We start from the raw sequence: 72,089 nt of genomic DNA on the forward strand, positions 1-72,089 counted from the left end.
CGATAAGTTTGTTGATGCTGGTGAGGCCCTCTCTCTTTGTTTTGAAAAGGCCAAAGAAGCTGAGAAAGAGTTGAGTATTACTGATGAGGACTTCGATCGCATTCAAAGCGAACTTGGGATTTCCAATTTTGGAAGAGAGGAGTCTGAATATGTTAAAGAATTAATTAACACCAATGAGACATCATCATCAATAAATTTATGGAATCCATTTAAATTGGAGTACGATGAAAATCAAGTGGTAAGATAATTTTGAATTTGCTTTTACACATTGGTAGGTTTACATTTCATGCTCATTCAGTATGGGTTTTATTTGCAGTTGGAGATTGCTGATACAGATAACTTCTTGGGACGTGGAAAAGGATCGAGAGCTGCTGGTAGTACATTCAAAGAAATTGTAGTCGGCCACTACTTGGCTAGGATTGACCCTGATTCCTTTTTAGTACTTCATAGTAGTTTCTCAGAGGATGCAGCATGGCCCATACTTTGTATTAAAGCTCTTACAAGGCTTCTAGGTTTCTCAGGATTACAATATAATGCCCACAAAGTAATGTTTTTGGAAAAGACTGCAGCAATTAGGATTTTTGGCTACGGTCTAGGTTACTCTGCTTCTAGAGCAGGATACTTTTTGGCATTCACATCCTACGCCTTGGGTGCAAACAGAACTAATGTAAAATCTATAGTTGGCTACAAGAGAAAAAAATTTCTACGTTATAGAGGAAAGATTCCTGAGGAGGAAGAGAATGTGAGAGTTTTGGAAAACTAGCTTTGTATATATTCTTTCTTATATATAAAAGTGTGATTGCTCATGTGTCATTGCCGTCTTTTATCTGCATTCTTTGAAGTTGTCGTCGAAAAAACCAATTGAATAGCTCCTCCAAAGCATTGCTTTTTGTAACTCCTCCCCCATGCCTTGTGCTTCGAAAATAACTTGTGCATGCTTAATAGTGGGATTTTTCCATGCCTTGGTTACTATAAGTTGCTAAGGGGCCATGCTCCTCCACAAAGTAAGGTCCATGAGTATGAAGAATATGCTGCAATACAAAGTAACACTAATTTTATACCAATTGAAAAACCTGTCAAAATAAGCCCACATTAAATCATTGTTACTTTACCAGTTAAAAAGTGATATCTTTTTCTCCCCATGCCTCTTTTATCGCCTGAACAAGCTTTGTGATTGATCTTTTGAACTCTTCTACATATGTATATGTTGTCTTATGTTGCATGAGGAGTTTCAGAAAAACATCAAGGTGTATCCAGACCTCCATTCTAAGAAACGCAAGCCTCGGTGTGCTTGCAACATTTGTTGTGATCTCACATAGCTCTCTCCAACACTCCCAAGCCGCATTCACCTGCTTTCCTAAATGGTTTCCTAAGAATCGTCTAGCTTTTGAGCCTCCCATAGAGACATCGGCCAAGATATCTCTTGTTTTTCCTGAAAGTATTGGATCCTTTCTCAAGTGAACTTGCCCCCCATGAAATCCCATTTTCGATAGTAATGCCTCGCATTTATCAATACACTCATCTGATAAAGATAATGGCTTAATGGAATATGAGTAGTCAAGATGCAACTTGAGAAGCTTATCGATTATTCTAATCTCTGCATGCAAAGTACAAATATGAACATTCTTAAGAGAGATGGAAAGAATGGGATCCCAGATGTCTTCTATGTTTTTAAATTTACTCAAATCTATAGAGTCTCTATTTGGGGCTCTTCTTACTGGTCACAAACTACTCCAATCTTTGGATCCAATACTTTCCATGCAATAAATGCAAGGATATTTTGCATTTGCACCATTACATATTCCAAGCATACATTTGATAGTTTTCAAATCAACACTCATATGCCATTCCACATTAAATTTACCAACCCCATCAACTACCAACATTTCGCCTTCACTTTGAGACTTAATGATATTTGGAATACCTGTATGGTTGAACAACCATTTCAACGTTTGATGATTTTCAATTGGTACCTGAGCTGCACCAATCCACCAAATCTCCATCTCGGATTGGATCTTATGCAATGGAGCTTGGCCCTCACCATTGCTATGGTCCAATGCCATGTTCATGAGGCAAATGCTAATTCTTTCCATCTTCTGTCCCTTTTGAATCTGTGCTTCATCCAACTTCAAGGCAAACTTTAGAACACCATAACTTTCTTCTACTGTGATTTTATATATGTGAACCATTGCAATTTGCACCTTTTTTAGATCAACCCATATATTGTTAAACACATTGTAATAAAAAATTGCCTATTTTTTTTGTTTTTCATAGGACATAGACCTTTCGATGTGAATGTAATCTCCAAAAATATGTGGAATCTTGCGATTCATGGCAATTCTTGCAATCGAAACTGCAAGGGCTTGGGGCAATCCAAATATAGTTACCCTATTGCGTTTAAGATTTTTAAACCGTAATCCAGAGATAGCACGATAACCTTTTTGACTTATACCCACAGTATCACATGTCTCTACGATTTCATTTGCTTTCACCGTGCCTTTTAAATCCTTCACTAACTCTTTGAGAGTTGGACCTCTCAAATCTGCATTTTTGGGTGACTTAAGAATCCTCAAAATATCTTTCTTATTCATGGTTTCCTTCAAAAGTTTGATTCTTTCCTCATTCTCTCGGATATTTATGCCTAGTATGTTAGAGACATATTTCTTTGTAAGATTTAGTCTCATTTTCTTTGCTCTCTCACACAAGCTGGTTATATTTTTTAATGGTCTCTTCCTCTCTCTAAATCCTAATGGAGTTTCTCTCAAGCGTGTTAGCTTATCTTGCAATGACTTGTTAACATTTTTCAAAATATCAATCTGACTTGTCAACTCTAAAATATTTGTTTGTGTAGTTTCTAGTGCTTTTTTCATTTCGTGCATTTGAGCTATATATGTGTAAGACGCAGAGTATAACCTCATACAATAGCCAAGCATTCCATTGTAACCTTCTCCAGCATATCTTATATAGTCATGGACATTGAAAAAAGGAGGTGGTTTACCTGTAGAAGGATCCCTGGGATAAATATTTCCATCCACCCACAAATCTATATGCTTCATTCCTTGTGTTCGCAACCTGTTGGCTTCAATCTCATCTATCAATACTCGATGATGTATACTTCTCCAAGATGTGTAAATTGGATCTAGCTGAATAGATAGCTTGTATTTACGTGTGCTTGCACCTGTGTTATTTGAAGTAGTATTGCTAGACATTTTAGCAAATGAACCGAGCAAGAATCTCACAGTGATAGGAAGCAAGTGCAACAAAAGGAATGGTAAAAGAGAATAGTGTGTAGAAAGAAAACGTGGGAGCAAACAAATGCGAAGTTCGTATAAAAATCTCGAAAATACAAAATCTCTCGAGTTCCAAGACAAAAACGGCCGAAAAGGTGACCCCTGACCTGGATTAAAAGATGAGGGCAATTAATGGCCGACCTCTTCAATGAACCAAATATTCTCTCATTAATCTCATCTGGACAACCAAATTTAGAGGTTTTATTCTTCCTAAACCTCAACTAATTAGCAACTTAATCACTTTCTTACAAGTGCCATTTTTGAAGCATTTTTGGCCCTGATGTGCAATAAGATATTGGGGACCCATTGTTGCTTGACCATTCGTTGATGCCTATGGTTCCTTCTCTACCTCCTAGGTTTCGAGTACGAGTTCCTAGCCTTGCAAGGTCATGATTGTGCCTGTTTAGGTGGCAGCCCTTGATGTTTAGGCATCCATTTGAGTTGTGATGTATGTACCTTAGCTGTGGTTTTTGCGGTTTTCTGGTATTGAGGTTTGGCAAGGTGTGACAAGTCATGACCCTCCTCCCCAAATTGGGTGGTGGTGGGTTGCTCTATTGGTGACTTTGCAGGCTTTGATGAAGCCATGCTACCCTTGCTGCAAATCGTGATTTGTACATTGCCGATGGCTAGATGAATGTGCTGTGGCTGGTAGCTGACATTGCACAATATCTGGTTTTTGAACGTACGTCCTAACAGCAATTGCATACCCACATCCTTCATATTTGGCAACACATATAAAAGATCATTGGTATGCATTCAAACTTAATAGAGACTGTAACCTTGAACCTTCCCAAAAGTGCATATGATCGGCCCCCATATGGGCTGAGTTTGGCATTAGTGGGGCTACGATTGTGGTCTACCAATTTGGATCCAATGATCATAAGTCAAGATATTAAAGTCAGCACCCTCATCGATCAATGCATCAAACATATGTGTTTGCTTGGTAGTGACAGTCATGCGTAGGTAAGATGGAGCTACAACTTTCTCATCTTCATCTTCAATTTCTATGATAGTGGCCACTCATACCTTGATAGGGTTGGGTTGTCTATGCAAGCTCCTTGCCATCATGCAAATTGGTATTGAGGGTGTGTCACTAGGCTTTCCAATTTCCTTAGTGGCTTGCTCGTACTCCTCATTATCCGAGAATGGCAGATCAATTATGGCTAGCACGTGCATGCATCCTCAAGACAAGAGATATACTTGGTGAGCGGCCCATATGATTTTCTAACTTGCATATCACCCTTCAGCATGGCTGAGATGGCATCTAAGTCAACTGGTATAGTCTTCCAAGTATCCATCTCTTCCCTTACCACTTCTGTTCAATTTCCTAAGAAGATTAGACCATTTTCCTAGTCTTCTCTGACTCGCATGTTGTGCATCTAGGGTCGACCTAATAGGATGTCATAGTCCACTCCCTTCATGACAATGAAGTTCACAGAAAACTGGACTCCTGCAATCTTCAATGGCCAATTCTTCAACACTCCGAATGGCCTAACTTTCATTCCATTGGCCAGTGTAACATTAAACCTAGCATTCTCAATAGGTGGGTCTTGGAGTACTGCATGGCTAAGCACCCAAATTTTGCCCCATGTCACGATCCCTTTTCATGTGGCATCTCCTAATGCTAGGATCGGTAGGACTACATACATCTTTGTGCCCTCCCAAAAAGCATTAACGTGTAAGGACTTGGGCACTGAGTCTAGCTTCAGATTGGATATCTGAGTCCATCGTCAGACTGGGTATCTGAGTTACCACATCATGATCATGTAGGTCAGCTTCCCCTTGCTCCATTGGTTCTTCAACCTATTGCTTCAGTTCTTCTTGCCATAGCATCGGATGCTACCTAAGTAGATTTCCTAAGCTTAGAGTCACTGGGATGGTCACTAGTGTTGTAAGAAGATTGCTAGCTGCCTGGTCTTCTTCTAGTCCTGCATTCCTTGGCCAATGGCCTTGATTGGTTTGCTAGCCTATGTAGCATTTAAACTTCGTCTAAGCGATATTTCTTGTGGTGCAAATGCGTTTTTCGACTTTGATCATGGAGGCAAAGCTAGTGTGCTTTCACTTAAGAGATCATTGGTCTTGTCCTCCAAGGTGGGCTCAATGTCCTTAAGGTGCAATTGGGCCTCTTTCACCTATTCCTTGACCTTCTTTATGGCTTTGAGCTGGTGTTTTGGGTTGGGGTACTCCCCCACCCTAGCACTCCCCTTCTCACCAGTCCTTGGAGAGCAGATGTCTCTGCCTCTATGTCAATGACACTCTTTCTTGCGATGGGCAATGTCGTAGCACTCTCCGTTTTAAGCATGACCTTGGCCTTCATCCTCTTCTTCCTTTGCCTACGGCTCTTTTTTCCTATCGAGGCTGTGTCTAGATTGTTGGGCCCAAGCAGTGATTGTTGGGTCCAAGCAGTGATATCTTGACATCTATTTTTGATTGTGTAGGTCACCATAAACATTCTAGAGAGAAATATGAGCCAATAGTTCACAAATGAGGAGCTAGAGGAGATTTTCACATATATGTCTCCATATTAGATGGCACATTTTAGGGACAAAGAAGATACCGACTTGTCTTGATTGGCATCTAGGCATTCTATTGCCTCGGCATGCTCTATCTAACACATTGATACAAAACAAGCACAATCAATCCCCGAGGTTGGCCCCGTAAAGGGAGGTGGATAGGTACACCTCACTCAATTGGTGGAGGTAGTGGCTATGGTAGATTCATTGGAGAGGTACATTCGTCTTCTCATTGTACTAGGACTAGTTCTAGGGGATGCTGTGAAGATATGAATGCTATAAACCACGGCTAGCTCATACTCATTGCTATCATCACAATTCTAGAGAGGAGGGTGGCTTTGGTGGTTGCTACTTAGATACAAATGCAATGTGCCCCACCTATCAATTGAGTGGACACCTATCACCCACTGGCTTAGGTACATCTATAAGCAATTCCACTCCTATGATACTAAGGTTTTCTCAATCCTCTGCGTGAGTGGCACTCTTGGACCATGGTGGGGCCACTTTTGTAGATATACCAGATATATCAGCATCCTCGATGTATCCCACCAAGCTATGGGTGCTTGGTGGAGAATACCATTGGTGTAGTATATATGAATGGCGAGGGGAAGAGACTTATTGCATATATGCACGAGTTGTGCTATTGGGTTACTAGAAAAATGTACCAAAGGCAAGCAAGGACTATGTGATAGCATTCTTACATAAGAGTTTCCATTACCTTTTGTAACTAATCATTTCTTCATGGGATGGATGATGGAGCAGATGTGTGCCTACATGTCCCATAGATAGTCAGCCGAGTGATTCACTATATGTATACCCTCTATATCACACGCATTCAAGGCCTATTTAGAAATATCCTTATCTGTGAATTTTTCCTTAATAAAACATAACCCTTTTCTATTTAATCTATAAGTAAACCCTTTATATGGGACCCTTCTATATGTAAAAAAATGTGTAAAAATAGTATTTTAAAAAGCCCTTATGTTGAATCCATGTGATACGTACATATATTTATGATTTACCTCCTTGGGATAGTCAAATGCGTAGAAGGTAGTAAAGCATAATGCAAGGAATCTTGAGTGCCTAGATGAAGAGGATTGGAGGAGGCTCAAAAACAAGACCATGGACTCTCCATAGTGATTGGCCACAGTAGTAAGACTCCGACTCAAGAGGTAGCAAGGGCACCCTTCTCTTTTTTGGCCTTGTGCTCCATACATAGATTTTTTGATTGATTGTATATATCTTTATTTATACATATATCTTTTCTTCATTGCATGGGGCTTGCATTAAATGCCTTTTATGGATAGTTTTCTGTATTTTTGTTCTACCATATCACTCACTATAGTACTATGCATGTCATGCTATCATTGTACTTGTCCATATATTCAATTAATGGATTACTTATTTTTGGTAAATCATGATGTAAAATCTTTGAAGCCTTTTTTATATTTAATATAAATAAAATATGGAAAAATATTGAGCCTGTTTGGCAAGAAGGGTGGCATGGCTACGTATATGCAGCCTTGCCACAAGTTTTTTTTGTTTATATGAACCATCACTATTTGCATTGAAAATTTATGTGTGACCATCACTATTAGCATTGCTATTCTACTATAGCGATCACTATAGTGCCAGTGCATGCATCACATATATTGGTGTTTATATCGATATAAATATTTATGCTTATAGGGATGATTTTATGACAATGAATATACTCATGCTCATAGCAATGATGAGGGTAATTTTTTAAATGATTAAATTTGTCACTTTAAATGTCCATATTGGATCAATTTGTTGTAGTGGGAGGGGGGATTAAATTCTATGTGTGTGTGTGTGTGTTTTTGAGCTAGCCTAAGGAGGGAGTACTATCCATAGCACACTCTATGCCTAGGAAGAAGGAGAGAACATTCTCTCTCTTTCTCTCTCAAGTAGTCTAATTGCCCTGAATTTCCTTTCATAAAGGAAGGGAATGAGTAAAAATGGTGGGGGGAAGAATAATATATTCTCTCCCTCTCCCAACATATCTTTAGGGATTGTAATAATTATTGAATCCCAATGAAGGGAGAGGGTAATTTATAATGGGTGGGGGGCACACAAAAATAAGAGGAGGGGTCAAGTAGGGTAAGGGAAGAAGGGGGGGCATATGTATATGCAAGGGGCTATGGGAAGGAGAGGTAGGGCAAAGTGAAGTGACAAGGAGAGAATGGTCAAGTGGAGGTCTAGGTGGGTGAGGGGTGTGGGGACTAGGGGGAGAGAATGGTCAAGTGGAGGTCTAGGAAGGTTGGGTGTGTGGGAGGAGGGGCATGTACCTTGGGGCCATGGGGGAGGGAGATGGAGGGGCTTGGGATTGTGGGGGGAGGGGCATGTACCCTGGGGCTATGGGGGAGGGACATGGAGGGGTTGGGACTTAGTTGGTGACCTACTCAAGGGTCACACCTTAAGAGATGTAAGTGTATCACATGCTATCAATGTAAGGGTAATTTTGTTTCATATAATTTGAAAACATTTACAATAATATATTTATAAAATGATAATTTGAAAAAACTAATTGTAAGTTTCTTAAGATAAAGGGATCATTTTAGCACCATATAACATGTAAGCATAGGGGTTTTTAAATATAATTTAAAAACATGTGATATGGATAATTTTACTAACCTATAGCATGTAAGCATAGGGGGTTTCCTTAAAAAACATTTGAACATATGCGATATGTACAATTTCTTATAGGTACGTCCCTAATTCAATCTATGAGGCTGCTGACTTTCCACCTTGTCTTATTGTCATTTTATTGAATATAATAGTAATCTAGTTGATAAAATCATTGTTTTCAAAAACTAAAGAGAGTAGTGTGCTTCATATGTCACAAAAGGTAGGGAAAAGACCCCTCTCTACATTTAATATGATACCTACCTACCATACTTATGCATCAAAATAGGAAACAAAATTTAGACCTAATTCTAAAGCGAAGAGTAACTTCAAGTAGAATGACTTCAAGTGGACTTATCAAGTGATTTCAAGCAAATAGGGAACAAAATTTAGACCTAAATCTAAATTGAAGATGGACTTATCAAAATAGGGAACAAAATCAGTCTGCTTTTTTGGAGTCTGTTAAGACTTCAAGCTCTTTTATCTTTAGTATGTGTGTAGCCAACACTCTATCACGTGAGTTGTATTAGCAAGTCTGGGACATTAAATAAGTTAGTGACTTTAGGCTATGAGTGAATGGTCTGTAAGACCTTTAGTGTGTTGTATTCACTTCAGTTATGTGTTATGGATAAATAAAGGAAAGGAGATACTGCTCCTCTCTATTGCTCCAACCCTTCTCTCTGTCTCTCAACATGGTATCAGAGCCATGAATGGAGTCTGTGGTGGATAGCATTTTGGAAGAAGACTTGAATACTAAAGGCCAATGGTTCCTGTGAATAGCAAGCTGCCTACCATTGTTGTTTTACAAGGTATGTGTTGAAGGTATTTCATCGTGCTTGAAGGAGAGGTTGTCTGAGTCTGTCTGGAGCATTGTGGAGGCTTGTTTTGAGCACTTTGAAGAAGGCATTCGCAATCATTGGTGTGAAGGACTGTTGCTGATCCCCCCAGGCTACATCACGTGATTGTGCTTATTTCTTGTTTGATCTCCTCCGTTGCAAATGAAGACATTGAGCACTAACCTAGCTATCCAATGCTTGGAGATACATTGTGGAAGGTACTTGAAGGTTCGGACATGGCAATGCATTGATGGAAGTTCAATTTGAAGGTTATGCACAAGTACAGAGACCTAGAACAAAGCATGAACTGCTATAAACAGTGAATATATAGCATACACTAGATCGTGGTTGCAGCATTGAAGCTATCTGACATGCATTCTTGGCTCCATTGAAGTGTAGATACATCTTATAAGACACATGTATTGTGTCTTATGCATTTGAGTTGCAATTTCTTGGACAAAACACTCAGATTTGAGAGTGCATGACAGGCTAAAAACTGTCATAAAACTATTGATAGCAAGCACTCATTGGTCCTGAAGCATTACATAACATCGGTTAACTTCTGTCAAATGTATGACATGGCATATGTTTGCTGAATTTTTGGAGGACTAAGATGAGCATTAAATGCTCATGAAATCCAAAGTTTGGAGCTAAAAATAACTGCATTGACATTGTTTTGATTGGTTACAAATAGGGGTTGCATTCTATGACATTTTCTATTGAAGACAGAGTGTCTATGATTGTCTATATGGTCATGTATTGACCCCTACATTTGATAGCACATGTATGAAGTACTTTGAGGATGTTTTGGAGCTAGATAAACCTAGTTTGACTGAATATTGGCTGATTACAACCTGCAAGCAAGGTATTTAACGCTTGTACTTGATGTATATTCACTGAATTGTGCCCACACGATCATGTATGGACTCCTACATGTGCTAGTAGATGTTTGAGAGTTTTTGGAGCATGCATTGTCAAGAAACCCAATGTGGGGTTGATCATGGTGTATACAAAATGATTGATACATTATCACGGAGGATTGTAATAGACAAGGAACTCCATGGCTACAAAGAGAAGGCAAACAATATGCACACTCAACAAATGTTCTCCTCTTTTTCATTGCATACACAAGTTACATATATAAAGGAGGAGATACTCCATCAATGATCCCTCACACTTTCCATGTGTGTCCCCATGTGACACCATACAACCCACACTTTACATGTGTGCCCTATGTGGCACACTTTACTCCACATCTCTCATCCATATTCATGCACCATACAATCTTAAGCACACAAGAGTGCTTTCACATAATACACAACTGCAAATACCAAAGCTTACATTCTCAACACCCCCTCTTAAGCGAGGTGTTTACTTTACCTTATCACCCATCCAATGTAGCATTGCATGACCGCAATTGCTACTTCTTAACACTCCCCCTCAATGCTATATTGGAGTGTTTATATGAATAGACACTTCTAGTCCACCATATGCATGTTTTATGTGCGTGTACAATGTTTGTTTGAGCACCACTTGCTCGGGTGAACCTACCCCATCCTTTTTGAACAATCCTAGATGTTCGGGAAAGGTATGACAAACCTCAAGGTGCAACAATCATGTGCACACACCACGCACTTGCAAAATTCTTTTTGAGATCTCAATCTCGGGCAGAGAAACCCTCACACAAGCCAATTCTTGTGCAAACTTATTTTGAATACATGTCGAGATTTATATGTATGAAACCAACCACTTTTGAGCTTTATGCGGCTCGGGTAGGAGTACCCTCATGCGATGGGTGAATATAAAATCTCGTGTACAATTGCGTTTGACACAAATGTGAATCATGAGGACATTTACAACTTTTATAGTTTCACTTTTGTTGTGTGAATTAGAAGCTTTATACATCCAATCTTAAAAGGTTTGGATAATAGGTATATGCCACATGTGGTCATGACTCATCTTCTTTTTCCTTCTTCTTATCTTCGTTAGAGAATCTTTTAATTGGGTGGAGATTCATTGGTCATGATGACACGTCCATTGATGTTTATGCTAAGAGCGGGACAAGAAGCTCCTCCACATCTTCTTCTTCATCTTCTCCTTTTCAAAGCCTGTGTACCCATTTTGTGGTGGGTCTTTCTGACTGTGAAAGAAGATTGCTTCTCCTATTTTCATGTCAAGTGCTATCTTTGGCTCAACAAATTCTCTTGTATGGACATTTTCAGACGCCTTGCACTTGCATGTTCAGTGTAGCAGCAGAGCTGCTATAGTATAAACTGGTTATTCAAGACGTTCAACCTGCAGGCCACAGTCCGATGCTCATGAACAGTCCGGGGGGGCTTCCCAACAAGGAGCTTCACTTCATCTGACGCTCCTGCAAAGGCTTCTTAACCTTCCATTTAACAGTCGATACAGTAGGCCGGCCTTCCTTTCTGTGTCCATGCTAGTGGCTGAGACATGGCTGGCAGCCTGACTGCCTGCGCTAATTCCTGCTATGGCCTTCGATCATAATCAATGTCTTCATCCTCGTGGTATCAGTTTGGCATGTTGCGTCGCATCCTGTGGCTCTACCTAGTCATGTTGTTCCTCCTTTTGGCACTCTCTTCCCAATGCATCATCACGGGCTTCAGCTTCTGGTAGCTTTCTCTCTGCAACACCATGTTTGCGAGCAGCTTCTGCTTGCAATGCCTAAAGTCTTCATCCAATTTGAGATCGAAGCAATGTTTGCCTTTTGAACAAGGCTTCTGAGTTCCTGTTGCACTTGAGAAATCCTTGCCTCAGGTGTCGGTAGCTTGTGTTGGCTTTCTTCATACATACTTTCTTTCGCTGGATCAATAGGATTTGACATTCATGCTCTACTTCAATGGACTGTGGTGATAATATCACACCATATCGTGCTGCGTCAATGGCCTCTTTTAGATGCCGTTCTTTTTTTTTTTGGTTGCATCTTCGATAATGGACGCCAGCCGGCATATATGACCTCGGATTCTTTGGGCCAATGCACTTCTTTCGTAGTGGTTGCATGCATCTCGTATAAGCTTTAGTGCTATTACCTCTTTGCAGGGCTACAAGAGCCTTTTCACAATCACCTTTGACAATTGAAAGTTTTTCTCCTCTCTCTTTCCAGGACTCTAACCCTCCAAACCTACATGGTCTTTTTAGCATGCACCTTCAAGGGTGCTTATCACATGCTTCTAGTTTTGAGAAGTTTATAAGGTGCCAAGTATGTGAAATCCTTTCTTGCTTCCACTCCACATGCTCATACTTGAGCATACACATGAGACATGCCTCAACCGACATGCTCCATCTTGGATTGTAGCCAACCAAAAACCACTTGCCATTCCAATGACAGCAAGCATATGCACCTTTACATGCTCCTTGCTCAATAGCAAGAGCCAATAGGACAACAATGTCCACAAAGAGAAATCCTTTTATTCTTTGAGCATTGTTCCATGCTCAACAACAATAATCAAGAGGAAAAATGGCCAAATACCTTTGACTTCTATTAGTAGCTTCTTTGTGACAATGGCTCCATGACTTGTGTGAAAAACTCCGTTTTCAGTCTCCATAATACACAGCTCCTTCATTTGATGTTGATGGCCTCTTTGTAATCCTAAAAATTTTCAGCTCTCTCATTTGCAATCATAATAATAATGACTGTGCAAGATTTTTAAGGAAAGAATGGCTAAAACATACTAAGGGCATACAATGATATAGGCTACATACATTTTAAAAAATCACCATGATCAAGAGCCCTAACCACAGCTCTGATACCATGTCAAGAAACCCAATGTGGGGTTGATCATGGTGTGTACCAAATGATTGATACATTATCACGGAGGATTGTAATAGACAAGGAACTCCATGGCTACAAAGAGAAGGCAAACAATATGCACACTCAACAAATGTTCTCTTCTTTTTCATTGCATACACAAGTTACATATATAAAGGAGGAGATACTCCATCAATGATCCCTCACACTTTCCATGTGTGTCCCCATGTGACACCATACAACCCACACTTTACATGTGTGCCCTATGTGGCACACTTTACTCCACATCTCTCATCCATATTCATGCACCATACAATCTTAAGCACACAAGAGTGCTTTCACATAATACACACCCGCAAATACCGAAGCTTACATTCTCAACACCCCCTCTTAAGCGAGGTGTTTACTTTACCTTATCACCCATCCAATGTAGCATTGCATGACCGCAATTGCTACTTCTTAACATGCATACATCTCATTTTTGGCCTTGAAAGAGCTAGTGGTCATTGACAATCTGCAAATTTTAGATTGCATGTTTGGTTGACTGTAGTGAGGTTGCATGATGCAGAGTTACATCAACTACATGGTCTACGTGTTGACTAACGTACCTACAGGTTATGCCACATGTTTGTGGATGGACTTGAGAAGTTGATGGGATGAAATACCTTGATTACAACAAACATTTTGTTGCACAAAACTGTCATAAATAGTCAAAGACTATAGTTGATTAGTTAGACTTGTTACCTTGCAAGAAGTCAAGGCATTGACTATAACACTTTATTGGGAAATATGGGAATTTTCCATAAGTTTGGGACACATGGTCAAATCTTTGGATTTGTCATAACTTGAACACTATAACTCCAAATTGAGCGCTCTATAGCTCAATAGATTCCATTTTTCAAGTTCTTTCCAATGATAGGTCACATCATATGGTTTTGAGAAACTTATGGGCATGCAATCCAGGTGCCACCTTTTTGGTATTCAAAAAATGGGAATTGGGAGATTCCTAAACTCTCTAATATTGTGTTCTAGCCATTATCTATTACAATATGGAAAATGCAAACGTGACCAACAACATAACCCAGATAGTGAGGGAAAAGCTTAACATCAATAATTATGCCATATGGAAGTTCTGCATGGAGAACTTCTTGATAGGTAAAGGATATTGGGACTTGGTGATAGGTGTTGAAGCTGAACCTGAAATATTAGAGAGGAATCCTACAACAGATCAAAGATGAGCGCACCGAGCTTGGTTGGAAAGAGCTCGTAGGGTGCTATATTGGTTATCTTTGTATATCTCAGATGCTATGGTGATGCATATCATGAAATGCAAGTCATCACCAGTAGATGCATGGAACATATTGATCATGTATTATGGCACAACTACCAGTGCTAAGAAGATACAGTTAAAGTAGAAATTCAACAACATGGAGAGAAAAGGCAGATCTATACAATATTATGTCATAGAGATTAATACTATTGCGGATCAACTGGCATCCATTGGCACACAAGTTGAGGATGAAGACATGGTTGCAGTGACATTAAATGGCTTGGGATTTGAATATAAGTCATTTGATACTTCCATTTCTGTGTGGGCTGAAATGCTAGATTTCAATGAGTTGATTGCGTTGCTTATTCATGAGGAAGTTAAACTTGGCTTGGCTATAGGCTCTAGCCACTCCAAGAGCAAGGATGATGTCTTTTATTCGCATCAACGCAGTTGTGATAGAGGTTATGGTTTTGGAAAATGAGGCCAACAAAATGTGTCTTATGGAAATAATAACCAATAGGGTTCAATTGTAAGAGGAGGTGCAAATTTCAGAGCCAGGGAGAGATCTAGACCTAGAGGCAGAGGCTTCTGGTAACAACAATGTCCATCTAAAAATCCTAATAAGGATAAGGATTGTCACCACTATGGAAAGTACAGTCATATTGCCAAGGAATGCTTGAAGAAGCAAGGCAATCAAAAGGGCAAGTAGCATGGACATTATGCATCATCCAATAAAACATATGATGCTTCTGGGGATAAACTGTTTGCCATGACATATGTGAAAGACAGGGCTATTGAGAAGTCTATTGAGGATACTATTTGGTATATTGATTCACGGGCATCGAATCATATGACCCCTCATGGTGTGAATGGTTTATTGACATGGTGCTTGAGAGGAATGGCTATGTATGCACAAGGGATGACATGCAATGTAGCATTGAATGTAAAGGTAAAGTGCCTTTGGTAATCCATGATGGCAAGAAGAAGAACTTACATGATGTATTGCATGTCCATTCAATTACTAAAAATCTATTGTTTGTGGGCCAAATGACTTAGCAGAATTCACATGTTAGGTTTAATAGGCATGGTTGCTTCATTGAGGAGTTTGGTAATGGCTACAAATTGATTGCTCATGGTCATAGGAATGGCAGGATGTTTACTCTTGATGCCACTTTGCCACAGTTGAAATCAGTCATGTTCTCTCATGGCTCTAGCACAGTTAGAGATTTAGAACTATGGCATAAGAGAGTGGGACATGTTAATCTTTCGCAACTGCAAATGATGTAGAAGAAACAACTTATTATAGGTCTACCCAAGTTTGCTTACACATATATTGGTCATATCTACAATACTTGTCAATTTGGTAAACAATCAAGGTTGCCATTTGTCAAGCATGTAAGAAATAATAAGCAATTGTTACAGTTGGTTCACTTTGATGTGTGGGGGCCAGCCCATAATGCATCTATAGGAGGTTCTAAGTATTATGTGACATTCATTGATGACTTCAGTCGCTATACTTGGGTTTATATATTGAAAACAAAGGATTTGATATTTATTGTTTTTTAGTAATTTCAGTAGCAGTTGAAAGGGAATTTGATTGTTGCATCTCTTGTTTGAGATTTGATAGTGGTACGAGTATGTGTCAAATGAATTTGACAGTTTTTTGGTTGAAAATGGCATATATAGGCAACTTACATGCAAATACACTCTATAGTAGAATGGGATAGATGAATGGAAGAACATGGTCTTAATCAAAGCTGCTCGTGCAATGATGAATGAGAAGAGGACGTTGCTCTATTATTGGGATGAGCTTGAACATGACTCCCACTGCAAGTATCCATGATATGACACCATTTGAGAAGCTATATGGCTACAAGCTTGATATCAGTCACATGAGAGTATTTGGCTGTCTTGCTTATGTGCACATCCCTAATAAGAAGAGGAAGAAGCTGGATCCAAAACCACATAAGTGTGTCTTTATTGGTTATTCACAGGAGAAGAAGGCATATAAATGCTATGATCTCTCTACTCGGGAGACACTAGTGAGCAGAGATGTTATCTTTGACGAGATGGCATCTTGTATGCATCACCTGTTGCACTGCTATCAGATATGCCTTCTACACATGTTTCTACAGTTGATTTGTAGTAGAGTATTGCATTGACAGGCCCTAGTGGTACGACGGTATCTCCATGGATAGGGTGATTGCGGAGCTCTGGCTCATTGTCCACTGACACCACTATGTCAATGAGGGAGAGATATGATGTGATGGACAACAAAGGGAAAGAGAAAGCTTCTCATGATACATTTGGTGTGATGACACCTGGCAAGATGACTTTAGGCTTTGACTCAGCTAATAGTCTAGACAATGAGCTTGGTATTCCGACTATGTATATGCCTAGCACTAGGCAGAATCAAGTATATTCTGCCTCATGAGAGAGGGGAATCGAGTAGTGCACCATAGCTTAGATGCTTGTAGAGAGTCAGGTACCCTGTGGATAGGCTGACTTACAGTGGTTACTCTACAAAGCATTATGCTTTCATGATAAAAGTGACAGAGGTCAAAGAACCTGCTACATATGCTGAAGCAGTGATGGATAAAATTTGGTACACAACTATGGATGAGGAAATATCCGCCTTGGCTGAAAATAGAACATGAGATCTTCTGCCACTGCCAGAAGGAAAAAAGACAATTGGCTGCAATTGGGTCAACAAGGTTAAATGCAAGTCGGATGGCAATAGAGAGGGGTACAAATCCAGGTTAGCCACTAAAGGATATGCTCAGTAGTATGAGTTAGACTATGAGGAAACATTTAGCCTTGTTGCCAAGATGGCAACCATACAAACGGTGATCGCATTGGCTACTATTAAAGGCTCGAAATTGTAGCAGATGGATGTTAAGAATGTATTTCTGAATGGTGATTTAGCAGAGGATGTTTATATGGATCAGCCTGAAGGGTATGTACACCCTGATTTTTAGCATTATGTATGCAAGCTTTAAAAAGTATTATATGGGCTGAAGCAAGCTCTAAGATCCTGGCATGCAATGATCTGTAATTACTCATAGAGTTTGGGATTCACTGTTGGCAAGGCTGATCATAGTCTATTTACGAAAAAGACAGACAAAGGTTTGGTAGTGCTAGTTATCTATGTTGATGATTTGATAATCACAGGTGATGATGACTTGGGGATACATCATGTTATTCAAATGCTGAAATTTGAATTTGATATGAAAGACTTAGGTGAACTTGAGGAGTGTTAAGACTTCAAGCTCTTTTATCTTTAGTATGTGTGTAATTGACACTCTGTCACTTGTCATATGTCCAGATGTATTAGCAAATGTGGGACATTAAATAAGTCGGTGCCTTATGAGTGAATGGTTTGTAAGACCTTTAGTGTTTTGTATTCACTTTAGTTATGTGTTATGGATGAATAAAGGAAAGGAGATGAGAGCACACTAATCCTCTCTGTTGCTCCAACTCTTCTCTCTGCCTCTCAATAGAGACTACATCTAGTGATAAGTTGAGGGAGATGCAATCTAAATGCTTATTTCAAATATGTTGAGATATGGTCACTTGATCATAAGGATAAGTGTAAATCAAAGAATGCTAAGCTAAGTATGATCACTATGGAGAATTTAGATGAAGAGCCAAATGAGGGGAATCTACTTCAGATTAAAGAAATACCTACTAGTGACAAGACACATGATCTTGTTGTTGATGATACTCATGATGAGTTTTATGACCTGATGGATATGATTTCAATTTTATTTTAGTGGTTACTATTTAGATGGTTCATTGAAAGAGATCCACCATCAATGATATGCTCCATTTCACATGGTGCATGGAGAATACATTACGACTCAAAGGGATGATCAATTTCAAAATTGATCACATCTTTATTGATGCAAGAAATATACATAGTTTAGTCAATACAAATCTATTTTTGATAGGTTAAAATTATATCCTCAAGTGTCCAATAGAGCACATGAAATCAATAAATAAGTATGTCTACATAGTTCTATTGTTGTATCACCATCATATATTACTATGGTTGATTTGATAGCACTTTAGATGTTTAGCTATTGATATTGAAAGGAGTGAGCTTGAAGTGGAAGTATGTGAGTAGAAGAAAGAGCTATAGTGAAAGGAGATATATATATATACATATATATATAAATGCAGAAACTCCAACAATCATAATGTGTGACCGTCCTTCCCTTATTGAACTATCACTAAAAGAATAAAGAATAAAGTGATAGTGATAGGCACCCATCACTTGCAGTGTACAGGTATGCGGGTAATGTTAGTGTAGCTAATACATGGGTGGCTAAGCAGCACATGTGCCTTTACCCCCAACAACCTACCATTGAAAGATGTATGTGTCTCTAGTGAGAATAGAACGAGAAAAAAGTGACAAAGTACAATTGCACATAAGAACAACAAGATGAGGAAAGTTTTCATCTCATCCAACATGCTTCAACTTCCTAAGGAAGGCAAAATTCTCCAATAAGAGACTTTTCATGAGAAAATCTACAAGATTCTGATTAGTTGAGATTTTGACAAGGTCAACAGACTTTTCCTCAAAAATCTCTAGTGGTAACGCACTCAATGTGTTTCTCTTCATAAGATCCAATTCTTGGCTAACTAAATAACACATAGAATTTGAATGCAGTGTAGGGACCACATCAGTCATACCAAGGTCTACCACCGTTTGCATCCTAACTAGAGGGCTCCTTGTAAGAATCAGTGGTGGCTACAACATACTTAGCCTTGGTAGTAGAGAGTTCCGTGCATTTTTGCACCCTCGACATCCAAGAGACATCACCTCCAGCAAAGGTGAAGACATAGCCAAAGGTGGACTTCCTATTGTTTATATGTCTTGTATAATTAGAGTCAGTGTACCCCACAAATCCTACGTCCTTACCTTCATAACATATGCACATAGCTATTGTACCCTTTTGGTACCTTATGATACCCTTTACAGCATCCTAATGCCATCTACAAGGTGTAGCTATATAGTGTACCACAACTCCCACTGCAAATGTTATGTTCAGCTGAGTCGCTATCATGGCATACATCAAACTGCCCACGTGGATGCATAAGGGATCTTGGCCATCTTAGCCTTTTTCTCATCAAACTGTGGACAATTGGCATGATTAACCTTCACATGATATGGTAGAGGACAGCCAATAGGCTTACCATCCTGCATATGAAATGACTCAAGGGCTTTCTAGATATACCCCTTCTATGACTGATAAAGAAGCCCGTTAGAACAATCACGTGTGATGCACATTCCAAGAATATACAAGCTTGTTCCATGCACTTAATCTAAAAGCTCTTCTTGAGCTAAGTTTTTAAGGCATCTAGCTCATCATGAGCGTTCTTATCAATAAGCATATTATCCACATAGAGTAGCAAAATCATAAGACTACGATCATGAGCCTTTTTCATATATAAATACGGATCCATAGCACTTCAACTATATCCCTATGAATGCACTAAAGCATCAAACTTGTGGTACCATTCCCTAGGTGCATGCTTAAGGCCATAAAGGCTATTTCTTAACTTATGCACTAAGTATTCCTTGCCTTTTTCCTTAAAGCCCTTAGGCTATTGCTTGCATATAAATCTCATCATGCAAGTCCCCATGTAGAAAATTCATCTTAACATTCATATGATAAAGGTGAGCAACCAATGCTAGTATCAAGCAAAGGTCATCATTTTGACCATAGGAGAAAAGAGTTTATTCAAGTCAACACCATGTTCCTACTTGAAATCCTTACTACCAATCTGGCCTTATAAGCCATGCTATAAGCATGTTTGGACGTCCAGGGATACTTTTCAACTTGTATACTCACTTGCATAGCAATGCCTTCTTCCCACTAGGAAAGGAACCAAATCCCACATATGGTTTATCTGTAAGGAGTCAAACTCCAATTGCACATCTGTATCCGATGACTAACTATCCCATGACTAACTATCATCTCTGTGCATGGCCTCATCGAAAGAGAGAGGTTTACCTACATTGGTTACCATAACATAATTCATGGAGGGTGTAGAGTGCCCAAGGCTAACATCTAGCCTTAGTAGAGTGTCTGAAAATAAGCTAATCCTACACAACAAGCAAATCCTGGGCCATGGGGGTATCAATTGCTACAGGTTGTCTAGCTGGCTATACCGGAGCAAGAGGCTCCTATTGAAAGATCACCCTATGTACTTCAACTACCTATCAAGCTACTTATACATCTTTTCCTCATGGAAAATGGCATCATGGCTATGAATAACTCTGTGAACCTGTAGATCCCACAGGTGATAGTCCATCTCCCCATAACTAAGAAAGATGCATTTCATGAACTTAGGATCCCCATCTCCCCATAACTAAGAAAGATGCATTTCATGATCACCAGATACATCACATTGCATGACATTGATCTCCTTAGTCTTGACATTAGACTTGCTAGGCACAATATGATGTGATCATCATTTTTTTCCTGAACTTTACCCTTCTTGTTACTACAAGACTATCCACATGTCCTAGACTGAGACCTTTGAGAGTCTCTACAATGGCCATTTCCATCTTGCTAGCCTCTCACAGTTAATGCATCACCTCTTCTATCAAGAAGGCACTCTCAACATCCTGCAATTTTAGCCCATCCTTAGCACATAGATCATACGGGAAGCATCCCACAACTCAAGGTGAGTAGAAAGCTAAAAGAAAGGATGCAAAGTATCCTTAAACTCAATCTCTTGTGAAGCTAATGGCTAATGATGGAGTGAAACTCCTTCAAGTGTGCAGAAATAGAAGTCTCTTTCTTCATGCAAAGATCCATCAACTATTTCAACCAATACATTAGAGATGCACGACTTTGCTTGTCATAAAGATTCTTAATGTGTGTCCAAAGCTCATATATAGTCTAATTTTTAGTCACAACATTGTATTGAACCTACTTAGAGAGTGATAAAATGATTGTGGATTTGTGTAGCTCATCCAATTCATCCCAATCCTTAGTCGCAAGGTTTTCAAGCTTGGCACTTGCATTTTTGAGTGGCCTAACTTGCAATTACTACACTAAAACCCACCATAGCTAGGTCTTACAATATCTTCTATAGTTGGTTCCATCTAGTTTCTCAATATTGAAGATAGCATTGTCGTGAGAACCACCAGCCACATAATGAGACCAAGCAAGAGTAAATCAAGTGGGAGACAAGAGATACTGCCAAGGTAATGAGCTATCCACAAACTGTAAGAAAAATACTATCAAGACAAGGTAAATGCTCTCATAAATAGTGCAATAAATTGCAACTATAGCATGCTAAAAAATAGAGTACAACAGAAAGAAATCAAAGCAAAGTATGGGCTATCACTGATAAACTGCAAACTATAATCGACAGGGATATGCTGTGCAATGTGGGGGATGTACAAACAACTAGTAGTCAACAAATATGTGACTAGTATCCAAACCTAGCAACTTCAGAGGGCCAAAATGGAATACATACAATGGAATAGGAATCATGCATGTAGTAGGTCTCATGGGTAATAGAAGAGACCTACCAAAGGCACAACTAATTGAGCGATAGTAACATAAGCTCAGTACATAGCCATGTGAGGTGTATACATCACTGACAAAAATTTGATAAAGATTGTTTACTAGCCCAAAGAAAAATATCAAATTGGCCCACTAGGCATCTACTGCATACTTACGACATGAAGAGAGCATAGACATGAAGTGGAGATCCCACTATCTCACTATAAGGAGCTCAAGCTCAACTACAATCCAATGCGGAGTATCTAACACCCAATGTCAAGTAAGTGGCTCAATACATAAAGCTAAACAGCCACCACTGAAGAAAAAGTTGAATGCCAATTGAGCAACAAGCTCAATACATCAAGTCAATAGCATCCAAACATCCAAGATACACATAGCATAAGTGGAGAGTATTAAACCTAGTAAAGATCTTCAAGCCCATAAATGTAGCATTCAATGAAATGAATGACTATGAATGTTGAAGCATCCAAGCTCTAATCCCAGCTTAAGGGCATGTCATAAGCATGTCAATAGGTGTACATGACAAACAAAATGTCAATATATCCAATATGTGGTACTTGAGTAGCTTCAAAGCATAATGTGCAAAATCTTTGTCGAACAAATACTTGCTATCCACTATGAACAACAGTGACGTGATAGTAAAAAATAAGCTAATGAGAGCTTAATCCAAGCTCAAAAGAATCTCATAACATTGATATAGCATCCCTAAGTGATCTGGCATCAAATAGACATCTTGCAAAGAATAAGTGACCTCTGGACAATGAGATAAGTGATGTCTTGAACTGTATTACAACATGTTGCTATGTTTGCACAATCAATAACTAAAGCTTAATGACTCAAAACCAATGCTCAATGTTGGGTATTGGTGTCAAGAGTGGTCATCACTAATGGGGAGCCTTCAGAGGAGTGTTTAGGAGTTGGAAAGGAGGTCAAGTGAGGCAAGAAGAGGAGTAGGGACATAAGCACAAACATGCTACACCTACAACCCCTCTCACTACTGCTTATGCTAGTGATGTTGAGGCTTCAGAAGCACTCTAAGGTGCTCAAGTGAACCACATGAAGCCTTGGAACATGCCACAACAAGTTGGAAAGCAAGTGAACAACAATACATACCACTTAAAGTTGAGGACATGGTTGGCATGAAACTATAGACTATAAATATTCTCCACAAGTTGGTGGAGCAATGTCGAGTTGAGCTCTTCAATGCCAATGTACTGGAGCATTAAACTATATACTATAGATATTCTCCACAAGCTGGTCGAGTTGAGCTCTTCAATGCCAATGTACTGGATTTGATACTAGTTGAAGGGAGTGAGCCCGAAGTGGAAGCATGCAAGCAGAAGTAAGAGCTATGGTGGAAGGAGCAAGAGCAAGAGAGAGAAAGACACAAGATGTGGGAAATCCAATAGTCACAATGTGTGACCAACCTTCCGTTATTCAAATGTCAGTGAAATAATAAAGAATGAAGTAATAGTGATGGGTGCCCACCACCTGCAGTGTATAGGTGTGCGGGTACTATCAGTGTAACTAACACACAAGCGACCAAGCGCATGTGCCTTTACTCCCAACAGATATTATACTCTCAACCTTGAGCACATGCAAATAACATTTATGTGGAATGGATAGCAAATTACTCTCAATGGCATTGAAAAGAAACAAATGGAGTTGATCTACCTTAAGATACTCAAGAGGGAGATAAATGTTATGTCTTGTATATTTTCTCTTCTTCAATCTAGATCCTAGCACACTTAGTTTGGACTCTCAAAATCATCCTAATTAATCATTTAGCACAAGTTTGTCACGTGCCTTTAGATCACATACAAAAAAAAAGTGAAAAAAAATAAATTCAAAACAATCATTTTATTTAAAATAAGATAAGTACAGTGGCTATCACCAATAATCATATCATATCCTAAACTAGACACAAAAGTGGATTTGAAAAAGAACCTATCATGTACTAAGCTAAAACCCAATGTAGATAGACCATCTGATATTGAATTGAACTATTGATACCAAATTTTACCCTAAATAGACCCTAGTAAATTGCTCTAGATTGTCAAGAGACTTGGCTTCTATGACCAAAAGACACCCAATCTCAAGAAAGAAGAGGTTGTAGCATAAAGATATGAATTTCTAAAGAAGATGATGAAAAGAAAGAGACAAAGTAATAGATTGCAGTAACATGGAACAATGTATCACAGACTCCAATTGTAGCTTATAAATAATTCATATAATCTTGTGTCCGCATCATATATAACTTATACATCATCACATAATTTAATTTTTAGACTATTTTTCAATATAAACCTAGTAAGGTTCAACCCTATATGCAAATAAATCACCATACATGAGTCTAGATATAATGTATTTGTAGGTTTAAAAATAGTCTTGTACATAAATATGAATAGTCTCAAACTTATTTAGCCTAGAGAGACATGAAAATTCCTATTCTAGGTCACCAAATTACCTCTCTTTAAGCCCTATATATTAGCCTTCCCACCCATGGTAACAATGATACAAGAAAGTATCAAAACAATCGACTCTCTCATTTTGGGATAGCCAAGTACATAGACTTAGAAGAGAACTTTATGATAGTAGTGGGCTGCCTCAAATTCCTAAGCACAAATCGGGCTTTTTCCCCCTGAATCCATGCTAGTTTAGCTCCCACAAAGCCCTCTCTAAATTATAGTTTACTTTTTTCACTTACTTTCTACCTAACCCTACTACATGCAAGCAAGTCACATGTTAGGTTTAACTACACCTAGTATTCTCCATGTAAAAGAGAGCATAGTTTGACACTAGTAAGTCTGTTCTTGTCTATGTTTATTATTGTACATCTCCCATAGGTTACTTCAATCAAGAGATGTTTGCATCCTAATGTCTACCCTCCAACCCACAAAACATCCACCCCCTCTAAACCTACACATCCTCCTGCATGTGCCATCTCTTTCAATCTTCAATATATTTAGGCTCTTCATCCTCATTGTCTTCTTCATTTATTAGGTTGCCATGATACTTGAGGGGTGCATGTTATAAAACATGTAAGATACCATGTGAGTTTGAAAGAAAGGTATTTTAATTTAATAAAATTTATAGGATTATATTTATAAAAGGGGTTTCTAAATTAGAATTTGAAAAAAATCCATAACTTTAGCAAAATAAAATGAGTCACTTTATGGCTTTATAGCATGTAAAGAAAGGGTATTTCTTAATATCCTTTGAACACACATCATATAGATGATTTCTTATAGGTGCACCCCCAAGTCATGAATATGCTCACTATCTTGCTCATCTTATTTATAGGTACTTGCATCTCTTCTTTTGAATAGCTTGTTTCTCTTTCTAGCTATAGGAACATTTAGCTCCATACAATCAAGCACACATAGGAACCTTTAGCATTGTCATGTACATGTTTTCGAGTATATGGGCCAAATCATAACCTGGAAAATTTCCTGAGACTGCTATGCTGATTATCAAGACTGTTCTCATAGACCTCAGGGAGTTTGATGTGGGTAACTTATGGAATCACGTAAGTGCAGGGGAGAGGGTTTTTCCAAAGCATGCATAAGCATATACATTAGGGGTAGGTCCCCATTAATTTTTCCTTGGGGGGGGGGGGGGGGGGGTGCGCTTCCTCCTATTGCCCCCTTCCCTTTTCCCACACCCTTCACGTCAATGATTCCCCAAATTAGACTACATCTAAAGGTCTTCTATAAGTCTCAATGAAATTGAACCATGAAAAATGGGATGAGTAAAAAGGGTCCCAACCATCATGCCCATTGGAATGCATGTGAGTGACATTGTGTTTAATTATATATTAGCACCCAAGCATATGAGTAAGTATATTTTTTGTAGGAGCACAAGTTAAGGACATAACATTTCACTCAAATCTAGCCAAGCATGATAGTACACATTACAGATATCTATCCTAGCAACTTTTAATGCAGAGGTACCAAATAAGAGGGTTCACACAATGATTATTCTACCAAACCACCATTGCTATAACTACAGTACCAATAATGGTATGATAAAATATAAATAATAATCCAACATTTTGATCAGAAGCAGTACTTACTATGACTAATACTTTGGTAGAAAAAGAGCAATATTGTGACTGGTATTGGTAATGTCCACTAGCAATTGAATATAAAATTTCATTCACCAAAAAATCAAAGCTAATTACACTATGCAAGGATCCATTTCTCAAAACATTGACTAGTTGCACCATCATATGTGTCAGCCTCATTAATAAGCAAATTATATTAATTCCTTCTGACGCATATGAGACTAGTATGCATTTCAATGCCTACAATTTAGATGCTTATTCAAGTAAAGAGACTTTTCCTGAATGATAATTTGAGAAGAACTACATGCATAACTCACAAATTGTCAATTAGTATAACTAAAGTTACAAAGTATAAGATTTAGCATCCTAGATGATATTATCATTATGACTTCTATGTATAGCCATAATGCTACTACATAGGTACCTTAAATTCATTGGCTTATTTTAGTATTTCAAAATAATCTTAATAATGTAGGAACGATACATCTATGATTGCACTCTAATCTTAATTAGATTGAGATTACTCTCCCCCACCTCTTTAAATTTGACGATTATGTACTCTCTCTCTCTCCCAATGTGCCCACCCTGCCCTCCCTCTCTTTGCATGTAACTAGAAGTAATGTGATGTTGCATAAAATTGGAATAACCTTTCTTCTCCTTGCCCCTCATGCAATTTCTGCTCATTGCTAGTAGAACGACGACCTTTCTCCTCCATGTCGTTATTCTACTTCTCCTCCTTGCCAAGAGAATGGTGATGATTACAGTATGATTGCCAATATAATTAGAATGGCCAATAGAAGGTGTGATCTTGAGTGCCTAGATGAAGAGGATTGGAGGAGGCTCAAAAACAAGACCATGGACTCTCCATAGTGATTGGCCACAGTAGTAAGACTCCGACTCAAGAGGTAGCAAGGGCACCCTTCTCTTTTTTGGCCTTGTGCTCCATACATAGATTTTTTGATTGATTGTATATATCTTTATTTATACATATATCTTTTCTTCATTGCATGGGGCTTGCATTAAATGCCTTTTATGGATAGTTTTCTGTATTTTTGTTCTACCATATCACTCACTATAGTACTATGCATGTCATGCTATCATTGTACTTGTCCATATATTCAATTAATGGATTACTTATTTTTGGTAAATCATGATGTAAAATCTTTGAAGCCTTTTTTATATTTAATATAAATAAAATATGGAAAAATATTGAGCCTGTTTGGCAAGAAGGGTGGCATGGCTACGTATATGCAGCCTTGCCACAAGTTTTTTTTGTTTATATGAACCATCACTATTTGCATTGAAAATTTATGTGTGACCATCACTATTAGCATTGCTATTCTACTATAGCGATCACTATAGTGCCAGTGCATGCATCACATATATTGGTGTTTATATCGATATAAATATTTATGCTTATAGGGATGATTTTATGACAATGAATATACTCATGCTCATAGCAATGATGAGGGTAATTTTTTAAATGATTAAATTTGTCACTTTAAATGTCCATATTGGATCAATTTGTTGTAGTGGGAGGGGGGATTAAATTCTATGTGTGTGTGTGTGTGTGTTTTTGAGCTAGCCTAAGGAGGGAGTACTATCCATAGCACACTCTATGCCTAGGAAGAAGGAGAGAACATTCTCTCTCTTTCTCTCTCAAGTAGTCTAATTGCCCTGAATTTCCTTTCATAAAGGAAGGGAATGAGTAAAAATGGTGGGGGGAAGAATAATATATTCTCTCCCTCTCCCAACATATCTTTAGGGATTGTAATAATTATTGAATCCCAATGAAGGGAGAGGGTAATTTATAATGGGTGGGGGGCACACAAAAATAAGAGGAGGGGTCAAGTAGGGTAAGGGAAGAAGGGGGGGCATATGTATATGCAAGGGGCTATGGGAAGGAGAGGTAGGGCAAAGTGAAGTGACAAGGAGAGAATGGTCAAGTGGAGGTCTAGGTGGGTGAGGGGTGTGGGGGACTAGGGGGAGAGAATGGTCAAGTGGAGGTCTAGGAAGGTTGGGTGTGTGGGAGGAGGGGCATGTACCTTGGGGCCATGGGGGAGGGAGATGGAGGGGCTTGGGATTGTGGGGGGAGGGGCATGTACCCTGGGGCTATGGGGGAGGGACATGGAGGGGTTGGGACTTAGTTGGTGACCTACTCAAGGGTCACACCTTAAGAGATGTAAGTGTATCACATGCTATCAATGTAAGGGTAATTTTGTTTCATATAATTTGAAAACATTTACAATAATATATTTATAAAATGATAATTTGAAAAAACTAATTGTAAGTTTCTTAAGATAAAGGGATCATTTTAGCACCATATAACATGTAAGCATAGGGGTTTTTAAATATAATTTAAAAACATGTGATATGGATAATTTTACTAACCTATAGCATGTAAGCATAGGGGGTTTCCTTAAAAAACATTTGAACATATGCGATATGTACAATTTCTTATAGGTACGTCCCTAATTCAATCTATGAGGCTGCTGACTTTCCACCTTGTCTTATTGTCATTTTATTGAATATAATAGTAATCTAGTTGATAAAATCATTGTTTTCAAAAACTAAAGAGAGTAGTGTGCTTCATATGTCACAAAAGGTAGGGAAAAGACCCCTCTCTACATTTAATATGATACCTACCTACCATACTTATGCATCAAAATAGGAAACAAAATTTAGACCTAATTCTAAAGCGAAGAGTAACTTCAAGTAGAATGACTTCAAGTGGACTTATCAAGTGATTTCAAGCAAATAGGGAACAAAATTTAGACCTAAATCTAAATTGAAGATGGACTTATCAAAATAGGGAACAAAATCAGTCTGCTTTTTTGGAGTCTGTTAAGACTTCAAGCTCTTTTATCTTTAGTATGTGTGTAGCCAACACTCTATCACGTGAGTTGTATTAGCAAGTCTGGGACATTAAATAAGTTAGTGACTTTAGGCTATGAGTGAATGGTCTGTAAGACCTTTAGTGTGTTGTATTCACTTCAGTTATGTGTTATGGATAAATAAAGGAAAGGAGATACTGCTCCTCTCTATTGCTCCAACCCTTCTCTCTGTCTCTCAACATGGTATCAGAGCCATGAATGGAGTCTGTGGTGGATAGCATTTTGGAAGAAGACTTGAATACTAAAGGCCAATGGTTCCTGTGAATAGCAAGCTGCCTACCATTGTTGTTTTACAAGGTATGTGTTGAAGGTATTTCATCGTGCTTGAAGGAGAGGTTGTCTGAGTCTGTCTGGAGCATTGTGGAGGCTTGTTTTGAGCACTTTGAAGAAGGCATTCGCAATCATTGGTGTGAAGGACTGTTGCTGATCCCCCCAGGCTACATCACGTGATTGTGCTTATTTCTTGTTTGATCTCCTCCGTTGCAAATGAAGACATTGAGCACTAACCTAGCTATCCAATGCTTGGAGATACATTGTGGAAGGTACCTGAAGGTTCGGACATGGCAATGCATTGATGGAAGTTCAATTTGAAGGTTATGCACAAGTACAGAGACCTAGAACAAAGCATGAACTGCTATAAACAGTGAATATATAGCATACACTAGATCGTGGTTGCAGCATTGAAGCTATCTGACATGCATTCTTGGCTCCATTGAAGTGTAGATACATCTTATAAGACACATGTATTGTGTCTTATGCATTTGAGTTGCAATTTCTTGGACAAAACACTCAGATTTGAGAGTGCATGACAGGCTAAAAACTGTCATAAAACTATTGATAGCAAGCACTCATTGGTCCTGAAGCATTACATAACATCGGTTAACTTCTGTCAAATGTATGACATGGCATATGTTTGCTGAATTTTTGGAGGACTAAGATGAGCATTAAATGCTCATGAAATCCAAAGTTTGGAGCTAAAAATAACTGCATTGACATTGTTTTGATTGGTTACAAATAGGGGTTGCATTCTATGACATTTTCTATTGAAGACAGAGTGTCTATGATTGTCTATATGGTCATGTATTGACCCCTACATTTGATAGCACATGTATGAAGTACTTTGAGGATGTTTTGGAGCTAGATAAACCTAGTTTGACTGAATATTGGCTGATTACAACCTGCAAGCAAGGTATTTAACGCTTGTACTTGATGTATATTCACTGAATTGTGCCCACACGATCATGTATGGACTCCTACATGTGCTAGTAGATGTTTGAGAGTTTTTGGAGCATGCATTGTCAAGAAACCCAATGTGGGGTTGATCATGGTGTATACAAAATGATTGATACATTATCACGGAGGATTGTAATAGACAAGGAACTCCATGGCTACAAAGAGAAGGCAAACAATATGCACACTCAACAAATGTTCTCCTCTTTTTCATTGCATACACAAGTTACATATATAAAGGAGGAGATACTCCATCAATGATCCCTCACACTTTCCATGTGTGTCCCCATGTGACACCATACAACCCACACTTTACATGTGTGCCCTATGTGGCACACTTTACTCCACATCTCTCATCCATATTCATGCACCATACAATCTTAAGCACACAAGAGTGCTTTCACATAATACACAACTGCAAATACCAAAGCTTACATTCTCAACACCCCCTCTTAAGCGAGGTGTTTACTTTACCTTATCACCCATCCAATGTAGCATTGCATGACCGCAATTGCTACTTCTTAACACTCCCCCTCAATGCTATATTGGAGTGTTTATATGAATAGACACTTCTAGTCCACCATATGCATGTTTTATGTGCGTGTACAATGTTTGTTTGAGCACCACTTGCTCGGGTGAACCTACCCCATCCTTTTTGAACAATCCTAGATGTTCGGGAAAGGTATGACAAACCTCAAGGTGCAACAATCATGTGCACACACCACGCACTTGCAAAATTCTTTTTGAGATCTCAATCTCGGGCAGAGAAACCCTCACACAAGCCAATTCTTGTGCAAACTTATTTTGAATACATGTCGAGATTTATATGTATGAAACCAACCACTTTTGAGCTTTATGCGGCTCGGGTAGGAGTACCCTCATGCGATGGGTGAATATAAAATCTCGTGTACAATTGCGTTTGACACAAATGTGAATCATGAGGACATTTACAACTTTTATAGTTTCACTTTTGTTGTGTGAATTAGAAGCTTTATACATCCAATCTTAAAAGGTTTGGATAATAGGTATATGCCACATGTGGTCATGACTCATCTTCTTTTTCCTTCTTCTTATCTTCGTTAGAGAATCTTTTAATTGGGTGGAGATTCATTGGTCATGATGACACGTCCATTGATGTTTATGCTAAGAGCGGGACAAGAAGCTCCTCCACATCTTCTTCTTCATCTTCTCCTTTTCAAAGCCTGTGTACCCATTTTGTGGTGGGTCTTTCTGACTGTGAAAGAAGATTGCTTCTCCTATTTTCATGTCAAGTGCTATCTTTGGCTCAACAAATTCTCTTGTATGGACATTTTCAGACGCCTTGCACTTGCATGTTCAGTGTAGCAGCAGAGCTGCTATAGTATAAACTGGTTATTCAAGACGTTCAACCTGCAGGCCACAGTCCGATGCTCATGAACAGTCCGGGGGGGCTTCCCAACAAGGAGCTTCACTTCATCTGACGCTCCTGCAAAGGCTTCTTAACCTTCCATTTAACAGTCGATACAGTAGGCCGGCCTTCCTTTCTGTGTCCATGCTAGTGGCTGAGACATGGCTGGCAGCCTGACTGCCTGCGCTAATTCCTGCTATGGCCTTCGATCATAATCAATGTCTTCATCCTCGTGGTATCAGTTTGGCATGTTGCGTCGCATCCTGTGGCTCTACCTAGTCATGTTGTTCCTCCTTTTGGCACTCTCTTCCCAATGCATCATCACGGGCTTCAGCTTCTGGTAGCTTTCTCTCTGCAACACCATGTTTGCGAGCAGCTTCTGCTTGCAATGCCTAAAGTCTTCATCCAATTTGAGATCGAAGCAATGTTTGCCTTTTGAACAAGGCTTCTGAGTTCCTGTTGCACTTGAGAAATCCTTGCCTCAGGTGTCGGTAGCTTGTGTTGGCTTTCTTCATACATACTTTCTTTCGCTGGATCAATAGGATTTGACATTCATGCTCTACTTCAATGGACTGTGGTGATAATATCACACCATATCGTGCTGCGTCAATGGCCTCTTTTAGATGCCGTTCTTTTTTTTTTTGGTTGCATCTTCGATAATGGACGCCAGCCGGCATATATGACCTCGGATTCTTTGGGCCAATGCACTTCTTTCGTAGTGGTTGCATGCATCTCGTATAAGCTTTAGTGCTATTACCTCTTTGCAGGGCTACAAGAGCCTTTTCACAATCACCTTTGACAATTGAAAGTTTTTCTCCTCTCTCTTTCCAGGACTCTAACCCTCCAAACCTACATGGTCTTTTTAGCATGCACCTTCAAGGGTGCTTATCACATGCTTCTAGTTTTGAGAAGTTTATAAGGTGCCAAGTATGTGAAATCCTTTCTTGCTTCCACTCCACATGCTCATACTTGAGCATACACATGAGACATGCCTCAACCGACATGCTCCATCTTGGATTGTAGCCAACCAAAAACCACTTGCCATTCCAATGACAGCAAGCATATGCACCTTTACATGCTCCTTGCTCAATAGCAAGAGCCAATAGGACAACAATGTCCACAAAGAGAAATCCTTTTATTCTTTGAGCATTGTTCCATGCTCAACAACAATAATCAAGAGGAAAAATGGCCAAATACCTTTGACTTCTATTAGTAGCTTCTTTGTGACAATGGCTCCATGACTTGTGTGAAAAACTCCGTTTTCAGTCTCCATAATACACAGCTCCTTCATTTGATGTTGATGGCCTCTTTGTAATCCTAAAAATTTTCAGCTCTCTCATTTGCAATCATAATAATAATGACTGTGCAAGATTTTTAAGGAAAGAATGGCTAAAACATACTAAGGGCATACAATGATATAGGCTACATACATTTTAAAAAATCACCATGATCAAGAGCCCTAACCACAGCTCTGATACCATGTCAAGAAACCCAATGTGGGGTTGATCATGGTGTGTACCAAATGATTGATACATTATCACGGAGGATTGTAATAGACAAGGAACTCCATGGCTACAAAGAGAAGGCAAACAATATGCACACTCAACAAATGTTCTCTTCTTTTTCATTGCATACACAAGTTACATATATAAAGGAGGAGATACTCCATCAATGATCCCTCACACTTTCCATGTGTGTCCCCATGTGACACCATACAACCCACACTTTACATGTGTGCCCTATGTGGCACACTTTACTCCACATCTCTCATCCATATTCATGCACCATACAATCTTAAGCACACAAGAGTGCTTTCACATAATACACACCCGCAAATACCGAAGCTTACATTCTCAACACCCCCTCTTAAGCGAGGTGTTTACTTTACCTTATCACCCATCCAATGTAGCATTGCATGACCGCAATTGCTACTTCTTAACATGCATACATCTCATTTTTGGCCTTGAAAGAGCTAGTGGTCATTGACAATCTGCAAATTTCAGATTGCATGTTTGGTTGACTGTAGTGAGGTTGCATGATGCAGAGTTACATCAACTACATGGTCTACGTGTTGACTAACGTACCTACAGGTTATGCCACATGTTTGTGGATGGACTTGAGAAGTTGATGGGATGAAATACCTTGATTACAACAAACATTTTGTTGCACAAAACTGTCATAAATAGTCAAAGACTATAGTTGATTAGTTAGACTTGTTACCTTGCAAGAAGTCAAGGCATTGACTATAACACTTTATTGGGAAATATGGGAATTTTCCATAAGTTTGGGACACATGGTCAAATCTTTGGATTTGTCATAACTTGAACACTATAACTCCAAATTGAGCGCTCTATAGCTCAATAGATTCCATTTTTCAAGTTCTTTCCAATGATAGGTCACATCATATGGTTTTGAGAAACTTATGGGCATGCAATCCAGGTGCCACCTTTTTGGTATTCAAAAAATGGGAATTGGGAGATTCCTAAACTCTCTAATATTGTGTTCTAGCCATTATCTATTACAATATGGAAAATGCAAACGTGACCAACAACATAACCCAGATAGTGAGGGAAAAGCTTAACATCAATAATTATGCCATATGGAAGTTCTGCATGGAGAACTTCTTGATAGGTAAAGGATATTGGGACTTGGTGATAGGTGTTGAAGCTGAACCTGAAATATTAGAGAGGAATCCTACAACAGATCAAAGATGAGCGCACCGAGCTTGGTTGGAAAGAGCTCGTAGGGTGCTATATTGGTTATCTTTGTATATCTCAGATGCTATGGTGATGCATATCATGAAATGCAAGTCATCACCAGTAGATGCATGGAACATATTGATCATGTATTATGGCACAACTACCAGTGCTAAGAAGATACAGTTAAAGTAGAAATTCAACAACATGGAGAGAAAAGGCAGATCTATACAATATTATGTCATAGAGATTAATACTATTGCGGATCAACTGGCATCCATTGGCACACAAGTTGAGGATGAAGACATGGTTGCAGTGACATTAAATGGCTTGGGATTTGAATATAAGTCATTTGATACTTCCATTTCTGTGTGGGCTGAAATGCTAGATTTCAATGAGTTGATTGCGTTGCTTATTCATGAGGAAGTTAAACTTGGCTTGGCTATAGGCTCTAGCCACTCCAAGAGCAAGGATGATGTCTTTTATTCGCATCAACGCAGTTGTGATAGAGGTTATGGTTTTGGAAAATGAGGCCAACAAAATGTGTCTTATGGAAATAATAACCAATAGGGTTCAATTGTAAGAGGAGGTGCAAATTTCAGAGCCAGGGAGAGATCTAGACCTAGAGGCAGAGGCTTCTGGTAACAACAATGTCCATCTAAAAATCCTAATAAGGATAAGGATTGTCACCACTATGGAAAGTACAGTCATATTGCCAAGGAATGCTTGAAGAAGCAAGGCAATCAAAAGGGCAAGTAGCATGGACATTATGCATCATCCAATAAAACATATGATGCTTCTGGGGATAAACTGTTTGCCATGACATATGTGAAAGACAGGGCTATTGAGAAGTCTATTGAGGATACTATTTGGTATATTGATTCACGGGCATCGAATCATATGACCCCTCATGGTGTGAATGGTTTATTGACATGGTGCTTGAGAGGAATGGCTATGTATGCACAAGGGATGACATGCAATGTAGCATTGAATGTAAAGGTAAAGTGCCTTTGGTAATCCATGATGGCAAGAAGAAGAACTTACATGATGTATTGCATGTCCATTCAATTACTAAAAATCTATTGTTTGTGGGCCAAATGACTTAGCAGAATTCACATGTTAGGTTTAATAGGCATGGTTGCTTCATTGAGGAGTTTGGTAATGGCTACAAATTGATTGCTCATGGTCATAGGAATGGCAGGATGTTTACTCTTGATGCCACTTTGCCACAGTTGAAATCAGTCATGTTCTCTCATGGCTCTAGCACAGTTAGAGATTTAGAACTATGGCATAAGAGAGTGGGACATGTTAATCTTTCGCAACTGCAAATGATGTAGAAGAAACAACTTATTATAGGTCTACCCAAGTTTGCTTACACATATATTGGTCATATCTACAATACTTGTCAATTTGGTAAACAATCAAGGTTGCCATTTGTCAAGCATGTAAGAAATAATAAGCAATTGTTACAGTTGGTTCACTTTGATGTGTGGGGGCCAGCCCATAATGCATCTATAGGAGGTTCTAAGTATTATGTGACATTCATTGATGACTTCAGTCGCTATACTTGGGTTTATATATTGAAAACAAAGGATTTGATATTTATTGTTTTTTAGTAATTTCAGTAGCAGTTGAAAGGGAATTTGATTGTTGCATCTCTTGTTTGAGATTTGATAGTGGTACGAGTATGTGTCAAATGAATTTGACAGTTTTTTGGTTGAAAATGGCATATATAGGCAACTTACATGCAAATACACTCTATAGTAGAATGGGATAGATGAATGGAAGAACATGGTCTTAATCAAAGCTGCTCGTGCAATGATGAATGAGAAGAGGACGTTGCTCTATTATTGGGATGAGCTTGAACATGACTCCCACTGCAAGTATCCATGATATGACACCATTTGAGAAGCTATATGGCTACAAGCTTGATATCAGTCACATGAGAGTATTTGGCTGTCTTGCTTATGTGCACATCCCTAATAAGAAGAGGAAGAAGCTGGATCCAAAACCACATAAGTGTGTCTTTATTGGTTATTCACAGGAGAAGAAGGCATATAAATGCTATGATCTCTCTACTCGGGAGACACTAGTGAGCAGAGATGTTATCTTTGACGAGATGGCATCTTGTATGCATCACCTGTTGCACTGCTATCAGATATGCCTTCTACACATGTTTCTACAGTTGATTTGTAGTAGAGTATTGCATTGACAGGCCCTAGTGGTACGACGGTATCTCCATGGATAGGGTGATTGCGGAGCTCTGGCTCATTGTCCACTGACACCACTATGTCAATGAGGGAGAGATATGATGTGATGGACAACAAAGGGAAAGAGAAAGCTTCTCATGATACATTTGGTGTGATGACACCTGGCAAGATGACTTTAGGCTTTGACTCAGCTAATAGTCTAGACAATGAGCTTGGTATTCCGACTATGTATATGCCTAGCACTAGGCAGAATCAAGTATATTCTGCCTCATGAGAGAGGGGAATCGAGTAGTGCACCATAGCTTAGATGCTTGTAGAGAGTCAGGTACCCTGTGGATAGGCTGACTTACAGTGGTTACTCTACAAAGCATTATGCTTTCATGATAAAAGTGACAGAGGTCAAAGAACCTGCTACATATGCTGAAGCAGTGATGGATAAAATTTGGTACACAACTATGGATGAGGAAATATCCGCCTTGGCTGAAAATAGAACATGAGATCTTCTGCCACTGCCAGAAGGAAAAAAGACAATTGGCTGCAATTGGGTCAACAAGGTTAAATGCAAGTCGGATGGCAATAGAGAGGGGTACAAATCCAGGTTAGCCACTAAAGGATATGCTCAGTAGTATGAGTTAGACTATGAGGAAACATTTAGCCTTGTTGCCAAGATGGCAACCATACAAACGGTGATCGCATTGGCTACTATTAAAGGCTCGAAATTGTAGCAGATGGATGTTAAGAATGTATTTCTGAATGGTGATTTAGCAGAGGATGTTTATATGGATCAGCCTGAAGGGTATGTACACCCTGATTTTTAGCATTATGTATGCAAGCTTTAAAAAGTATTATATGGGCTGAAGCAAGCTCTAAGATCCTGGCATGCAATGATCTGTAATTACTCATAGAGTTTGGGATTCACTGTTGGCAAGGCTGATCATAGTCTATTTACGAAAAAGACAGACAAAGGTTTGGTAGTGCTAGTTATCTATGTTGATGATTTGATAATCACAGGTGATGATGACTTGGGGATACATCATGTTATTCAAATGCTGAAATTTGAATTTGATATGAAAGACTTAGGTGAACTTGAGGAGTGTTAAGACTTCAAGCTCTTTTATCTTTAGTATGTGTGTAATTGACACTCTGTCACTTGTCATATGTCCAGATGTATTAGCAAATGTGGGACATTAAATAAGTCGGTGCCTTATGAGTGAATGGTTTGTAAGACCTTTAGTGTTTTGTATTCACTTTAGTTATGTGTTATGGATGAATAAAGGAAAGGAGATGAGAGCACACTAATCCTCTCTGTTGCTCCAACTCTTCTCTCTGCCTCTCAATAGAGACTACATCTAGTGATAAGTTGAGGGAGATGCAATCTAAATGCTTATTTCAAATATGTTGAGATATGGTCACTTGATCATAAGGATAAGTGTAAATCAAAGAATGCTAAGCTAAGTATGATCACTATGGAGAATTTAGATGAAGAGCCAAATGAGGGGAATCTACTTCAGATTAAAGAAATACCTACTAGTGACAAGACACATGATCTTGTTGTTGATGATACTCATGATGAGTTTTATGACCTGATGGATATGATTTCAATTTTATTTTAGTGGTTACTATTTAGATGGTTCATTGAAAGAGATCCACCATCAATGATATGCTCCATTTCACATGGTGCATGGAGAATACATTACGACTCAAAGGGATGATCAATTTCAAAATTGATCACATCTTTATTGATGCAAGAAATATACATAGTTTAGTCAATACAAATCTATTTTTGATAGGTTAAAATTATATCCTCAAGTGTCCAATAGAGCACATGAAATCAATAAATAAGTATGTCTACATAGTTCTATTGTTGTATCACCATCATATATTACTATGGTTGATTTGATAGCACTTTAGATGTTTAGCTATTGATATTGAAAGGAGTGAGCTTGAAGTGGAAGTATGTGAGTAGAAGAAAGAGCTATAGTGAAAGGAGATATATATATATACATATATATATAAATGCAGAAACTCCAACAATCATAATGTGTGACCGTCCTTCCCTTATTGAACTATCACTAAAAGAATAAAGAATAAAGTGATAGTGATAGGCACCCATCACTTGCAGTGTACAGGTATGCGGGTAATGTTAGTGTAGCTAATACATGGGTGGCTAAGCAGCACATGTGCCTTTACCCCCAACAACCTACCATTGAAAGATGTATGTGTCTCTAGTGAGAATAGAACGAGAAAAAAGTGACAAAGTACAATTGCACATAAGAACAACAAGATGAGGAAAGTTTTCATCTCATCCAACATGCTTCAACTTCCTAAGGAAGGCAAAATTCTCCAATAAGAGACTTTTCATGAGAAAATCTACAAGATTCTGATTAGTTGAGATTTTGACAAGGTCAACAGACTTTTCCTCAAAAATCTCTAGTGGTAACGCACTCAATGTGTTTCTCTTCATAAGATCCAATTCTTGGCTAACTAAATAACACATAGAATTTGAATGCAGTGTAGGGACCACATCAGTCATACCAAGGTCTACCACCGTTTGCATCCTAACTAGAGGGCTCCTTGTAAGAATCAGTGGTGGCTACAACATACTTAGCCTTGGTAGTAGAGAGTTCCGTGCATTTTTGCACCCTCGACATCCAAGAGACATCACCTCCAGCAAAGGTGAAGACATAGCCAAAGGTGGACTTCCTATTGTTTATATGTCTTGTATAATTAGAGTCAGTGTACCCCACAAATCCTACGTCCTTACCTTCATAACATATGCACATAGCTATTGTACCCTTTTGGTACCTTATGATACCCTTTACAGCATCCTAATGCCATCTACAAGGTGTAGCTATATAGTGTACCACAACTCCCACTGCAAATGTTATGTTCAGCTGAGTGGCTATCATGGCATACATCAAACTGCCCACGTGGATGCATAAGGGATCTTGGCCATCTTAGCCTTTTTCTCATCAAACTGTGGACAATTGGCATGATTAACCTTCACATGATATGGTAGAGGACAGCCAATAGGCTTACCATCCTGCATATGAAATGACTCAAGGGCTTTCTAGATATACCCCTTCTATGACTGATAAAGAAGCCCGTTAGAACAATCACGTGTGATGCACATTCCAAGAATATACAAGCTTGTTCCATGCACTTAATCTAAAAGCTCTTCTTGAGCTAAGTTTTTAAGGCATCTAGCTCATCATGAGCGTTCTTATCAATAAGCATATTATCCACATAGAGTAGCAAAATCATAAGACTACGATCATGAGCCTTTTTCATATATAAATACGGATCCATAGCACTTCAACTATATCCCTATGAATGCACTAAAGCATCAAACTTGTGGTACCATTCCCTAGGTGCATGCTTAAGGCCATAAAGGCTATTTCTTAACTTATGCACTAAGTATTCCTTGCCTTTTTCCTTAAATCCCTTAGGCTATTGCTTGCATATAAATCTCATCATGCAAGTCCCCATGTAGAAAATTCATCTTAACATTCATATGATAAAGGTGAGCAACCAATGCTAGTATCAAGCAAAGGTCATCATTTTGACCATAGGAGAAAAGAGTTTATTCAAGTCAACACCATGTTCCTACTTGAAATCCTTACTACCAATCTGGCCTTATAAGCCATGCTATAAGCATGTTTGGACGTCCAGGGATACTTTTCAACTTGTATACTCACTTGCATAGCAATGCCTTCTTCCCACTAGGAAAGGAACCAAATCCCACATATGGTTTATCTGTAAGGAGTCAAACTCCAATTGCACATCTGTATCCGATGACTAACTATCCCATGACTAACTATCATCTCTGTGCATGGCCTCATCGAAAGAGAGAGGTTTACCTACATTGGTTACCATAACATAATTCATGGAGGGTGTAGAGTGCCCAAGGCTAACATCTAGCCTTAGTAGAGTGTCTGAAAATAAGCTAATCCTACACAACAAGCAAATCCTGGGCCATGGGGGTATCAATTGCTACAGGTTGTCTAGCTGGCTATACCGGAGCAAGAGGCTCCTCTTGAAAGATCACCCTATGTACTTCAACTACCTATCAAGCTACTTATACATCTTTTCCTCATGGAAAATGGCATCATGGCTATGAATAACTCTGTGAACCTGTAGATCCCACAGGTGATAGTCCATCTCCCCATAACTAAGAAAGATGCATTTCATGAACTTAGGATCCCCATCTCCCCATAACTAAGAAAGATGCATTTCATGATCACCAGATACATCACATTGCATGACATTGATCTCCTTAGTCTTGACATTAGACTTGCTAGGCACAATATGATGTGATCATCATTTTTTTCCTGAACTTTACCCTTCTTGTTACTACAAGACTATCCACATGTCCTAGACTGAGACCTTTGAGAGTCTCTACAACAGCCATTTCCATCTTGCTAGCCTCTCACAGTTAATGCATCACCTCTTCTATCAAGAAGGCACTCTCAACATCCTGCAATTTTAGCCCATCCTTAGCACATAGATCATACGGGAAGCATCCCACAACTCAAGGTGAGTAGAAAGCTAAAAGAAAGGATGCAAAGTATCCTTAAACTCAATCTCTTGTGAAGCTAATGGCTAATGATGGAGTGAAACTCCTTCAAGTGTGCAGAAATAGAAGTCTCTTTCTTCATGCAAAGATCCATCAACTATTTCAACCAATACATTAGAGATGCACGACTTTGCTTGTCATAAAGATTCTTAATGTGTGTCCAAAGCTCATATATAGTCTAATTTTTAGTCACAACATTGTATTGAACCTACTTAGAGAGTGATAAAATGATTGTGGATTTGTGTAGCTCATCCAATTCATCCCAATCCTTAGTCGCAAGGTTTTCAAGCTTGGCACTTGCATTTTTGAGTGGCCTAACTTGCAATTACTACACTAAAACCCACCATAGCTAGGTCTTACAATATCTTCTATAGTTGGTTCCATCTAGTTTCTCAATATTGAAGATAGCATTGTCGTGAGAACCACCAGCCACATAATGAGACCAAGCAAGAGTAAATCAAGTGGGAGACAAGAGATACTGCCAAGGTAATGAGCTATCCACAAACTGTAAGAAAAATACTATCAAGACAAGGTAAATGCTCTCATAAATAGTGCAATAAATTGCAACTATAGCATGCTAAAAAATAGAGTACAACAGAAAGAAATCAAAGCAAAGTATGGGCTATCACTGATAAACTGCAAACTATAATCGACAGGGATATGCTGTGCAATGTGGGGGATGTACAAACAACTAGTAGTCAACAAATATGTGACTAGTATCCAAACCTAGCAACTTCAGAGGGCCAAAATGGAATACATACAATGGAATAGGAATCATGCATGTAGTAGGTCTCATGGGTAATAGAAGAGACCTACCAAAGGCACAACTAATTGAGCGATAGTAACATAAGCTCAGTACATAGCCATGTGAGGTGTATACATCACTGACAAAAATTTGATAAAGATTGTTTACTAGCCCAAAGAAAAATATCAAATTGGCCCACTAGGCATCTACTGCATACTTACGACATGAAGAGAGCATAGACATGAAGTGGAGATCCCACTATCTCACTATAAGGAGCTCAAGCTCAACTACAATCCAATGCGGAGTATCTAACACCCAATGTCAAGTAAGTGGCTCAATACATAAAGCTAAACAGCCACCACTGAAGAAAAAGTTGAATGCCAATTGAGCAACAAGCTCAATACATCAAGTCAATAGCATCCAAACATCCAAGATACACATAGCATAAGTGGAGAGTATTAAACCTAGTAAAGATCTTCAAGCCCATAAATGTAGCATTCAATGAAATGAATGACTATGAATGTTGAAGCATCCAAGCTCTAATCCCAGCTTAAGGGCATGTCATAAGCATGTCAATAGGTGTACATGACAAACAAAATGTCAATATATCCAATATGTGGTACTTGAGTAGCTTCAAAGCATAATGTGCAAAATCTTTGTCGAACAAATACTTGCTATCCACTATGAACAACAGTGACGTGATAGTAAAAAATAAGCTAATGAGAGCTTAATCCAAGCTCAAAAGAATCTCATAACATTGATATAGCATCCCTAAGTGATCTGGCATCAAATAGACATCTTGCAAAGAATAAGTGACCTCTGGACAATGAGATAAGTGATGTCTTGAACTGTATTACAACATGTTGCTATGTTTGCACAATCAATAACTAAAGCTTAATGACTCAAAACCAATGCTCAATGTTGGGTATTGGTGTCAAGAGTGGTCATCACTAATGGGGAGCCTTCAGAGGAGTGTTTAGGAGTTGGAAAGGAGGTCAAGTGAGGCAAGAAGAGGAGTAGGGACATAAGCACAAACATGCTACACCTACAACCCCTCTCACTACTGCTTATGCTAGTGATGTTGAGGCTTCAGAAGCACTCTAAGGTGCTCAAGTGAACCACATGAAGCCTTGGAACATGCCACAACAAGTTGGAAAGCAAGTGAACAACAATACATACCACTTAAAGTTGAGGACATGGTTGGCATGAAACTATAGACTATAAATATTCTCCACAAGTTGGTGGAGCAATGTCGAGTTGAGCTCTTCAATGCCAATGTACTGGAGCATTAAACTATATACTATAGATATTCTCCACAAGCTGGTCGAGTTGAGCTCTTCAATGCCAATGTACTGGATTTGATACTAGTTGAAGGGAGTGAGCCCGAAGTGGAAGCATGCAAGCAGAAGTAAGAGCTATGGTGGAAGGAGCAAGAGCAAGAGAGAGAAAGACACAAGATGTGGGAAATCCAATAGTCACAATGTGTGACCAACCTTCCGTTATTCAAATGTCAGTGAAATAATAAAGAATGAAGTAATAGTGATGGGTGCCCACCACCTGCAGTGTATAGGTGTGCGGGTACTATCAGTGTAACTAACACACAAGCGACCAAGCGCATGTGCCTTTACTCCCAACAGATATTATACTCTCAACCTTGAGCACATGCAAATAACATTTATGTGGAATGGATAGCAAATTACTCTCAATGGCATTGAAAAGAAACAAATGGAGTTGATCTACCTTAAGATACTCAAGAGGGAGATAAATGTTATGTCTTGTATATTTTCTCTTCTTCAATCTAGATCCTAGCACACTTAGTTTGGACTCTCAAAATCATCCTAATTAATCATTTAGCACAAGTTTGTCACGTGCCTTTAGATCACATACAAAAAAAAAGTGAAAAAAAATAAATTCAAAACAATCATTTTATTTAAAATAAGATAAGTACAGTGGCTATCACCAATAATCATATCATATCCTAAACTAGACACAAAAGTGGATTTGAAAAAGAACCTATCATGTACTAAGCTAAAACCCAATGTAGATAGACCATCTGATATTGAATTGAACTATTGATACCAAATTTTACCCTAAATAGACCCTAGTAAATTGCTCTAGATTGTCAAGAGACTTGGCTTCTATGACCAAAAGACACCCAATCTCAAGAAAGAAGAGGTTGTAGCATAAAGATATGAATTTCTAAAGAAGATGATGAAAAGAAAGAGACAAAGTAATAGATTGCAGTAACATGGAACAATGTATCACAGACTCCAATTGTAGCTTATAAATAATTCATATAATCTTGTGTCCGCATCATATATAACTTATACATCATCACATAATTTAATTTTTAGACTATTTTTCAATATAAACCTAGTAAGGTTCAACCCTATATGCAAATAAATCACCATACATGAGTCTAGATATAATGTATTTGTAGGTTTAAAAATAGTCTTGTACATAAATATGAATAGTCTCAAACTTATTTAGCCTAGAGAGACATGAAAATTCCTATTCTAGGTCACCAAATTACCTCTCTTTAAGCCCTATATATTAGCCTTCCCACCCATGGTAACAATGATACAAGAAAGTATCAAAACAATCGACTCTCTCATTTTGGGATAGCCAAGTACATAGACTTAGAAGAGAACTTTATGATAGTAGTGGGCTGCCTCAAATTCCTAAGCACAAATCGGGCTTTTTCCCCCTGAATCCATGCTAGTTTAGCTCCCACAAAGCCCTCTCTAAATTATAGTTTACTTTTTTCACTTACTTTCTACCTAACCCTACTACATGCAAGCAAGTCACATGTTAGGTTTAACTACACCTAGTATTCTCCATGTAAAAGAGAGCATAGTTTGACACTAGTAAGTCTGTTCTTGTCTATGTTTATTATTGTACATCTCCCATAGGTTACTTCAATCAAGAGATGTTTGCATCCTAATGTCTACCCTCCAACCCACAAAACATCCACCCCCTCTAAACCTACACATCCTCCTGCATGTGCCATCTCTTTCAATCTTCAATATATTTAGGCTCTTCATCCTCATTGTCTTCTTCATTTATTAGGTTGCCATGATACTTGAGGGGTGCATGTTATAAAACATGTAAGATACCATGTGAGTTTGAAAGAAAGGTATTTTAATTTAATAAAATTTATAGGATTATATTTATAAAAGGGGTTTCTAAATTAGAATTTGAAAAAAATCCATAACTTTAGCAAAATAAAATGAGTCACTTTATGGCTTTATAGCATGTAAAGAAAGGGTATTTCTTAATATCCTTTGAACACACATCATATAGATGATTTCTTATAGGTGCACCCCCAAGTCATGAATATGCTCACTATCTTGCTCATCTTATTTATAGGTACTTGCATCTCTTCTTTTGAATAGCTTGTTTCTCTTTCTAGCTATAGGAACATTTAGCTCCATACAATCAAGCACACATAGGAACCTTTAGCATTGTCATGTACATGTTTTCGAGTATATGGGCCAAATCATAACCTGGAAAATTTCCTGAGACTGCTATGCTGATTATCAAGACTGTTCTCATAGACCTCAGGGAGTTTGATGTGGGTAACTTATGGAATCACGTAAGTGCAGGGGAGAGGGTTTTTCCAAAGCATGCATAAGCATATACATTAGGGGTAGGTCCCCATTAATTTTTCCTTGGGGGGGGGGGGGGGGGGTGCGCTTCCTCCTATTGCCCCCTTCCCTTTTCCCACACCCTTCACGTCAATGATTCCCCAAATTAGACTACATCTAAAGGTCTTCTATAAGTCTCAATGAAATTGAACCATGAAAAATGGGATGAGTAAAAAGGGTCCCAACCATCATGCCCATTGGAATGCATGTGAGTGACATTGTGTTTAATTATATATTAGCACCCAAGCATATGAGTAAGTATATTTTTTGTAGGAGCACAAGTTAAGGACATAACATTTCACTCAAATCTAGCCAAGCATGATAGTACACATTACAGATATCTATCCTAGCAACTTTTAATGCAGAGGTACCAAATAAGAGGGTTCACACAATGATTATTCTACCAAACCACCATTGCTATAACTACAGTACCAATAATGGTATGATAAAATATAAATAATAATCCAACATTTTGATCAGAAGCAGTACTTACTATGACTAATACTTTGGTAGAAAAAGAGCAATATTGTGACTGGTATTGGTAATGTCCACTAGCAATTGAATATAAAATTTCATTCACCAAAAAATCAAAGCTAATTACACTATGCAAGGATCCATTTCTCAAAACATTGACTAGTTGCACCATCATATGTGTCAGCCTCATTAATAAGCAAATTATATTAATTCCTTCTGACGCATATGAGACTAGTATGCATTTCAATGCCTACAATTTAGATGCTTATTCAAGTAAAGAGACTTTTCCTGAATGATAATTTGAGAAGAACTACATGCATAACTCACAAATTGTCAATTAGTATAACTAAAGTTACAAAGTATAAGATTTAGCATCCTAGATGATATTATCATTATGACTTCTATGTATAGCCATAATGCTACTACATAGGTACCTTAAATTCATTGGCTTATTTTAGTATTTCAAAATAATCTTAATAATGTAGGAACGATACATCTATGATTGCACTCTAATCTTAATTAGATTGAGATTACTCTCCCCCACCTCTTTAAATTTGACGATTATGTACTCTCTCTCTCTCCCAATGTGCCCACCCTGCCCTCCCTCTCTTTGCATGTAACTAGAAGTAATGTGATGTTGCATAAAATTGGAATAACCTTTCTTCTCCTTGCCCCTCATGCAATTTCTGCTCATTGCTAGTAGAACGACGACCTTTCTCCTCCATGTCGTTATTCTACTTCTCCTCCTTGCCAAGAGAATGGTGATGATTACAGTATGATTGCCAATATAATTAGAATGGCCAATAGAAGGTGTGATCTTTCCATAGAATAGAATGCATGCACTATACAAAGATCACACCTTGCTATCACCTCATGCATGGCTGACGAAGCCTACACTATTTATGTGATTCATTGGTACGACACTCTAGTCACATTTTATATTATATAATGTACCACTCGAGTTTATATCTTATTGTAGTTTTGGTTTAAATATTCTCTACATCCAACGTGTCTCCAATAGAGGTGCATGTCACCAACGGGTAGCAGTAGGTACTCAGAGCACAATACTAGCTCCCAACACAACACTAGCTCATAACAGCACAACATGAGTGTGGGTGTTGCTCGTAGCTGCAAGCGTCTCTCTCAAATATCCCCTCCTTGAAGGACATTAATGTGAAGTTGGATTACACATGGTTTATCAATCTATAAGTTTAAGAAAAACCATCAAATATGGCTTGAACTATTGTGAGGGATGAGCTTCCATGGCAAGCTATTGGCAATCCAACATTTTCCATTACTTTTTATCTATATGCATCTTCATCGACTATGGGTATCTAGTGTATGTTTCTAACCATTTCTATTGTAAAATCAATGAGAGTCCTATGCAGAGTTTAATATCAGAATGTATTTTAGTGTTGAGAGGATTATAGTCCCTTACAAACTTGGAAAAATATTGTTGCTCCACCAAATTTAGTTGCTAGGCTCTTCCACATACCACATGAATGTAGCATCTATAAGAGTGGTGTATTTTATTTGTGCACACTTTGTGTCAAAAATGGAGAAGGCATGCTCTTGTATTCTAGGCAAAGAATTGATCGTATGTGAATCAATGAATGTGCCAACAAATCACTTCTATATGAGCTAATTTGTAGAGGCCTTCAAGATATGTATATGTTGCATGTATTAATCCATTGTTTTCTAGTTTTGATCCCACCACATACACACACACATAATCCCCCACTCCCCTGGCCCCCCCAAAATTATTTGGCTCTCTCTCTCACCATCTCTCACACAAATACACACTCTCTTCAACTATAAGGCCACCCTTGTACACTGAATCTTGACCTAATTGTTTGGTTAAGCACACATCTATATCATGCAATCACACTTGTGTATTTAAGAGGAAGTTTAATCTTACATGCATATGAACACACACAAGGACAAACATTTGCATTGATGACCATACAATCACAATCACCGTAGCTAGCATCATATCCTATATACTCACACATGTCATTTTTTATCCTTGATTCCTTCCCTTTTATATCACAGTATGCTACTCCTAACCCTCTTGATTGGAATTGTAATTGGTATGTATGGCCTTTACACAACTATTTTCTTGCTCCTTGCATTGATGTTAAATGGGTGGTAAATATATAAATGGTTGCAATAATTCCTTTTAAATGAATGTAGTACACAAAATCATGTCTACTATATACTCTTATAAATATGGTATATACCCTTATGTGTATGGCCTTTAAAAATCATATGCTTTTCACAGTGGCCTCAACCAATTATAAATGATATTTTGATTATGAAGTTGATTATAATAGCCATAACCTAATTTAACTTAACATTCCATGTAATCATTGTTGATGACTTTAAAGTAATGTTGGGTAGAATAAGATTTGGAATTTGGATTGGATATGCAATTGGATTTGGATTTTATGGCATTGGTAAGTACTCAATGACATGGATGTTGCATATATCAATTTATGACATTGGCAAGTGCTCAATGTCACGGGTAACTACTTAATGGCACGAAAATTGTATATCAATTTATGTAGATTTGTTCTAGGTGTTATTTTGGAATTAGGTATACTTGGGTGATCTCGATATGGCCAGTAATATCAATTTGTCTTATTATCAAAGAGTATTTCACAAGTTTGGATTTGACTAATACGAATTTGACATGATTATATACACATATATCTTGAGTACTTACTATCAAGGAATGTTTTTTGCACATATCCTATGATAATAATTGACATACAATTGAACTTTCATACACTTATGTGTCTTGAGTTCTCATTATAGATTATTATTTTTGTAAATTTTCATGTTAGCTACCATAAGTAAACTTGGAGGTCATATTGTGTTCCTAGTGGCATTGCCATTGTGAAATAAAAATGTTGTGCTTATTTTTTTCAATGGAATATCATAATTAAGTGATCATTTGTTTATGTGATATAGCCAACCGTTTTATTAGTCATGAAGGTTGCCTAGTGGTTTGTTAAATGCAATATGGACCCCAAAATGTAAACAAGATGTAAACACAAATGAATTTATTAATATTCTTGTTTCTACTTTTCTATGTAACCATTCAATGCCATCATAAGATTTATATTAATCTAAAATGTTAAGGTTATAAATTGAGATGATCAATTCTCAATAAGATTATTTGGTGGTGCCACATAGCATACACTACCCATTAAAATCCAAGAAGATACCTATTTGATGACAATGATATTGCTCACATGCCCAATGCGGGATGTGTGCCTTGTTTTTAGAGAGAGAGAGAGAGAGAGAGAGAGAGAGAGAGAGAGAGAGAGAGAGAGAGAGAGAGAGAGAGAGAGAGAGAGAGAGAGAGAGAGAGAGAGCGAGAGCGAGAGAGAGAGAGAGAGAGAGAGAGAGAGAGAGAGAGAGAGAGAGGTTTTGTTTATGTGTATTGGAAAGTGTGAGATGAGTTAGGGTTGATTGTCACACAATGATACAAGGTTTTCCTTATGCCTGCTCTAAGCATGGTATTTGGGTCCCACATCCTCGTGAGTTGGCACTAAAGGGACACCATGATGAGTGTAATCAAGTCTCTAACTTGATTGATTTGTGGGTTGTGCTTCTCAACTTTGCATCGGCGTCCGAGGCTCACTTGGCACAAAATGACCCAAGGCTTTCCTTATGCCTACTCTAAGCATGGTGTCGAAGTCCCACGTTCTCTCATGACATGGCACTAAAAGGACACCATGATTAGTGTGGTCATGCTTCTAACCCGATTGATTAGTAGTTTTATCATTTGAGAGAGAGTGTGTGTGTGTATGAGAGAGAGAGAGAGAGAGAGAGAGAGAGGCTCATTTTCACTTATTTTGTATTTATCAAACTTAGGGGTATACTTTTTCTAATCAAATTGATGGAGTAAGAAAATATGAGTAAATGGATAAGAAATTGCTTGTTGAGATTTGTAAATATGAGCTATCTAGTTCTATTCTATCGATGGAAGATGATGTCATGAGGGATGCCTATTGGAACCTTGGAAAAGAGATGTATTAAGGTATAAGGTGATTTGTGAAACTAGAAAGCCATTAGAAAAAGATAGACTTGAACACGTGCTAGAAAAGATAGATTTAGATATCATTGCGACTAGATGGATTTCCACTATGATTGGAAATCTTATGGAAACTTGGAGCAAGAGAAAATCTACTTTTCAGGAAGATTTTCCTAGCAAAAAAAGTGCAAAGGTGAAATGCATTTTATGTTGAAGCACGATTTGTTGAGTGCATATTGGATAGAAGTGTTAGTAAAGCTATATCTTGGTAGAAAAAGATGCGCTTTGCATATGTGAAACGTCTTGCAAATACTCCAATTGTAGGATCCAAATCACAAGATCTCCACAATCACTGTGCTTGCATGCCTAATGTATACACTACCACTTATCTGAGTGAAAATGAAGAGTCATGGGAGAACAATTAGGAAAAGGCACATATGGCATAGTCTTCAAAGTGAAAATTACAGGTGTTGTAGGGATAGAGTTTATGCTAGAAAGTTCTATCATGGGAAGAATTATAGAAGACAATTAGAGCAACATCGGGAGATTGTAATGCAAATTAGACACCAAGCCTTGGTGCATGCTATTGCTACCAGTATTGAAGAGTCCTATGGACCATTACACCATATTTTAATGGTGGCAATCTCTTGCACTTCATAACTTACCTTCCTTTGTCATGTGGACAATTCACAAAATTTTTCCACCTTTACAGAGTGGAAAAGAGAAGGTGTGATGATGACAGTCAATTCACAAGTAACAAATATTGTCGATAACCATTTTTTGTAAATGTATTCTATTTGTTATGCACGCTTTGATTTTGGGAATGTGTTAGCTACATCAAGTGAGATGGATGCACACAGATCTACATCCTAGCAACATTGTTTTAGATTTTGTTGGTGATGTGTGCTGATTGGGGATAATAGACTAGAGTAGGGCTTTGGATTTCTCAGAGCAAAGAAAGGCATTTGCAAAGCCACCCAGGGACTACCATGATAATATTGAAATATAAAAAAGAAAAGTAGATTAATGCAAAGCAAAGCATGAATGAAGGAAAAAACCATCCCCCAACTTGCAAGTCACAACATTGAAGGGTTGTTGTACACCCCAAATAGATGTATATGCACTGAGATGTATATTAAGAGAGAAATGTCATTTCTGAGAGGATGCATTAGACTATTTTGACCTAACAAAAGCCATTTCTCCCTCCTTTCAAATGATTGGGAAGATAAAATGATGAATGCAAATCTATCAAACATGGTTTCTTTTGAGGAGATAAATAAACTTCTAGATGAATATCTTGTACACCATGTAAATCATACACCAAATTACTTTTTGGCTAACTTTATTTCACAATAACTTAGTACATATCTTTTTCCTAAACTTATTACCAAAATGCATTGTGCATTTGGCATATATCATTTTAACATCTCTTTATATATGCTAATTTGTATGTGATTTCTTGATAAAGTAAGCATGCACCCTTGGACGTTGAGCATGCTTTGTTGACAAAACTTGTATATCCCATGTTATATGCATCAAATTATAATTTGACAGCTAGATAAAGTGATTATATATGTGTCTTTAAATGTTAGACTATGCTAGAAGATTGCTACTTTATGAGCATTATAGTTAACTGGTAGTTGACTAGCTATAGTGAGGTCTCGGAATATAATAAGCAACTTCATGGGGCAGGATTCAAAGACATTATATTATCATTGTATCTTTGATTATTGTTATGAACACTTTATATGTGAGTGGATTTGTACTTTGCTTTGTTACTAAAGTGAGCATTTAATCTTGGATGTAAGGATGTGTTAACAATAGATGTTGTGTATCCAAAGCTATGAACATCTTATCATGGTTTGACTGCTAAATCAAGCTATGTACATCTTAGAGGATTTTATTTTTTGCTACATTAATAAAATATTTTTCATATTTATTTTGAATGCTTTTGAAGGTTAGAAACAAAGCCACTAAACCATATCCAAGGGATGTTATCTAGGGGGCACTATTGTGGCAAGAGAGATTATCGTAGTTTTGAATGAGGGTGCAAAACAAAACTCTATATTAGGGTTAATTATCTTGAAGGTTGGAGGTACTTACAGTGACTTGAGACGGAAAAATCATTCTTGATGAGCTTATATCAACTAACTTTATCTTTTTGGGAGGGTCTAAGATACTCCCAATAGAAGCATCTCAGGAGGATAGATGGGAGGTCCATGGCAAATAAGTAACAATACAAGAAAGGGTTAGAGTTAGTGATAATTCCAAATGGCAAAGATTGGATTCAATGGGTTCTACTAATGATCCTCACACCAAGCATTTGAAGGTATCGAATATAGAACTTGAAATACCAATTGCTAATAAATAAGGAGAAATTTGTGAAGGCACAAAGACAACCATAGGTGTTACAAATATTATGTTGAAGAGTACTTTAGCTACCATGAAACAACTTAAGAAATGGGAGAGGGATATTAACATTACCAAGGAAAATCTCCAAGCCAACAATCATCATGATAAATTCCAATTGATGTCCAAGGATAAAGATGAAATATCCATGTTTCAAATTTGGTGTCTCGAGTGTGAATGTTATTATGGCAAGGAGGACATGATACCATATCTAACTTTATACACTCACATATTAATACAATAGCTCATTAATGTTGACTTAGTATATGTGAGAAACAGGAACAACATGATAATTAATGCATTGAGCTTACAAAAGAGACAATTGTGCTCATTGATGAAACAATGGTAACTATTTCTAGCTTTGGAACACAAAACAATGTGATATTTGATCTAGTTTCTGAGACTATTGGAGACTACACTTGTTTATGAAAAATGTTCATGAAATGTACCCTAGATGATCAATGGATACCTTTGTTTCCAAAGATGTGGTCACTCCATTGATGCATGGTCGAACACATGAGATCAAAGCTTCATATCAAGGCTAGCAATAGAGGGTTGAATGAAAGAACTTTGAAGGTTGGTCATCCAAGTAAAGCATCTATTGAAGACAATAAGCAAAGATAATTTCTTGGCTTCTTTAAACTAGCTAGTTCTAATAGAAGTGAGCATAAAATATATACTCTTTATGTCCTGATACATAACTAGTATTATTATATTTGAATAGTTTTTACTTTATTTTTATATAGGCTACTTTAATAAGGCCATTCCAAGTGCATCACAAAATCTACTAGGTATTACATTGCATAATATGACCTTATGATGTTTAATTTAGTTAATGAAACTTAAAAGAGATATTACGCACTTGTTAATATGTTGATCCAGATTTTTTACAACCCGGATTATTACCACAAAATTCGGCCAAAGCCCCTATCAAGAGCTTACCATATCACTATGGGGTTACTCTTCAAGTACTAGGTATGCTACATTGCTTCTCGATTATGATAACTCTAGCAAATGGGGGGAACAAGTTCTTAGGAGGCATGCCAATGTAAAGGGTAAAAGGGATGGTTATCTTAGTGAAGATGAAAATGGATTACACCTAGGAGTTGAGTGAGTGCATAGATTTTTCAAAGGACTAGTCTCCAAATACACATGGGCTCCGCTTGCATCACTAAGATTTGGAATCTATCACATCATTAGATGACACCTCACACTAGCACACAAGTCAATATCCACATCATGGTGTCATTTGGATCTTACACAAAAGCTTACAAGCAGGGACCCCTTCTATCATAAGCTTATATGTATTTATATATATATGGGGGACTAAAGTCAAAGCAGCTTTTGGAAGCTGTTTTTTATAATCTCAATAACTCCCAAGAAAAAGCGAATTTCAAGAAAATTCTCGCGATGGCCCGATCGGTTTTGAGCTGGTCTACAAAGTTGCAGAATAAACTTTTTTCAAATTCCTCACGGATTTGAAGTTACAAAGGTGCAGACTGCTGGCTACATGCAATTTGCTTCTCTCTTTCACCACACCAACTTTCCACTCTATCCTTCTTGTAAATATATTATAATAATGTGCTTTGGTCACCCACCTCTTGTAATATAGCTCCATTTCTCTATTTTGTCTACCACCACCCTTGGCTTCTTGCATGATGACCAAGGTGGGGGCTTGTCCTATCCACTACTCTCCATATTTTCAAAGATGCCATACATCATCTAGTATTATGTTAAACAAGAAGATTAGATTAATCTAATCTCTCATGGAGGCTATATAAAGAGCCCATGGAGAATGAAGAAGAAGGGAGGAGAAGGACAATGACAAGCCCATGAGAGCACTCTAGAATACCCTCATCTTTGTGAGGTAAGCTATGAGTAAGTTCTTTTATTATGTAGTATAATGGCAAGCTTCCTCTACCTCTTCTCCTATTATCTCCCTCTCCTCTCATCTCTCTCATTCTATGTAGCATAATGGCAAGCTTCCTCTACCTCTTCTCCTCTTGTCTCCCTCTCCTCTCATCTCTGTCTCTCTTATATTCCAATATGGTGTCTAGTACATATATTCTCTCTTGTAAATTTGTGTCTTAGTTCTCTTGATTCTCTTTGAGAAAAGGGATGTCCTAGCCCATCCTCCCTTTGGCTAGGTGGTGCCCCTCTTTAGTTCTCTTAGTGAGGATTGGAGGTTGGATGGGTAAGAGGCAACCCGTTCATCATTTTAGCCCTCATTTTTTGTGCCCCCGCTGAGGACATTCTCAACCAGAATTCTCTACCTCCTTATGTGGGACGATACAACACATAGTGGTACATCCTCTACTACAAGTTTCCCAAGTGGCTCTTCTCCAACACATTCATCATTTTTTTTTAAAGCTGGTCGAAGTCCACAACTCCTAGAATGGTCTCCTAAGGAAGCCCAAGAAAGAAAGTATGCTTATCGGATGACGGCACGCATGCAGACAAAGTGAAGGCCCTTCCGAGAGGTCCTCGTCTCCAAATCATCAAATCCCTCTCTCTCTCTGGCCTAATCCACATCAAAGGAGGACAACTATGCATAAACGGTGTGGAGTTTTGTAGAAGTGCAAAGTATGGAGACTTCCTTCAACTGTTGTTAGCTCGAAGATTGGGTGTGGTTGAAAAGGTGGCCATCACACCTTATGAAATATATGTCGCCGAGGATGGACATACCAAGGCAAGAACAATCACTGGTGAGCAAATTCTCCGTACAGCAAAGTTGGTGGATTCCAAAAAGAAACACTCTGGGAAAAATCCTTCATAATTCAAGAAAGTGCATTCCCTCTACTCCCTTAAGTAGTCTCCACTCATGAATAATAATAATGGCCCAAATTTCTACACCTTCCACTCTGTACAAAACATCCGAGTTAATGTATGCATCAGTAGGAAGATTTTCTTCCACCAGCGTCTTGTCATGTACTTTGGGGCTGAAAGATTAAGGGAGATTCTTGTATCACCAGAACCTAAAATCTTCCCAATGCTAGACTACAATGCATCCTTCAATGTACATGTCTTTATCCTATTATAATAGTTTCTCATGAATCACAACGAGTTGTATGGACCTATCCGTCCACTTGCTATGCAAACTGTGCATATTGTAGCTAGCAGAAAGCTTAGATTCCAAGGCATTATTAGAAGCATACTGGGGCCTGGACATCTTGCTGAAATCAATGCATCTGTGAACCCATTCATCCTTTCCCTTATAAAATACAACTTAAGTCTAGACGTTTTCATCTTCGTACTCTACTAAGGCAACATGGCATTTCTAAGTTTTTTTGGGCACAAAGGGGAGAAAGCTCTAGACTTTTTGGATGACTTAGAAATGGCCTTCCTAGTCACAGGCCGGGATGATGAAGCAACCAAAGTACGGGCCTTCTCTTTAGTTCTAAAGAGTGATGCTCGAGTGTGGTATCAAGCTCTCCCGGAGGCTACAAGGGGTAATTGGGAGGATCTCAAGACCGCATTCATGCACAAGTACCAAGATATAGAGCCACTTGAAGATATTTGGAGATAGCTCTTAGATCTTCGCCAAACCGTAGCAGGGGAGTACCAAGCCTACAAAGGCATGTTTATAAAATTGTGGGATAAATGGACAACCTCCTTAGCCGAGGGAGAAAGAGTACCTGATTACCTTAAGAAAGATTGTTTTCTAGCCGGACTTCATCCTCTACTAAGGGAGAAGGTCAAAGGAAAGTTTCCCACATCCTATGAAGAATCAGTCACTTATGCCAGGGAGAAAGATAGAAAATTGAAGTATTAAGCCCAGTTGAAGGGGGGAGTTGAGCCCATACAGGTTTTACCAACCATGCCAAGGCCTAGAGAAATAGCAGAGGCCCCACCTGAATCGGAGATACCACAACAAGAGCTCCTACAACGCATTACTAATCAACTTGAAAGCCTTTTGTTAAATTTGGTGCAAGGAGTACGACCCCCTCCCCTCATAAATGAAGGCAATCGAGGTCTAAGGAGACAAGAAAGAGAGTATGTTTACTATAATTGTGGGGAGATTGGCCATGGTATGTACTTTTGCCCTCATCCCAGGCGTTTTCCAGGAAATGGGTTCCAACCAAGAAGGAGGGGACAACAAGTGACACCACCTAGGGAAAGGTTTGTTCCACCGAATCTAGGGCCTCCACTGTCGGTTCAAGTTCTCCAGCATCCTCGACCACTTGCAGAGGTGTCGCCCTTGCCTGTCCAACCGCCAGAGAATCATGATGTTAGGATAATTAGTTTAGATGAGAGTGATTTCAAAGGGAAGGCCAAAGTAGTAGAGGTTGAAGCAATGCCGGTGAAGAAAGCCCGTAGAATTGAGAGAATGGAGCCTACACCACCAAAGGAGGTTGAAAACATGGAGGAGGAGGCAGAGTCATCAATGGCTGCAAAGACACGCAACAGTAAAAAGAGGAGGGCTCGCTCACGCCGACACATTGAGCGAGAAGATTTTTCCCTGGGTAAAGGTACTAAAGCTTATGATTTGCTTGCTGATGTGAAAAATCAAGGGCCAAAAATTTAATGGCCACAGTTACTACATCTATCTCCAACAGTGCGACGACAATGGTCCAAGATGGTAAGCATTAGACCCATGAAGAATAGACATGTGACTGCAATCCAGGCTAGAAAGATGAAAGATATTGTGCCTCTAGTGGAAGTCGAAATCAATGGACAGAGAGTGTCAAAGACATATGTGGATGGAGGTGCAGAGATTTGTGTCATGATGGAAAAGTTGATGCATCGTTTGGGATTAGAGGTAAATGAAACCACTAAATTTGGGGCCAAAATGGCTAACAATGTAGTAGTAAATTGTTTGGGAGTTATAAACAAAGTCAAGGTAAAGGTGTGTGGAGTGCAATTGGAGCTTGACATGTATGTGATGCCAGTGAAGGGGGACAGCTATCCGCTCATTCTCGGGCGACCATGGCTAATGGGAATGAAAGCCAAACAAGATTGGGAGACAGGGGCTTTAGAGCTAAGGCCACAAAAGGGGCTGCATAAAAAATGGAAGAGCACTATCTACAACATGAAGGAGGGCCGACAGGAGGATCTTGTGTTAGAGACCACCACTGATGAATGGAGTTCCAGCGAGGGTTGGTCATCTATGACAGAGGGAGAGTCTTCTAATGAGGAGGAAGAAAGCTCTCTAGAAGTGATGGGGATTACATTAAAAGGGCCTTCTAGTAGTGAAAGTCCGCAGCAGCTTCCAAACGTCGAGAAGGAGGGGTTAGAAAAAATGCTGGCTAAGGATCTATCAGTTGAGGAGAAGGCAGCCTACATGGAAGTGGTGATAAAACACTCTGCACTTTTTATTTTTGATTATGAACACATGACAGGTGTGACAGCAGTACAACATCACATTAATCTAAAAGAGGGAGCAAGGCCAATGGTGCAGCGACTACGACGATTGGGAGTAGTTCAACAAAACGCTCTACTCACTGAGGTGCAACGAATTTTGAAGGCAGGCTTCATCTATCCAATAGGGGACTCAGAGTGGGTTTCACCAGTGGTGGTGATACCCAAGAAGAATGGAAAATGGAGGATTTGTGTGGATTACAAGCCGCTAAATGCTGCAACTAAGAGATATCACTTTCCTCTTCTCTTTCAGGATGAAATACTCAACAAGGTGGCCGGGCATGAGAGATACACTGTTTGTGATGGGTATTCAGGTTATTTCCAAATCCGAATACCTGAGGAGGATCAACAGAAGACCACCTTCATTACACCTTGGGGTTGTTTTGCTTACAAAGTAATGCCATTTGGATTAACAAATACCCCAACTACCTTCCAGCGATTCATGAATTATGTCTTCCAGCCATATTTTGGAAAATCCATTAGGGTCTTTATTGATGATTTTTGTATTTATAGTTCTAAGGCTCTACATCTAGGGAAAGTGGATAAAGCTTTCAACCGCCTCGCACAAATGGGGGGGCAGTTAAACCATGAGAAGTGTTGCATTGGCGAAAGTAGTGTAACTTTGTTAGGGCATGTCATAAGTGAAAGGGGCATTGAAGGATATCCAAACAAAGTTAAGGCCCTATTGGCGGTGCCATCACCATCTTCTGTGAAGCAACTAACCTCTTTCATTCAGAAGGTGCGATATATGGGGCGGTTCATTCATCTCCTCTCCCAATTAATATTTCCACTACAACAGTTAACCCACTCTGAGGAGCTCCTGTGGAGTGACGAAAGCGAAAGGTGCTTTCACGAGGTGAAGAAGGCTCTTAGCACCCTTCCTATAATTTTACAGCCTTGTTGGGATCAGGAGTTTTTTGTCAATCCGAGTTTTGGGAAGATGCCCTACGGGCAGCACTAATACAAAAGGATGCTAAAACTGGCCTAATGAGACCTGTTTACTTTTCTAGTAGAGTTATGACAGCATCAGAACGAGGGTACAAGATGGTCGAGGTGATGGTTTTGTCTCTAATGTTTGCTATAAGAAAGTTTCGTCCTTATCTTCTCCCTAGGCCATTCACAGTGATCATGACAGAAGAGCATTTTCCCTATGCCTTGCAGCACATGGATGTTTCAGCCAGAATTGCTAAGTGGGTGATACAACTCCAAGAGTTTGACTACACCTTCAAGGTGGAGGATTCTACTCGAGCTTGCCTAGCTGATTTGTTGACCCATAGATGTCATCAAAAGAAGGAAAAAGAGAAGAAAAAGGTAAAAGAGGAGACACCTCCTTTTGAGGAGCCGCCACGGGTGGAGAATGCCCATGCCCTCTACTTTGATGGGATATACAAGCGTATTAAAGACAGAGCGACAGCAGGAATAGTGGTGTTCAGTCCCGAAGGTGACAAACTTTATGGAGAAGGTATCAGCTTGGAGGATGTCCATTTTAACAATGAGGCAGAATATCAAGCCTTGCTTTTAGGTTTGAGATGGTGTCTCTCACATGGTGTCACTCGACTTAATGTTTTTGGGGATTCTATGCTAATTGTTAAGCAAATGAAAGGAATCTGGGCTTATAAAAATGATAACTTAGCAGTGAAAATGAGAGAAGCTAAAACTCTCATGAGAAAGCTAAAGAAAGTCCAAATCTATTTTGTGCCAAGGCGCACAAATGGCGACACGGATGCTCTAGCAGCTGAAAAATTGAAAGAGGTAATGGTGGGCATCATTACAGTAAAGCTTCCCTTGTTTCAGGGTATGTTTCAACTACAAGATGTGCTTTATTTTCTTAAGCATGGTGAGGAACCTACACATATGAGTAAGAGTGAGAAAAGGTGGCTAGCTACTAAGGCCTCTAAATGCCGCTTGATAAATGATGTGTTATATTGCAAAGGAAAGGATGTAGTGCTTAGAAGGGTGCCAACAGCAAAGGAGATTATGGATGTGATGAAGAGCTGCCATGAGGGGGTTTGTGGCGGACATTTTGCTCAAGAAATAACCAGTAGGAAGATTCTCCAAGCCGGTTTTGTGTGGCCTAGTCTACATCGAGATGTGCAACATTGGTGCCGCACTTGTGACGATTGCCAAAAGTCCGGACCAAGGAAGCTAGTGCATGAGGAACAAAATCCCATAACTACATATGGCCCATTTGAGAAATGGGGGATTGACGCAATAGGGTCACTCCCACGAACTCAGTCTGGCAAGGAATACATCATAATGGGTGTGGACTACATGACGAGGTGGGCAGAGGCTTCAGCAACTAGTAGGATCACAGCCCAAGAAGTGGAAAAATTTGTGTTTGAAAATATTTGTTGCAGGTTTTGTACACCTTTGGAAATTATCTCTGATCGGGGTCCTGATTTTAGGGCGAACCTAGTAGGGAAGCTAATGGAAAGGCTAAAAATCAAGCATAGGCATTCTACTCCCTACTACCCACAGTGTAATGGTTTGGTCGAAAAAGTAAATGGGTTGATTTGTAAGATAATTACCAAGCAAGTACACATGCACCCCAAGCATTGGGATAAAAAATTGAGTGCAGCTCTTTGGGCCTACAGGACTTCATTTAGAACCTCACTTGGCTATACTCCATTTCACCTCGTCTATGGCCAAGAGGCTTTGCTTCCTATAGAGGTGGAACTGGCCAGTTTGCGTATTTTAGTAGCCATTCAAGAGAAGAATCAAGATAATAAGTTAGAGGAAAGGATCTTGGATCTAGAGAGGCTGGAGTTAGACAGAGAAGCAACAGTCCAACACTATTCCATGCAGGCTGAAGAGAGGAGGAAGACACTTAATAAGAAGCTGGCTAGCAAACACATAAGGGAAGGATCACTTGTGCTACGCTATGATAACCGCTTTGATAACAGAAAGGATACTAAACTTGTGTTCAAGTGGGAAGGGCCATTCATGGTCATAAGGAGATATCCAAATGGCAGCTATAAGCTCGGTGACATGGATGGGAAGGTTCACAAGACAAGGGTAAATGGATGGCGAGACTGAAGCCTTATTTTCAAAGAAATATGAACACTTTGGAGTAGTCATTCAATGAAGAGCCACAAATGAGGGGGTACAGTCCACCTTGCTCTATTGGACCATCATTAGCAAGCTAGAGGCATGAATGCCTCTAGCCTAAGGGGAGGGCTAATGATCCGGGTTTTTTACAACCCGGATTATTACCACAAAATTCGGCCAAAGCCCCTATCAAGAGCTTACCATATCACTCTGGGGTTACTCTTCAAGCACTAGGTATGCTACATTGCTTCTCGATTATGATAACTCTAGCAAATGGGGGGAACAAGTTCTTAGGAGGCATGCCAATGTAAAGGGTAAAGGGAATGGTTATCTTAGTGAATATGAAAATGGATTACACCTAGGAGTTGAGTGAGTGCATAGATTTTTCAAAGGACTAGCCTCCAAATACACATGGGCTCCGCTTGCATCACTAAGATTTGGAATCTATCACCATCATTAGATGACACCTCACACTAGCACACAAGTCAATATCCACATCATGGTGTCATTTGGATCTTACACAAAAGCTTACAAGCATGGACCTCTTCTATCATATGCGTATATGTATTTATATATATATGGGGGACTAAAGTCAAAGCAGCTTTTGGAAGCCATTTTTTATAATCTCAATAACTCCCAAGGAAAAGCGAATTTCAAGAAAATTCCCACGATGCCCGATTGGTTTCAAGCTGGTCTACAAAGTTTCAGAAGAAACTTTTTTCAAATTCCTCATAGATTTGAAGTTACAAAGGCGCAAACTGCTGGCTACATGCAATTTGCTTCTCTCTTTCACCACACCAACTTTCCACTCTATCCTTCTTGTAAATATATTATAATAATGTGCTTTGGGCACCCAGTTCTTGTAATCTAGCTCCATTTCTCTATTTTGTCTACCACCACCCTTGGCTTCTTGCATGATGACCAAGGTGGGGACTTGTCCCATCCACTACTCTCCATATTTTCAAAGATGCCATACATCATCTAGGATTATGTTAATCAAGAAGATTAGATTAATCTAATCCCTCATAGAGGCTATATAAATAGCCTATGGAAAATGAAGAAGAAGGGAGGAGAAGGACAATGACAAGCCCATGAGAGCACTCTAGAATACCCTCATCTCTGTGATGTAAGCTATGAGTAAGTTCTTTCATTATGTAGTATAATGGCAAGCTTCCTCTACCTCTTCTTCTATTATCTCCCTCTCCTCTCATCTCTCTCATTCCATGTAGCATAATGGCAAGCTTCCTCTACCTCTTCTCCTCTTGTCTCCCTCTCCTCTCATCTCTCTCTCTTATATTCCAATATGGTGTCTAGTACATATATTCTCTCTTGTAAATTTGTGTCTTGGTTCTCTTGATTCTCTTTGAGAAAAGGGATGTCCTAGCCCATCCTCCCTTTGGCTAGGTGGTGCCCCTCTTTAGTTCTCTTAGTGAGGATTGGAGGTTGGATGGGTAAGAGGCAACCCGTTCATCATTTCAGCCCTCAATGTGTTTACATTTGAAAAAGAGAAAGTGGTTGTGCTAATCTTTATTGGGGGTATTGAAAAAAAGAATATAAAGTTGAAGACACTATGATTAACTTAAATGCCATGTTAACATTCAAGTTTGGAGAAGAGATTATTGAAGTTTGTGGAACATTTCAACATAAGTACTGCAAAAGAGTGAATGCTCACGAGGTTCCTTTAGACAATTTTCAATGTTCAAAGTGTGCTGCCATTCCTAAGGAGTGAGATATTAGAAATTAGGGGTTGTTAAGATATTGGTGGTGGTCAAAGATTGGATCTCATGACCCACTCAGAAATATAGGATATTGCAAGATCCAAAGGAACAAGAGTACAAAATTTGGAGAAGGAGATGTGGTTTATGAAGACCAAAGTTGTGATTCTAAGTGTCAAGGTTCAAACTCTTCAAGAAAGCACAATGGAAGCCCTTCAAAGAGGAGATGTGAAAAAGTCTTGCCATGATATTATAATTCCCATAAGTTTGGCTTATTTGAAGGCAAGAAAGCATTATGGAACTTCCTTATTGACATATCCCAGAATATTGAAAGGACAAGTGTAGGTAAGATGTATTGTGAGTCAACAAAGAATATCTACAAAGTAGTAAAGATTTGGGGAGATACATGATTGCACAACTTTCTCTCTTTATATCTTGAGGGTCTGCATTTTTCAATTATAAAGAAAGACACACGACAGACTCTTTGCTATTTCTCAAGTCTTAGGGAGGGCATACTCAAGCATGTGGAAAAAATCTATACTTATCATATGATTAAGAATGGGCTTCATATGGGAAGTGTACGAATAATTATTGCAGAAGATGAGGCTATGGTAAAAAAGATGATGTGGTGGGTAGCTATGGGAGCTTTCGCTCAACCGCCAAGACCCACGGACCTCTTATTGTTTCAAGCATTCCAAGCGAGCTCTAATGGCTATCTCTCACCTAGCTGACGCGCCGTCGATCCTACAAGTGTAGTGAGCTTACCTTAGTGCCGATATGAGTTGCCTCCTCTCTCCCACACACCGGTAGCTCCACGATCCTATATGCTAGCTCAAGCATCCTCAAGCCTCCTCCACCTCCAAGCTCCATCATCCATAGCCGTGCGTGCAAGTAGAGAGAAGGGAAGAGAAAAAGAGAAGTGGAGATGGTGAAGAGCTTCACCCTCTTGATCCCTCACTCTCACACACACTCACTCTCTCACACTCTCACACTCCCTCTCTCAAGAGCACACACAAGCAAGAAGGTGAGAAGGAGAGAAGAAGAAGAAGACTCCTTTTGCCACACACCAAAGAATGGTCTCTTATTCACTTTTTGAACTTTATATATACAAATCCTAAAATCCCATGGGCACCCATCCCTCTTTTACATGACCGGCCATTGTGAAAAGTTCATTTTTCCATTTTCCTCTTTTAGCCTTGTGCCTCTAGCCTACACCCATCTAATATTTTACAATTGGCACAGGAGGGAGTCTGGCGCTCTTTTATAAGAATTTTCTGAGCTTTTTTAAGGCGCCTTTTCTTTTAAGGTTGCGCTTTTTACCCCGGTTCATCTTTAGAGGCCGCCTATGTGTCTTTGCTCTTTTTCCATCTTCCTTTTACTTTTTCCTCCATTTTTCGCCATCTTGACTTGGGGTAAACAATAGCACAAGGGATGATCATTTGGTGAAATTTTTTGGTAAAAAGCTAGATCATGTTTATATTTCTAACTTTGTAGCACTTATTTGCAATGATGATGAGGAATACAATGCTATTATGGATGTTGTTCACAACAATGTGATTGTACATTATGCACGAGTCTTAATAGCAAATCCCTTGGTTGAGTGCTTACCTAAGTTAAGGGTCTTGGTTCAATTAACTTGCAACAAATTTGATTCTACATTTGTCAAAGAGCAATAGGATGGAGTTAGTTTGTATTTGAATATCTACATGGAAGGTGTTGCTGGTCTGTTACTTAGTCGTGCTTCTAATGGAGATGGATGACAAAGAAAGATTATGCTACAAGATTATACATGCATTTCAGGTTTACATGATCAAGACTTTATCCACAATGGAAAAAAGTTGATCAATCATTTGGATAATGCATCTAAAAGGCTAGTTCTTAGAATTGACTTATCACTTTGAATCATGTAGCATTTGTGTACCAAAGTTTCAAGGTGGAGAAATATGGCCTACAAATGGTCCGGCACTGGCTATAGCACTAGCTGGACTTCTAACATGCATAAGACAACCCCACGGCCTTACGGTTAGGAGCGTCTATAGGACACATTGCCCTACCATCCTACATACATTTTGCGTTTATATCATGTTTTGTAGTCCAACCCTTAACCTTCTCAAACTCCTCAAAGGGAGACCCTACACATTTTGGTGTAATTCAGCATGTAGAACAACATAGGGGACACCCCTCGACTGATTGTTGTGGCCCCACTGCGACCCTTCTACACCTTGGGGATCGGCCCCTCGGTGTGTCACTAACAAATATAACACATACGAAATCGACTCCACTCTTGGTACCAATATTATATCATTCCAAGAATGTACCAGTCCTCACTTACTTGTCCCCTTGGACCCAACCTCTAGTCCTACAGCTTGGATACCTTATTCACTCCAGCGTGGGTCATTTATCATTCAACCAATTGCTATGCATGCCAGGAATAGATACAATGTGTATGATTCATGCAATGGTGAATGCCTTATTGTGCACAGACAATTATGGTTTAAAATCAACCTATGCATTGTGCAAAGACAACCCTTTTAATGAATTTCTACTAATACGCAATGCTTCGTTGTAGGAACCTAGCACCAAGGCAAACCTCATGCTGCTAGATCCATTATTTTCAAATAAACCGCATCCTAAATGTTATGCATCCTAACCTCGTGCTGCTAGATCCATTATTTTCAAATAAACCGCATCCTAAATATTATGCATAAAGAGAACAATCAAACCTTGCATTATTTTAGTGCTTAAACTATGGTATAACATCGTCCTCCCCCTCACCGTTTAAATTTTGCTATGGTGCATAGGTGTAGGGGATTTTTAATGTCATTTTTTGTATGTAAAAGCAATAAATACACACTTTAACACAAAGGACGAGGCCAAACTGAGGCTTAACCTCATGCTTCAGCCCCGTCAGACATTCACATACATTGATCTTATTTTTCCATTTTTTTCGAACGCAAGAAACTGATTTTTTTTCTCTCTATTTTTTTCTATTTATTTTTAATAGAAAATAGGTGTTTTTTGGTTTTTTTTTTATGATTGATCATTGAAATTGAAACTCAGCATTTTCTCTTAATTTATCCCATGTCCACTCATTTTTCCCCACTCAAAATCAAAGAAACTATGAATTTCCATCAAAATTAGTGGTTTTTCGGGTTTTGAAAATTTATAATTGTTGTAAATCAATACACGTTCTACATAACAGTGATTGCAGCCCTCAAACATAATTGAAGGAACATTCAAATAAAATTTCAGCCCATGTGCACACCATTAGACCATCATGAACGATCAAAAACAAGCAAAATTCTTTCATAAAATAGAGCATACCACCTTTTTGCGTGTTTCAGGTTTTTTGAATATTTAATTGGAACTGTGTATCGACCAACCAACCATGAATTTCAGCATAGATCTTCAACCTTCAGCGTCCTCAGCCTCTGGGAACAATCTGGTGCCTCCCGAACAAGCATCCATCTCCCGATTCTCTTCTTGATTCTTGCCACATGAAGTGCCTCTATGTAGGAGAGAGAAGGCGGAGAGAGAAATACTAGACCTGGATCTTTCTGCATAGTGTGTCATTCCTCGCGTGGTTTGGAGCGATCGGAGGCACATGGAATCTTCATTCCACAGCCAAGAGGGTTCCTCTCCATTTGCCCAATCAAAAAATTCTAAAAATTTGGGAAAAATGGGGCACTGAAAAACTAACAGACCCCCCCAATGGTGTTTCATTTCTTGAGTTTGTTTCAAGCTTAAGCAAGCTTAAGCTTTTAAATCCAAAGTATCTAGTTCATGATTTTTGCTTTCACACTTCCGACAAGTGGGTTTTTCACTTTTAAGGGAGCAAACGACATTGGAATCGAGATCCGTCTGGACGAGTGGTTCTATGACGTTGAAATCTACAAAGCTGGGCCCTATGCCACTCTTCCTGGCTTCCAGATCCAGTAGCCGCTTCACAACCCCAAACCTTGCGGGATTAAATGGGGGATCAAATGACCTCCGAATGGAGATCCGAGACTAGCATTGGATTGCTGACGCCGTTTTGCATCTAGGAAAGCTCTAACTCGGCCATCTGCCCACCATTTTATTTTCCATGAAAATAAGCACTATCGCTTTAGGGACTTGCTGCTTAAAGTTGTACTGATTGCCACCGTCGCCTTCGATGAAGTCTATTTTTTTCCTAAAATTCAGAATTTTTTGCTATTTTTAAGCACTTCTCGGCATCAAAAATCATACGTCATTGGCAACCACGGGATAGGGCGACTTAGCCCGTCGAATCCCAGGAACAAATCTACACAAAAACCCAACCACAGAAAGCATCAAGTTGATACAAAAAAGATATACATCAAAGCACAACATAACTCTCACCCTACCCCCTGTCAATACCAAGGCATGAAATACATGAAGAGTAGGCCTAGCATAATCTAGCAGAAAAGCTAAAGCTAGTCACTAACCATCTGCTCCAACATAGCCAAGCTAAAGAGAACTATCAAAGAGGTCATCCTAAGTGGTGGTCTGAACTACCTACCTAACTAAGGACAACTCAACTAGGAGCTTCTACTAGGCAAGGACTCCTATAGCCTGATCAAGAAATAGTTTCTTTCAGCACATTGTTCTTTTAGCTTCTTAATTTCCATACTCAGGCATGTAAAAAGGAGGGAGCTGAGCGTAGTGACCCAAGGAGAACAGTGCATTGGCCTCGCGTCCTATCTCGGTACCCAAGAACCTACCAAGCCCTCGCAAGGTAGCACTGAATCCTTTTCTAATACTCACTTTTATTTTCGCTCTAACCTTCTTATATTCTTTGTTTTTCAGCTAGATACCACCCCTGTTGAGATTCAAAGCAGAGACAAGAGTAAAGAGTTGAGTGCTCTCACTTCCTTCCTTTATTATCTAATAGACCACACACATAACATAAGTGTATACAATAGTACTAAGGTCCGTAGGACCATTCACACTGGGTCTAAGACCACCGACTTATTTAATGTCCCACACTTGTTGATACAGCTGGACACACCTAATGTCGGTCATACATACTGACAGGAGAATAATAGGAGCTTGATATTCTAACACTCCCCCTCAAGATCAAATCATCTGATGAACTCCAAGTAGCTATCTAAAACTACTAAACTTATATTTACCCAAAGACTTGGTAAAGATATCTGCAACCTGTTCATCAGTCTTCACATGCAAAAGATCTACTCTCCCTACAAGAACCATCTCTCTGATAAAATGGTAGTGTACCTCTATGTGTTTTGTCCTGGCATGGTATATTGGATTCATTGCCAAGAGTACACTTCTGAGATTGTCGCATAATAAGGTCACTGGAGCATCCACCTGAATATCCAAATTAGTCATAAGCTTGAGCAGCCATGAAATCTTGCATGCTGCCAATGCAGCACCCCTATACTTTGCCTCAGTACCAGACAATGCAACCGTTGGTTGCTTCTTGCTGCTCCAGCCGATCATGCCACTTCCAAAGCCAAAAGCATAACCACTCGTAGATCTACGATCATATGAGCATCCTGCCCAATCCGCATCTGTGTATCCAACCAGTTTCAAGGGCTTATCTCTCATATAGAACAACCCATAATCTACAATGGACTTGACATATCTCATAATCCGCCTAACAGCATCCAAATGTGGCTTCCTGGGCTTTTGCATAAACTAAATTATGAGCTCAACTGCATAACTCAAATCTGGCCTAGTGATGGTCAAGTAGATCAAACTTTCAACCATCTGCCTGTACATAGTCACATCCTGAATTTCAGCTCCAGTGCTAATGTCCAGCTTGACATTCTGATCAAGGGGTGTATCCAATGGTTTGCATTCAGCCATGCCATACTTTTTCAACATTTACATGGCATAATGTCTCTGCATCAGCCATAAACCATTTTCAGCCTTGATTATCTCAATATCCAAAAAGTACTTCAATTCACCGAGATCTTTCATGTCAAATTCAGATTTCAGCATCTTCATTACATGCTGTAAGCCCAAGTCATCATCACCAGTGATTATCAAATCATCAACATATATGACCAGCACTACCAAGCCACTGTCAATCTTCTTTGTAAATAGGCTGTGATCAGCCCTACCAACAGTAAATCCCAACCTCTGCAAGTAGTTACTGATCCTAGCATGCCAAGCTCTCGGAGCCTGCTTCAGCCCATACAGTGCCTTTTTTCAGCTTGCATACATAATGCTAAAAATCAAGGTGAACATACCCTTCTGGCTGAACCATATAGACATCCTCTGCTAAGTCACCATTAAGAAAGGCATTCTTCACATCCATCTACTGTAATTTCCAGCCTCTAGCAATAGCCAAAGCAATCACAGTGCATATGGTTGCCATCTTGGCAACATGGCTGAATGTTTCCTCATAATAAAGTCCATACTGTTGGGCATACCCCTTAGCAACCAACCTGGCTTTGCACCTTTCCACACTGCCATCCGACTTGCATTTGATTTTGTAGACCCATTTGCAGCCAATGGTCTTTTTTCCTTCAAGCAGTGGCACAAGATCCCATGTCTTATTTTCAGTCAAGGCATTCATTTCTTCATCCATAGCTGCACACCAGTTCTCATCTTCCACTGCTTTAGCATATGTACCTGGTTCTTTGAACTCCATCACTTTTATCATGTAAGCATAATGTTTTGTAGTGTAGACACTATATGTCAACCTGTCAACAGGATATCTAACCCTCTGTGAGCGTTTAGGCTGTGGTGCACTGCTCGATTCCCCTCTCTCATGAGGCAGAATGTACCTACTCTGCCTTGCGCCAGGCGTATAGACAGTCAGAATACCAAGTTCACTATCTAAAGTGTCAGCATACTCATATCCAGAAGTCATTCTACCAGGTGTCATCATACCAGATGCATCCTCAGTAACTTTTTCTTTTCCTTTGCTGTCCATGACATCATATCTCCCCCTCACTGACATACTGGTGTCAGTGGACGGTGAGCTTCTCAATCTCCCTGTCCATGGAGACACTGTCTGACTACTAGGGCCTATCATAGCAGTGCTTTGCTGCAAATCAATTGTAGATTCATGAGTGGAAGGCATATCTAATGGCACTGTAGCCAGTGATACATACCAAGAACCCATCTCATCAAAAATAACATCCCTGCTCACCAAAGTCTCCCTGGTAGAGGGATCATAGCATTTGTATGCCTTCTTCTCCTGCGAATATCCAATGAAAACACACTTATGCACTTTTGGATCCAGCTTCTTCCTTTTTTCATCTGGAATATGCACATAAGCAAGACAGCCAAAGACTTTCATGTGACTTACATTCGGCTTATAGCCATATAGCTTCTCAAACAGTGTCATCTCATGAATACCTGCAGTGGGAGTCCGATTCAAGATATACATGGCTGTCATAATAGCCTCAGCCCAATAATAGAGTTGCATCTTCTTCTCATTCATCATGGCACGAGTAGCTTCCATCAAGACCCTGTTCTTTCTTTCAACTACCCCATTTTGTTGAGGAGTGTAGCTGCAAGTAAGCTGCCTGTGTATGCCATTTTCAGCCAGAAAGTCGTCAAACTCATTTAACACATACTCCCCACCGCTATCTGATCTCAAGCAAGAGATATAGTAGTCAAATTCCTTTTCAACTTGCTTTTTAAACTGCTAAAAAATAGCAAACACCTCATCCTTTGTCTTCATAATGTAAACCCAAGTATAGCGACTGTAAAATACACTCCATTCCAAGGGAAAAAATAGGGCTCTCATCCCTAAACTAAATGCATCAAGTTGTGACCCATATCTCCTGCATATATAGCAAGAGGCGTACACATAACATGTCGTCTGATCAACCTATGGGTCCAAGATAATAGTGGTAGATGGGTCTCGATCAATCTTTGCATTACCCATATCATCCATCGCTTTCCATATAACGTATGGTCTAATAACATTCCCCACAAGCAACCAGGTCCCGTCTCGTTATCAAGAGCGACATCCAGACTAGAACCACAGTTGAAGAAGAGGTCCTCTTCATAAGAAAAATTAGCTAAGGAATCTGCAAATTGATTCCAATAACGTGGAATGAGCTAAAGAGATACGCTCTCAAATTCATCAAGTAGGGTTATAGCAGTGCGATGATACATACGAAGGATGGGATTTCGGACTGTATATGTCCCATTAAGTTGATCTAAAATCATTTGGGAATCCCCCTTTACCAACAACCATTGAATACCACCTATCTTGACAATATTCAGTCCCATAATCAAGGCTTTATACTCTGCCATGTTATTAGTGAATCCTACCCGGAGATAAACAGCTAATTTCATTACAATCCTACGTTGGGGATCTCGGATAATTACTCCAACACTCCCTTTTTTATTAGGGCCTGGGGACGCTCCATCAAAGTATAACGTGTACGTCCATGATGGGTTTACATAGTCAACCATCAAGAACTCCCCTATTAGTAATTATGGTAGTCAAAACCCAACATATTGAGAGGATGAGCTAACGGCTCCATCCCACCTTTTTCATTAAACTCAACAGGGATGCTTGTCAAAATTTGCAAACAGTGATGGCAGAAAACTTTGATCTCCCACACAAAGGCACTATCTTCTTGCTCAATCACATTGTATCCCTTGCTCCACCAAATAAGCTTCCTGATGATATCTTTGCTCGAGATATGGGTGCTCCAAATAAGGGATTAATTGCTCCATCAACTAGTTTAAGATCTCCTGCAGGTCTCAAATCAACCCCAGCATAGACCTGCAATGCATTTAGCGCGTTAGTATATTTGAAATAATAAGGTTTAATCTTATTAAGATTAACCTTATTCTTAAATTCCACTCCTTGTAGATTAGCTAATAAAGCCGTGGACTTATTTTTACCTAACCGAACTATCTTGTAAGGGCCATCCCATCTAGGTTCCAGCTTTCCTGGAAATAGCTCCCTATATGCATCGTAGTATAGAACTAACTACCCTTTCTTAAAGGTATATTTCTTCGCTTTAAGATCATGCAACCGCTTCATCTAGCACTTAGCCAATTCTTGGTGCAACAGACTCTGCAATTTAAGTTTATCCAAGTGGGCTATAGTCTTAAAACACTCGAATAGGGCATCTTCATCACCCAAAGAATGATTGATTGTGAATCTAATGGTTGACAACTCAATTTCTAAGGGAAAGACACACTCTTTTCCATAAACTAATTTAAACGGGGTGTGGCTAGTAGCTCATTTAAATGTCGTGTTATACGCCCAAACCGCCACATATAATTTTGTATCCCAGTCTCGCTTCTTTTCAGAGACTATCTTGGATAGGATACCCATAAGCTGCTTATTGGTACTTTCAACTTGTCCATTGGCTTGCGGATTATAGGGGGTCGTCTTGTTATGCTTAATTTTCCATGCTTCAGTCAGGCTTTTAATTACATTGTTCAAAAAATGGGTTCCATAGTCCGATACTATTTCATTTGGTGGACCAAAACAGCAGATGATCTGCTCAAGTAGGAAACTGGCAGTCTCTTTTGCATTGTCATGTCTCGTTGCCCATGCTTCTGACCACTTTGTAAAGTAATCACTTGCTACTATAATGTATCTTTTCTGAGTAGTAGACAACAGGGTAATAGGTCCCACAAAATCGATGCCCCACTTCTCAATTGGAAGGGTAGCCATAATCAGCGTAAGTGGACGCTTCCTATTCTCTCTACTATCATGTCTTTGACATGTATCACATCTCTTGACATAGTCAAATGAATCCTGGAAGATGGA

Source organism: Lygodium microphyllum, chromosome 8 (genome assembly GCF_053477565.2).
Source record: "Lygodium microphyllum isolate KBCC chromosome 8, Lygodium_microphyllum_v1.1.10, whole genome shotgun sequence".
NCBI lineage: Eukaryota > Viridiplantae > Streptophyta > Polypodiopsida > Schizaeales > Lygodiaceae > Lygodium > Lygodium microphyllum.